Source organism: Quercus suber, unplaced genomic scaffold, assembly GCF_002906115.3.
Source record: "Quercus suber isolate HL8 unplaced genomic scaffold, Cork oak 2.0 scaffold_377, whole genome shotgun sequence".
Classification (NCBI taxonomy): Eukaryota; Viridiplantae; Streptophyta; class Magnoliopsida; order Fagales; family Fagaceae; genus Quercus; species Quercus suber.
In genome coordinates, this window is record NW_027069829.1 from 358,629 (window position 1) to 430,717 (window position 72,089).

The 72,089-nt window shown below is 34.2% G+C and overlaps 4 protein-coding genes and 1 pseudogene across 5 annotated transcripts; 1 reads left to right on the forward strand and 4 right to left on the reverse strand.

Annotated features, from left to right (window-relative positions):
* Nucleotides 1–1,140: 1,140 nt before the first annotated feature.
* On the forward strand, nt 1,141–5,346 carry LOC112001021 (protein FMP32, mitochondrial). Its single transcript, XM_024033188.2, has 7 exons — nt 1,141–1,567; nt 1,655–1,786; nt 1,966–2,025; nt 4,256–4,332; nt 4,439–4,495; nt 4,601–4,667; nt 4,755–5,346. The coding sequence occupies exons 1-7, from the start codon at nt 1,352–1,354 to the stop codon at nt 4,872–4,874; spliced, it is 729 nt and encodes a 242-aa protein (XP_023888956.1). The 5' UTR covers nt 1,141–1,351; the 3' UTR covers nt 4,875–5,346.
* Nucleotides 5,347–9,988: 4,642 nt separating this feature from the next.
* Nucleotides 9,989–12,679, reverse strand: LOC112001027 (cytochrome P450 84A1-like). The gene is made up of 2 exons (XM_024033194.2): nt 11,645–12,679; nt 9,989–10,863 (listed from the first exon to the last, which is right to left on the reverse strand). Exons 1-2 carry the CDS (start codon nt 12,647–12,649, stop codon nt 10,240–10,242), a joined length of 1,629 nt encoding a protein of 542 aa, XP_023888962.2. The 5' UTR covers nt 12,650–12,679; the 3' UTR covers nt 9,989–10,239.
* Nucleotides 12,680–22,234: 9,555 nt separating this feature from the next.
* Nucleotides 22,235–23,454, reverse strand: LOC112001006 (uncharacterized). The gene is made up of 2 exons (XM_024033173.1): nt 22,683–23,454; nt 22,235–22,608 (listed from the first exon to the last, which is right to left on the reverse strand). Exons 1-2 carry the CDS (start codon nt 23,452–23,454, stop codon nt 22,235–22,237), a joined length of 1,146 nt encoding a protein of 381 aa, XP_023888941.1.
* Nucleotides 23,455–36,978: 13,524 nt separating this feature from the next.
* On the reverse strand, nt 36,979–39,840 carry LOC112017145 (cytochrome P450 84A1-like; annotated as a pseudogene).
* A 13,822-nt stretch (nt 39,841–53,662) lies between these two features.
* On the reverse strand, nt 53,663–55,574 carry LOC112001020 (GATA transcription factor 5). Of its 2 annotated transcripts, XM_024033187.2 has the most exons (3): nt 55,381–55,574; nt 54,894–55,237; nt 53,663–54,762 (listed from the first exon to the last, which is right to left on the reverse strand). In XM_024033187.2, exons 2-3 carry the CDS (start codon nt 55,233–55,235, stop codon nt 54,013–54,015), a joined length of 1,092 nt encoding a protein of 363 aa, XP_023888955.1. In that variant the 5' UTR covers nt 55,236–55,237; nt 55,381–55,574; the 3' UTR covers nt 53,663–54,012. The 2 variants fall into 2 exon arrangements, with proteins under 2 accessions (XP_023888955.1, XP_023888954.1); XM_024033186.2 differs by lacking the exon at nt 55,381–55,574 and having other exon boundaries at nt 54,894–55,247.
* Nucleotides 55,575–72,089: the final 16,515 nt, after the last annotated feature.

Sequence of the window (72,089 nt, forward strand, 5' to 3'; positions counted from 1 at the left end):
TTAGTCTTCAAATTAGGGAGACTAGCATATCTGAATGAGTTTGAGTTTCTAGAATGATATGAAAAGTGAAAACAGATCGGCTTTTTAATAATTTCATTGTTGCTTTGTATGGTTGGGTAAATTGCTAGAGGCCTCTCGATCAGAGTCAGAGCTGTGTTATTTGTGAAATGTAATGTCAGGGATTGGTAATATTAAAAAAAAAAAAAAAGAAAAAAAAAAAAACTCTTAGCATAACTCACGATCAGTAATTTTACTTTCGCTTAAGTTTACCATTAATACTACTTTTATTATGCACCAATCACAATAAGTCATTTAAATAGTTTTGAAAAAAAGTTGTGCCCTTACTGATTGGTGAAAGGGTCCTAGCAACTAGGATATCTCTAGAAAGTGGTCAAATTTTGTTGCAGTTGCTTGAGTTGAAATTTCAACCTAAACCGCAAGTTTCAAAAAACAATTTAAGATCCAACTCATTTTATCAGCCCACAAAAAGAGAAAAATCAACCCAATGTGTTGAGTCGGATCAGGTTCGTCAAATTGGTGAGAGTCGAATGCATGCCTTCAATAACCAATATCTCACTTGAATTGAACCTAAATCATTTTGTTACTCTTTTTCTTTTTCTTTTTTCTTTTTTGTGGCTGTCCCTCAAATAAATGAAAATGTTACTTTTTTTTTGTTTGCCGTCCCTCAAATAAATGAAAATGTCAATTTATAAGCTTCATTTTTAATTTTTATGTACAGTTTTTTAAAATTTTAATTTTTTCTTCTTTTTTTTCTTAATTTTTCAAAATACAAAAATATTTTAACACATTTTTTACAAAAAGTTTTTAATAAAAATCTAGATAAACAATTCAAAACTAAAAAAAGTTTAGAACCTAGAACTTCTCAAAAAAAAAAAAAAAAGTTTAGAACCTAGAAAGAGAGGAAACTCTGGCGTTTTGGGCAAGCAACCATAACTATAATAGTTGCAGCATTACAAATTAGCTTCTTCACGCACTACTACAACTTTTATCCAATTATTTTATTTAAAAAAAAAAAAACACACACACACACTCTTTAATCCAACTAGGCAATTATTATAAGTAAATTAATTATAAATAACTGACATGCCCATTTCATTTCTCACCCACGTTTTTCCTCGCCACTTCTCTTTGTCTCTCTCTCTCTCTCAAATCTCAATCTGCCCGCCAATTTTTATTTTTCTTTTGTTAATTCCATTTTTTGTTTTTAAAAAAATTAATTCCAATTCTGACCCACTTTGACTCTCTATTTGCTTCACCTATATAAACTCGTACACAGCCTCCATTTCTTTCTCTACAAGCTTTTCTCGTACTCGAAGAAAACCAAACATTCATGGCTCTCTCTAAGCGCGTGCTTCGATTAGTAGCCAACTCCAACTCCAACTCCAGCTTCCGATATCTCAATACGTCGTCGTCTTCACCTTCATCGTCTTCGTCTTCGTCTTCGTTTTCGTCTTCTTTACCTCCTAATGGTTTCCATTTCAGGCAGCTCTCTGAGGCCGTCAAACCTAATCTCAGGCGCGCATTTCTCGTCGATACTTTGGCTCTGGTATTTTCATTTCTCTTTCAATTTTATTTGTGAGAATTTTGGAATTTTCGACTTTGAGTTGACTTATTTACGGTTTTTGCCATTTAGGTGAGGGGCTTAGAAGCACAGGGCGTGCCGTCGAAACAAGCGGAGGCGATCACGGCTGCCCTGACGGAAGTGTTGAACGACAGTTTGGAGAATGTCGCTCATTCCTTTGTCTCAAAAGCCGAAATGCAGAGGGTAATTGCTAATGCATGTGTAATTCATTCGCGTTTTTTGTTTTTTGTTTTGTGCGCCAAGTGTTTGATGTTTTGTTTGTTTGAGAAAGGAACATATTAGATTGGATTGGATTGGATTGGATTACATTGTTTTGTTTTGTGTATGGTATTGCGATGATTTCAGTGTGATTTTGTGTGCAGTCTGAGATGGTGCAAGATTCAAATCTTTCGAAGTTTAAGTCTGAAGTACAGAGCTCGCAGGTACTACTAATTGTTGATTCATTTGTTTTACTTCTTATAAGCTAATCGTGTTTGTATCGGTTGAATAGTTGTTAATTCAATTGTTTTTGTTTTATGGAGATTCTTAAACATTTTTTTCAACATGTGTAACAGCAATTGTTTTATAAGCTGCTTGGGCCTCTTTTTTTTTTTTCTTTTTTTTCTTTTTCTTTTTTTTTTTTTTTTTTTTTTTTTTTTTTTTTTTTTTTTTTTTTTTTTTTTTTTTTTTTTTTTTTTTGTGTTTCAAGTAGCAGGATGAGTTTATGATAACAGTAATTTTACAAATGCAAATGTAATGTCTGGACCTCTCTTCCTCTAGCGTCGATGAAAGAATCTATAGACAAGTGAGAAATATGGGCTTGTAGTTTGGTTAATGGATTTGTGTTTTGGAAGTACTTGTTGAGTTTGGTTGGTACAATTGAAAATTTTCGAAAGTTGCGGCTGTGATCATGTCAGAATTTCAGGGCAAACGGCTGAAATGGCAAACTGAATGATTATGATGAAGGACAATATTTACGACCTTTTGGTTGATTGTATAAATTAAGTGTACGAGATTAGGTTTGTTAATAAGTGAGCGTTAATTATGACATCTCTGAAACTCTGAGTTTGGATGGTAACTGCTTCTTTTATATTCATAAGTCCTTATGCAATGATGGAGGAAGAAGTGTTTGTTAGAGATCTGTGGACTCATTAGATGGCACATGGATGTTGCCTTTAGACTTGGTGACAACTAAAGAACTTGGAGGTGGCTATTTTGGTAGATTCATTGGATTATGTTCATTAGAATGCTCTTGTAGTGCAAGGAAACTTGTTGAGATTATTAGAGAATCAATAATGGACATTTCCATTGAATTTAGTTGGTCCTTTGTGGTTTACTTAGATTTAATTTTTCAGCTGCAACAATCTCTTAGCCATGTCGTGTGCCTTTTCTTCTTTCAGTTACCATTAGTTGCATTAATAGCATTAATTAATCATGGCCTATTGAACAATCTCATATATAAATTTCTTCCTATTCCCCTTTTCGGTAGACAAGAAGGGAAGGAATAGGTGTTATGTCATTTCTTATTAAATTCTTACAATTGTACTATTGCTTATGAGTGCACAGTGGTCCTTATGTAATGTGACTTTGAACAGTTTAGTTGTTGCCTTGGAATATGAGAGAGAGAGAGAGAGAGAGAGAGAGAGAGAGAGAGAGATTTGCTCCATGCATTCCTGCTTGTTTTGATTGATTTATGCCACTTTCCCAGAGGAGGCATTATATGCACCCTTGTGTTTTCTCAATATCAACTTACTACCAATAAAACAGGGTACTAGACTAATTGACTTCGCTTGCCATGGTTTTGTGATTGTATTCTTCATGTTGATCTAGGACAAGGATTTGAATTCTTAGTTCTTTGTTACTGTACATTTTTTTTTAGAAACTTAGACTCAGGTCTCAAATCGACTATAGCATCCTACCTTTCTCCCTTTCTAAACCCCTCCTCCATGCCCAAGATAATCTTGGTATCTAATCCCTTTCAAAGAGCCGAATTCAGGTTTGGGGTATGAGTTGAAAGAATGATGAATTTATTTCAATATAGTTTTTTTTTTTTTTTAAATGGTTGCGCAGACTGAAATTGAATTACAAGAGGAACATGATGCATTTGTACTTATACATTCCTAAATCAGTAATGGCACAGGGGAGTTTCTTTTAATGGACCATATGTAGTGAAGGGGATTCTTAAAACTAACTTTGTAGCAGCAAGAGTTACTGAATTATGAAACTTCAATCCAATCTTGTTTATCAACAAAACTTATACAATATTTATGGAAAGTTTGAGAGAAATGGAAAATAACCAAAGCTTATAATTTCTCATCTTTAATTCACATGGAATGGAGGAAGTCTGGAACAGAGAAGCTTGATGAGAGTAGTGGGATAAAGGAGATGAGATGTCTTTTTTTTTTTCTTTTTTTTTTTTTTGAGATAGGTAGATGGTGGGGGAGGTGGGATGTGAAGTTCGAATCTTTATAGTCAGCTTCTGATATTGCAGTAAAGGAAAATGCTACTTATAGCTTATTATAAATGCTTTCCCTGTGTATATACCTCTGCTGTTTAAAATATGTACTAATGATCTTGTATTTTTCAAGTTCTTTCTTGCTATGGGACCAGTATTAGTATATAGGCATTGATGTGTTGATTATTTCTCAGACGTCCTTCTGATAAATTCTACAGGAACATCACTTTTCTATGTTGCAACGTGAGACTGAAAAACTTAGGAGTGACATAGAGAAAATGCGCAGTGAATTGAGGTCTGTCTTACACACTATAATGCTATTGGCTTCTGCCATTTGAATTAAATTTATTTTATTTTTCAGCTATGATATTTTCAGTGAAATGTGTTGCTTGCTGAAACAGGTATGAAATTGACAAAGTTACTGCTGGGCAGCGTTTAGATTTGAATCTTGAAAGAGGGTAAGGAAATTAAGTAAATTTTCTTCTTCTTTTCCATGATGCTACTGCTGGACAGCAATTTTGTCATTGCCCCCATTATATTGTATTAATTACATCTGAGTGCAGGCGCATACGTGATGAGCTTGCCAATCAGAATGCAGAAACCTCGAGTCTCACCAACAAACTTGACAAAGTGAGTATAGCAATTGCGTTGGAAAATTTATTCTTAAAGCACCTTGATTTATTAACTAATTCGTAATTCTTTGAATCTTGTCTACAGGAAATTCATTCATTAAAAGCCCAGTTAGAAGCTGCAAAGTATGATGTGATCAAATATTGCATAGGTACCCTCGTCTCAATATCTGCAGTTGGTCTTGCTGTGCTCCGCATCTTGTTGTAGGGATAATTGTTACTTTGGCAGTTAAAGACGACATTGATGAAAATCTTGAATTCATTCTTTTCATGGCAATTGTGTGTTGGGGAAATTCAGGTTGTATTTCTTGTAATTTTTCCCCAAAACAAGGCTAATCCCAGGTGGTTGGAACAGTTTTCATAGTTCCCTGTGGGATAAAGCTAAACGCCAATTATTCATACAACATGCTATTATGTTTTGCCATATTGGAGAGATGACGTAGATAAAAATAGTTGAAAAATGGATGTCCTTATGAGAATAAATGTTGATTGCGGTACCATTTGAGTCCCTAGTAAGGCTGCTTATTAGTGCCTGTATCCCTGTACCGATATTGTTATTGATCCAGCAGCAGCCCCAACATATTTATTTTCAAAATGCAGTACTATGAAATTAAGGTTATCACTTATCTTGCATGAGATTTGTGGTTACATTGACATACAAATATAGTGCCTATTTTATACTTCCGTGTGTGTGTATATATATATATATATATATTTCAATGGTCCTCCAGTTCCTCTTGCTTTGGGGCTTGTTGTAATTGTTATATCAGATCATTGATACGCTGTATTTATATAACAAGGGTTTGTACTCACCCCTATTTTGTTGCTAGCTGATGAAATCAGCCTGACTTTAGGCCAACCTAATTACCTAAGCATGAGCCAACATCCCTTTAATCCTTCACTTTTATTGTCCTCCACTTCTCCTTGTCCCTTCACCTTTAACTAACCACGCAATCTGCATCCGGTCAGAGAGATACAAGTAAAAGATAAATTTCTTTTTTAAATGATTGATGCTTTACGTTTTTACCTTATTAATACAAGTAAAAGATAAATTTCTTCTTGAAATGATTGATTTTTATAAAGAGGTCACAATAGTTTTGTGTATGTTCACAAAATTATTTATTTTATTTTTATAAAGGTATTGACAATGTGTAGCATAATTTTCTTTAGAATTTTGTATATATTAAAGTTAAAGTTAATGGTTGACATTGCAAATGCACTCATACAGTCATTCTTTTAGGGTGAATGGTAACCCACTATGTTTTGTATTTTGCAAATGTTCTTAGATTGCATAAAAAATTTTCCAAAATTGTTTACTAATATACACTCTAAGAGCATATGTTAATAAAAGTCAATTTAAATATTGGATATTAACTATAAAAGTGCTCGACACAACTCAACAACTTAGATTTTGTCAATTCACATTACAAAGTTATATCTTCTATTAAGGCTAATTGTTATTTCATACATTATCGTACACGTTGTAAATATATATATATATATATATATATACTTGAGGAAAGTGTATGGAAAATATAACTTATTTTTTGACCAAATAAACTATTTAAAAAAAAAAAAAAAAAACAAAAGACCATGGAAACCTTAGGGCATGCATACGCATACACGCGTATATGCACGCATGCTCAAGATATGTGTGCGCATGCTTCATGCATACATACGCATACACATGTGCGTGTGCGTGCTAGGTAGGGGTGTCCACGGGTCGGGCAGGGTCGGGTTTGTGCCCAACCCGAACTCAACCCGCTCAGATCGGGTGGAACAAAAACGCACCTACAACCGACCACCGACCACCACAGGTCGGGTCTGTCGGGCTCAGGGGGGCGAACGGTCGGGTCGGTCGAGTCCGATGATGAGCGATGACAGGCGAAGGAGAAGTTCTTTCTTCGCCGATCTGAGTTGAAGAAGCTGGATTCGAGTAGATCGGAGTCTATCTTCGCCGATCTGAGCCTATCTTGGTCGATTTGAGTCAGATCTAACCATATATCGCCGGATTTGAGAAAATCTGACAAAGGAGGATAGTAGATCTTGGCCGGATTTGAGTGAATCTGAGCAAATACCACCGGATCTAAACGAAGGAAGACCAAGGGTGGCCAGATCGGAGCAAAGGAACACCAGAAAGTCGCCAGATCGAAGCAAAGGAACACCAGAAAGTCTCCAGATCTAGGAAATTTTGGCATTTTTTTAGCATTTGTTGGTCAGATCGGGTGGCTCGGGTTTTAGAAACTGAAACTCGCCACTCAACCCGCCTAAGTCGGGTTTCAGAGAACAGGAACCATCACCGATCGCCGAAGGTGTCGGATTTGGCTGGGACGGGTCGACTCCGGTCGGTTTGGCCGGGTCTCCGAGTTGCTTGGACAGCCCTAGTGCTAGGGTTCCAAAAACTATGTAAGACAAGTTTTCTGCATTTTAACTAGATTTGGAACAAATCCTACATCGTTTGGGAGCCGCCCTAAACCCCTATTTTTCAACTATTTAAAGCCTTAAATTGTACATTTTCAAGGAGGATAAATTTTGGTGGAAAAAAAAATATAAGATTCATTAAGAAATAGTGAATCAAAGAGAGAGTTTTTCGTAAAACATCATCAAGTCAAGTTTTATTTGATTGGGACCTTTTCTGGTCTTGATCTTTGAGTTCTTAGTTTACTAACTCGTTTTTGAATTGATTGTGACTAGATTGACTGAGGGGAACGATCAAAATCAAGCTCTAAAGAATTCTTGTTGAGGTAAAGTTTCTAACTTTGGCTCTTCACTTTTCTTTATTTTTCCTTTTGATCTTGTGTTTATATGTGTTCTATTTGCTTTAATATGTTTGTTTAGCCTAGGTTTACTTTGTTTTCGTGTTCTAAGCATGTTAGGTTGTTAGATTCCTTGCTTTTGTGTTTCTATTCTATAGTTTCTAGATTAAGTTGTTAGGGCGTGTATGCATACGCATGCGTACGCATACTCGTAGTATGTGTAAGCATACAGTTGGGCTGCGCATGCATGCCCTATGTATACGCACGCATACTCTGCACAGAAACCCTAATCCGCTCTTGTTTGTCTTTCCTTTGTTTTATTCACATGTTTTAGTCTCTATTTAACCTGTTTTGTCTGTCTTGGAGTCTTTGCTTCTCTATTTTTGTCTTATTTTGTTGGTTTTATCTCTTTAATGCTTATTAGGGTTTCAATTCAATTAAATGCCATAAACATGCACACAAATTTGAACATGCATTGATGCATATGTGCTGTGATGTAGAGAGGTAAGTGAGGTAAGTCGTGCATTAACATGAACATGCATTAGTTCGAATGATGAGGTTGATGCAATTAATGAACACAATATGTTTGGTCGAATGTTATGCCTTTGATATTTGGATGTTCATAACATGCTTGTTTGATTCTGCCATGTGATGTTTCTACCCTTGGATATGTTGTCTAATGTTATGATAGATGAGTGCAAGGCTTGGGGATGATTATGCCATGTTTGTTTGCTTTAGATATATGCTAGAGTGTGTGTGAGTTAGAATAACATGTTAAGCCTGCCTTTAATGAGACTAAGACTTGGAGCACAATGAGTAGAAGCTGACCCACGAGTTTGGTGGGGTTGAGTGCCTAACACCTTCTTATCCCCATATCTAAATTCTGGACACGTGCTCTGGTAAAAGACCAGTCCTTCCATGAAGAGTGTTATATTTATGGTTTTTAGACTAAATCTAGGTGGTGACTCCATTTACAACCCCCGCCATTAGTCCACCCTAAGCCAATGCGTACTTTCCACGGACGTTTTGGGGGAAACCCCAAAACAAACACACGACTGTCATTGGTGCTTGTGCCCACACAATGGATATAACTCAATGGTAAAATGTCATCTTGACGTGGTCAACCAATTAATTTAACATTTCTATTTTAATATGAATGAAGTATTAAATATCTAAAGTATTAACTTTTTTTTTGAACAATAAGAGACGTATCCCAACAAATCCGACGAATCTTTCTAGTGGTATCAGGAATTCTCCTAAAAATAGAAGAATCTCTAAACATGCACACTTGTATACTTAGAGGCTAGTTTATTGTTGTAGTTATTATCCTCATTTTTTATGTACGTTAATTCTTACTAACAGTAAATTTAGGCAAACATAGTAAATATTATTATTGGTATTGTTTTGCTACTTAGTTGACATTTTAGCTAGAAATTATCATATCAAATGAGATATCTATCTGTGGGGACAATTTTTGCCTCAAGATCAAGTGTTGCACTTGTAATCATTTTTAGCTTGGAGAGTCCCACATTTGAAGAACTTCCTCCCTCTTTCCACCTTGTAAGGGATGACCAATTTTTGTTGTGGGGACAATTTTTGTTTCAAGGCCAAGGGCTAGACCAATTAGAGCCTTAAGCAATTTTTTCTTGTCCCACATTAGAAAAAATACCTCCCTCTTTGCACCTTATAAAGGATAAACCAATGGCTTGAGAGTACCACTAGTTTGAAACGGAAAGAATACCTCCCTCTTTGGCTCATCCCTTATAAGGTGCAAAGAGGGAGGTATTCTTTCCAATGTGGGACAAGCAAAAATTGCCTAAGGCTCCAATTGGTCTAGCCTTTGGCCTTGAAGCAAAAATTGTCCCCACACTATCTATCTTAGTATATTTTATAGTACATTTTGGGAATAGAGATAGATATGGGAATTCAAAAAATAAGGAATAATAAATGATATGGTAATTAACATTAATGGGTTCATATTTTTTACCTTTAATATCTACTTAAAAGTTACACCAGGTGTAACTTGAACCTCTCTCTCTCTCTCTCTCTCTCTCTCTCTCTCTCTCTCTCTCTCTCTCTCTATATATATATATATATATATAGAGAGAGAGTTGGGTTCAAATTACGCCTGGTGTAACTCTAAATAATAGTACACCACTCAATAATTTGTTATAGAATTCATATTTTGAAAATCTCATCATTAAATTACACGTTCTATATGTTCTTAACAATCATGCTAATTTTAATAAGTTTATAAACGAAATTCATTTTATCTAATTAACCCAAACAATGTAATTTCAAGCATAATTTTGTTATTAAGTATTAACATAGATTTGTGAAGGGGTAAAATCTTCTAGTCGTAGTGTGTATATGGAAAAATAATAAGTTAATCAAGTAGTTCATGTGTAAGTTTGAGCTTGTTTGACATAAAAATAAACTAAACTTGAACATATAATCTAATTTGATAATGACCTTGAGTTCAACTTGTAGAGCAGCCCAAGCAACAATATTATGAGTCAAAAAAAAAAAAAAAGACTTGGAATAAAATTTACAATTAAAAAAAAAACCCTATAATAATGGTGTATTTTATCTCTTGGCCTTTTACACCACTGAATCTTTGTTTGATTTAATTTATTTGTCATTATACAATAGGACTAAAGTAATATAAAGCCTCACATTAAGGATATAATTATACTGTTATGTTTTAAGCAAAATACATCAAGAGAAACTGAAATAAAGTTTTCTTTTTATTTATAGTTTATATTCTATTTTGATCATCATCCCCGTCAAAACACATCTTCCTTCTTGTTATTTCACCTACCAAAGTGCACACTCTAGGCGATAATTCGGCACTGCAATAAGAGGAGCATCTTTTGGAGTGGTGAGTCCAGGCGTATCACTCATATCAAGCTCACTACCCTTCATTCCCTCGTGTAACTCCCACGTAAAACAATGAACAAGCTCAGCCACACTCTTCTCTAATACATGAAAACCTAGCTGCATGCCTGGGCAAGACCTCCTTCCTGACCCAAATGGAATAAACTCAAAATCATTTCCCTTAAAATCCTTAGCACCTGGTTCCAAAAACCTCGAGGGCTTGAATGCATTTGGCTCCTCCCACACCGTCTCGTTCCGCCCAATAGCCCACGTGTTGATCACCACACGCCAGCGAGCTGGGATAGAATACCCAGCTAACACGGTGTCCTTTGCGGTCTCATGGACAATGAGGGGGATTGGAGGGTGGAGACGAAGAGTTTCTTTGAGTGTGCACTTGAGATACGTGAGGTTTTCGAGGTCGGAGTCTTGGACTCTACGGTACAAGCCTACGACATTTGAGAGCTCTACCTGGACCTTCTTGAGATCTTCTGGGTTCTTCATTAACTCTGCCAATGCCCACACAATTGCTGAAGCAACAGTTTCTGTTCCACCAATCATTATATCCTGTGTAATAATATAGACAACCAATAAATCTTACTTTTATCATCCATGCACATACATATACAATTTATGATAAGTAGTGATGTGAGAGATACATTGAATTTTACTAAATAAGCCTTTACAAATGTATTATTAATCACTAAAAAAAACATTTATTTATTATGTTGTTTAAGTAGCAACAATCACATTGGTTGTTAGTTAATTATAAGCATTTTCTTATAATTTGATAGCCATTAATTTTAACATTTTCTTATGATCGAATATAATTCACATCCTTACACTCCTCTTATTTATCATGGATTAATATCACAATCAGTTATCACTTTTGTTAATGAAAAAAACTAAGACCATAAATTATTTCACAATATTTTGCCACTATGATGTGGTAGAGTAAGAGAGGTGAAGGAAAAATGTGATTTTACGTGTTTTTACACAACCGCTCATCATCTATCATATTAGAGTTGTGATAAAAAAGTTGTGAAATAATTTATGGTCCTATAATCACTCTTAATCTAAATTCCCTTTTGTATTAAAAAAATGTTAAAATTATTATCAATTTTAATACAAATTTAACTACTTAGAAACCGTTGTGATAATAAATATAATTGATTCTTTATCAATAAATAATAATATAATAAAAAATTTTGTTAATTACTTTTATAGTATCCATAGCAATAATAGCACCATTCATAAACCCTAAACCCTATATTTATTTATTTGAGATAAATTATTTTTTAACATAATGGTTTAATTAATTTATTTCATATGAATAAAAAGCTCTTACCATGATAAGACCTTTGATGTTATCTCTATTGAGCTTAAAGGTGGATAGCGAGTCCGTGGACTTGTTGTTCTCATGATCAGCACCTTCATCAAGGAAACTTACTAGTTCATCCACCATATCTGTAGCAGCAGCTTCATTCTCATCCTTGCTATTCTTGTTTCTCTTTTTGGCCAAGTGTTCATCGATGACCTTATCAATGAACAAGTCAAGTGCCCTTCTTACATTAACCAATCTTTTCTTTAAATCTTTTGTATGAATCCAACTCAACCACGGTATAAAATCCGAAAAATCAAACTCCGTGAAAAGCTTCGAGTATTCTTGCAAAATGTTTTCAAACTGGCCCTCTTCTCCTTCACGTGAGTTGGAACCAAACGCTGCCTTATAGATTATGTGGCTGGTGAGACTTGAAGCCATCTTAGAGAGATTAATGGGTGTTCCAGTTTTGGTCGAAATGGTTTGGACCTTCTTGTTGATCTCGTCTCCTACAGAGTCCCAAGTCTCGACTCGTTTTCGGCTAAAGAGTTTTGTGACACATATCTTACGCATTTGACGCCAACATTGGCCGTAATTGGCGAAGGCCATGTCGGCCCGATCATAGCTTAGGTATGTAGCTGCGAAGCTTGAGGATCGGTTCGCGAAGACGCTATCTTGGGCCTGGAGGACTTCACGGGCCAAGTCTGGAGTTGATATGACCACCATGTTATGCAGGCCCATTTGGAGATGGACGAGCCCACCATATTGCTGAGCAAGCTGGGCTAGATGATGGTGAGACATTTGGGACATCATTGACATTTTGCCGATGATGGGTAAGCCTTTTGGGCCTGGTGGGTAAGAAGAGAGATTTCTAGATAACTGAAACAAGAAAACCATGATACATAACAAAGAGGGAAGAAAGAAAAACACGGCTGAATTTTGTATAGGGGATTCCATGGCTTTGGGATTGGGATTTATGAATTGGTGATAATAGTGTGTTATGTATTCAAAAGGGAAAAATAAGGAATTCATTCTACACAAATTGTGTGTTTTGTTAAGTGTGACTGACACCCAAGTAAAACTGGTTTACTTTATTAAAAATAATTGTGTATTACTAGTACTATATGTCAATCATGCAAACTATTCTTTGTTATTTGTGAAACACGGAAATGACTTGAATTTGGTGTATCAATACTACGTTTTCAGTGTTTTCTTGTTTCAGCTACCATCCAGCCACACCTTTTATAGCTAAAGAGGCATGTTGGCTTGGTGAAAGTCTCTCAATAGTCATGAATAGTCACACACAAATAGCATCATAGATTAAGAGTTGAGGGCGCTCCATATTTTACGGTGTGGAGAGTCATTAGGGCATATTTTTGGGTAGAGAGAAATAGTCCATTATCATTTTTAGGCAATGAACGATTTACAAATTGACTTACTGAATTGAACATAATAAATTTGGAAACAAAAAATTATTGAAAAGACCTTTAAATGAATTGTGAAACGTAATACCTGGTCCAAAATCTCTTGCTTTTTTCTCACTAGGAAAAATATCAGGAATAAATAGACTGATATAGTTATCATTTTGTTGAGACTGTGTACTAACATTGCCATATATGTCAATTAGACAAACTATCTTGTTGGTTTTCAAATAGCTTTATCTAATTATAAACTATATTTTCAAACTTTTCTCTCACTTTTTCGGAGAAACATTAGGAAGGAACAATAGACCAATTTCATTATCATTTTGTTGAGATTGTGTACTACCACTGCCATATATAATTAAAACAAACACACAGTTACGTTTTTGTAAAAATAAATAAATAAATAAAATAATAAAATAAAACCTCATCATAAAAAAAATAAATCCTAAAATTACTAAAAGTTTTTGTTTTTTTTTTTTTGTTTTTTTTGCTTATTTATATATTTATATATATCTCATCCACTTGCTACAATAAATATGTAAAATTGTGTTCCATTTTAAAATCCCACTAATTTATGTTTCTTGCCGACTTACTTTTCAAAAAAAAAAAAAAAACCTACTTATCAATTATCATGTAAGCGTTATTCTCAATTATTTATGTCAAAAAACTATGCTAAAGAGAGGTTATGAAAGAATTTTTTTTTTTTTCTTTTTCTTTTCCCCGTGAGTTTACTATGTTTTTGATAATCATAATGAGAAAAACATGTCGAGATGGAAGTTTGCGATATGTTCTTTCCTTCTTCTATTGTGGAACCCACCCCCCAACGTTTTGAAGATACGTAATTTTTTTTTTTTAGCAATTTAGAGGGCGTTTGGACTCAGCTTTCAGCTGAGTACACGTTTTGCGTTTTGTATTTCTCCTCTTTTTTTTTTTTTTTTTCCTCGGAAAGTGAACAGTAAAATCACATGATTTTACTGTACAGGAGACAAAAAACACTGTTTAGCACTATTCACACACTAAAAAATATTAAAAATGAGTCTCACGGTACTATTTACACATTTAAAAATTATTTTACTACAGTATTTTCAATTTTCAGTTTTTAGTTTCAGCAACAATAAATTCAATCCAAACGGACCCTTAAGGTAATGTTCCAAGCGTATCAATTATGTGCACTGCTTCACAGCTTGTGAGTGCATTCTTTTTTTCTTTTTCTTTTTTTGAGAGGAAAACATCCTCATAATTCATTAAATAGAAGTTGAGTCCAAGTACAGAGCCTCCACAGCTGGGGGAGGGGAATCTTCAATCTATACAACATCCTTTGTGAGATCTTTAGCATAGCTAGCTAGAGTATGGGCAACAGTGTTAGCACTCCGTTTTGCGAAAAGAACCTGCAACCATCTGAGGTTGTTTAACATGCAAATAACGTCCTAAAGAATATGGACCAACCGAGACAACAACCCTTTCCTTGAGCTCAAGGCAGTCATGATAGCTTGGTTATCACCTTCGAGAACCAGCTTTGTAAATCCACACGCCATTGCAAATTCCACCGCATGACGACAAGCTAATATCTCTGCCTCCTCACTACACGCCACTGGGGGTCCTTTTGCCAATAAAGACGCCATGACTTCCCCTCTATCATTGCGGATAATGGCTCCAATACCAAAAGCCCCACCTTCCTGGAAAATCAAAGCATCAAAGTTAAGTTTGTACCGAGCTAGAGGGGGTGGCGTCCATCTCATCGGGTTGGGTATTATGGACGGTACTGAGAGTTGAGTGTTAGCTCGTCGAAACTCCTCCGTAAAGTCTTGTGCACGTTTGATTAATACCTTAGGTGCTTGCAGTTGCTTTCCATGAATCATGCCATTTCGTGAGTGCATTTTTTATCTTTGTAATTTATAATAGGTTGGTTAGTCCATTATTATATTACTAAGTTTTTATGTAAATTGAGTGTTTATGTGACGAAGTTCATAGCCTGTGTATTTGTTAATGTCTTTTCTGAGCAAATATTTTCTTGGTTGATCATGAAATGAAAATTCTCTTTTAATTGATTGTTTTTACATTCTATTTATCTTTGGTGGAAGTAATCTTTTTCATTTTCATGTAAAGATCATTTCCTTCTTAAGTACGTTCACCTACAAAATGCCCCGTTTGGGTAAAAATAGCAGCATAATGCCATTTTCTCCAAACTATATAGGGAAATGCCCCTCTTTTGTAACTCGATTTTCTCAAAATCGAGTTAGGCCCTATAGCGGCGTTTTTTAGGAGCCTATAGTGACGTTTTTAGGACCTATAGTGGCGTTTTTTAACTCGATTTATAAGAAATCAAGTTATAGGTAAAAAAAAATTAAAAAAATTGCCTATAACTCGATTTTATGGAAATCGAGTTACAAAACGTCACTATAGATCCTGAAAATGTCACCATAGGTCCTTAAAAACGCCGCTATAGGGCTCCAGAATTTTTTTTTTTATAACTCGATTTTGAGAAAATCGAGTTACAAAAGAGGGGCATTTCTCTATATAGTTTGGAGAAAATGGCATTATGCTGCTATTTTTACCCAAATGGGGCATTTCCCAATTTTGTCCGGCAAAGTTGTGATAAAAATTTTGGTCCTAGTATTATTCTATTACTATTGTAAAAGTAATAAAATAAAGGTACTACATCGTGCCATTGGATATTTTCAGAATTCATGTTAGTATTTACTTTGATTAGTTTCAATTTTTGTTAACTTATTTAAACAGGTACAACTGGAATTTTCCTCTTCAAAAATCATCAAAATGTTAATTTAAACAAAACAATCAAGTCTTAAAATTTCAAAATTTTAAAATTGGTTATGAAACATCATCTTAATAGTTCGAAGTCCACGACATCCATTCTAACTCTTACACATTTTTTACTGCATCCAAAAGTTGATGCAACTTGTACGTTGTAACTTGTAACTAAACACGTATGTCACTAATAAGGGTGCTCCATCAATGCAAACATCTACTAGACTACTACAATTCTCTCTCTTGTCTTCAACCAAATGAGCGTTGTAATTCAAATTGGCATTTATTAGTTTTTCATGACATCCAGGACCTCGTTTTAACTATTGAATTATAAGGGGAAAAAAGATAAGTATGTTGGAACGCAATATTTTCAAGTGATGTAAATAATAAATCTATATGAGAACCAAAAAACATACTCTGATGTAGAACAACACTAAAGTACTTTGTCAAGCATCCAATTTTGTTGAGCACTCTGGCTAATTATCATTATGTCCCTTGAGAGTTTTGTGACAAACTCAAATCAGGATGGTTTTTGTGATGACTTGAGACCAACACCATGACCGAGTTGTTGTTTTGGTTCAAGTCCAACAATCTTGTGTTGGTTTCTTTGGTTATTTGACCGTTAATTTTTAAAACCATAATGATATCTTCGCTAATCACTGTTGAGTTACATGCTTTAGAAACGAGACATAGTGAAAGACACTGGCGGTCTTGGTGATCTTGTAGCAGTTGTAACCTTGTAGGACTAGGGCTAAGAGGGGAGTAATTCTTTGGATTCAACAAGATGCTTATGTTATCGAAGAAACCATTTTATGCCACTAAGGGACAGACATGGCATATGGAACAAAACGGATTCAAAATGAGTTCCACTCATATTATGTGGGTTAGAAATGGATCGAGGAAATTGAGTTGCAGATTGGGTCTAGTTGGCGGGTCGACCCATATTTTTCCTATGAAATTTTTTTATGAAAAAACATGTATTTGCCTTTTTTCTCTAGGAATGTATTTGCCACTTGGTAAGTCATATAGCAAATTACTTGGTATGAAATGCATTATTTTGAATTCACCACCCATATAAAAAAAAGATCTCAGCTCAACAAATTGATATTTGTTCACTAATTAAAAAATTATACAAATCATAACATTGCTAATCAAAATAAATAGCACAAACACGAAAGAGTCTAAAATACCCTTTAAAAATATAATTAAAATAAACACATAAATTTCACTGCTACACAACAGTAGCATCCCAAAATATAAAACAAAATTACAAATGTCCAATTGGATAGCTAATTTAACAAAGTATTGAAACATATAAAAAATATAAAATCTTGAAAACTAATTTCATAATCTAATGAATAATATCTTGAAAAATAATCTTTCTTTCTTTTTTTGAGGAAAAGTAGCATTTAATTTTAGATGCATTGTAGCTGATACTCTATTTCAGTTTAGGAATATACATCAAAATTTGATTGTACACTTATTTATACATGGTCTTTATTATTATTATAAATATCACATTATTGTTAAGCAATATACACTCTAGAAAATATCATATTTTATTTTTAAAGTCCTTTTATTTTGGATATGAATTGTTAAAAAATAGGCCTAAACATCCAAAATTTATGCCAATTTTGTTGATATATTTTGGCTTTTACTCTTTTCACACTTTTGAATACTTCTCATATATATCTATAATTTCAAAAATATGTTTTTAAGTCTACTGCAACCAAATTATCTTGATATATACTTTGTCATTTGATATTTAAAAATCTTTACTTATTGAGTTATTCAAGCAAGAAGAATACATCAATCTTTAATTGTTGCATACAATCATCAATTTGTTTGTATGCAACTAGATAAAGGTCTCAATTGTTTCATTGATGTCATTGTATTTAATTGGCGTTAAATATAAATACATGTTTTTTTAATGGTGCCATACAAAAAATGTTTTAAAATTTTAGTGTTTTATTTTTTGACAAAAATGCAAAACTGATCCTCTAACTTTCACTCTTTTTCATTTTAATCCTCTAACTTTCAGTTTTGTCAATTCAGTCATCTAACTTTCAATTTCTGTCAATTTGGTACTCCGTTAAACACCAGTTATGTCATGCCGTTAATTGAGCCAAAACGATGTCCTTTTTGGATTTTTTTTATTATTATTAATAAATTTCAGAATTTAAAGAAAAAAAAAAACTGATATTAAAAAAAAATTTAAAAAAAAAAAAATTTGTTGATTGAACAAACCTCGACGCTGTCTTCCTTTGTCATCGCTATCGATTGAAGTGTCTTGAAAAGTACAAACTTTCTTGTTTTTTCCTAAATGGAATTTCTTTCCTGTTGAACCCAAATTTGTTACAACCTATATTTTGATATATCTGATGAATGTTTATGAAATTTTTTGGATGATTGATGATGGGTTTGTCGAAATCATGTTGGTTTATCTGATAAATTTTCTAGGTTTTCCTTACTTTGTGATTTTTTTCGAAAATTTTTTCATGTTAATTGGTGTTTTGGTTAAGAGGGTATATGGTCTCAAAACTTGGGGTTTGTGGGTTTTGTGTATAAGTAGGAACTGGTTTGAATAGGTTTGTCTGATATTTATTGAATTTTATTATAATTTGGTTTTATCTTGGTGCTTTGTTTTAGAGGGTATATGGTTTCAGAACTTGGGGTTTGTGGGTTTTGAGTATTAGCAAAAACTGGTTTGAATGAGTTTGTTTGATAAAGTTATTGAATTTGCTCATAGCACCAGTCGGGCCTCGGCGGCTCACGACTGGCTATCTCTGGGGAGATCAGTAAAAACCCACCTCGAGAAGGAGGTTCTCGAAGCTTGTGGTCAATGTTGATGAAAATTTCGAGCTCGATTTCCGAGGCTTTAAGGATGACGATGAGTTTGATATTGATGAGGAAGATGAGGTCCTCGGTTTTGATTTTAAGGGAAGGGGTTTGATGAGGAAAATGTTTTTCTTTTTTCTTTTAATTTCGAAATTAAAAAAAAAAAAAAAAAAAAAAAAAAAAAAAAGAAGAAGAAGAAAACGACATAATTTTAGTGACATTAACGGCAGCCCATAACTGGGGTTTAACAAAATCCTGCATTGACAAAAATTAAAAGTTAAAGGACTAAATTGACAAAACTGAAAGTTAGAGAACTGAAATGAAAAAGAGTGAAAGTCAGAGGGTCAGTTTTGCATTTTTGCCTTTTTTATTATAAAAAGAATTAAGTGCATTATATGTGTCAATTGAGTTTGAGTTGTGTAGTACAAAGCTCATAACAAACAAGTAAACTAAATATATCTTAATTTTTTTTTTTTTACCCAAAAAAAAAGTTTAAAAAAACAGGTCAGATCACATGTTAGCCAGGTTGGGTTAGGTTGACCTGTAAAATGGGTCGGGTCATGAGTCAACTTGTTTTTATTCGAACCAAAAAAAGGGGTTATGGTTGTGTCAGCAAATTCTAGGTCGTTTTGCCATGTCTAAGCAATGGTGTGCCTAGTACACAATTAGAGACTCCTTGCAATATCCCAATTTGGATGCCTTGTTGCCTTATTATTTTAAGTAAAAGATAGATTTCTTTTTTTTAAATGATTGATTTTTAGAAATATTTCACAATAGTTTATATGTGTTTAGTTTTAGCAAGTTTTTTATTTGATTAATTGCATTTGTCCATCTTAAATTATAAAGCTACTACAGTGAAAAGAACAAAAGCATAAGTCTATTGTCTGAGTAATTCTTAGGTACTCTCAGAACACGAAGAATAATGCTCTCTCATTTCAAACTTATAGTGTGATTCACTTATTAAATTCACAGTGAAATCCACCATGAAAGTAGAAGGAGAGAGCACTATTTTTCCGTGCTAGTACCTAAAAATTTTCTGTATTCTTTACTATGCTTCATGGAAAAGGGACAAAAGCACATATCTATTGTCGGCCTCACTATAGCTTCTGGAGAAAAGAAAAGGCACAACCCTATATTGCGTCCTTCAATGAAGCTACTTTGTATCATCTTCTTGGTCAAATCAGCAACCAAACAATTGACAACACAAAGAAGTTCCAGGAAAATCTTCTGGACTCATGCAACACCCTTTTCTCCTATGGTTCAAGCCCACAGATTTGATAGTTTTGGGAAATGACTTGGTATTCATGTACCCTTGACCATGTATACTTGGTTGGGTACATAAAAGAATGAAAACCATATCACAACCAAGGGTGCATATATGAATTTTTTTTTTTTTTTTTATGAGAAGACTTTCATTAAACAGAACGAAGAAGTACAATGGGAAACAGGATAGCTATATCATCATAGACAATCCTGGCGGATCAAGTGTCTCACTATGGACGGGGAACATCCCTCCCAGGCCTGGCTAATTTCCTTACACTTAGCATAGAGGGCTAGTTCATGTGTTGCCCTATTGAAGTCCCACTTCACATGCCTGATTTGCCAACTGCTAAAACAGTCCAGACTACTCAGAATTCCTTGAATAATATGGCCCGTTTCTCCACTAACTTCCTTGGCTGCGATGCTCTGAACAACTAAGAGAGAGTCTGATTCGATGATGATTTGTTGGAATCCCAATTCCCAATTCTTTTGCTAACAGAACACCAGCTTCCATTGCCAAAGCTTCAGCCTCTAACACAGAGAAATTTCCAGGTAGTAGTCTACATTGACCAGCTGTAGCCTCACCCATAAAATCTCTTATGATTACTCCAATACTTGATTTCCTTCCTCTCTCTAATGTCGCCCCATCCACATTTATCTTATAGACCCCCATTGGAGGCTTCTTCCAACTTACCTCACAAAAGGCCGAACCAAGTTGGAACAATTTGAATGCTTCTTTATAATTCAGAAGAAGGCTCGAGGCAAAGTCCCAAATCTGTCCAGCGGATTGTTTTTCAGATTCATGCACACACTAGCTTCTGTTGTACCAGATTGCCCATGTTGTCACAACCCTTATCTCCAGGTCTCTAGTTGTTCCTGCATATAAGAGTCTTAGAGCAATATCAGAGAAGTCTTGGTTCTCTGCACAGATTTTGATTGGGCACTCCTTCCACCAACTCCAAAATTCCTTTGCAATATTACATCTGAACAATGCATGACATATGGACTCAACTTCTTGCCCACAGATGGGCATATTCCACTTGGAAGCACTGGTTTGTTTCGGGACTCGGGTGCGGGTGCGGGTGCGGGACTCGGCAATTTTTGAAAAAGGTGGGTGCGGGTGCGGCAGGACTCGGCAATTAAAAAATTATTAAAAATATATTTATTTATATTTTTAATATATTGCTAAGCATACTTTTTCACATTATATAAACATATACCAAATTTAAGAGCAATAGTAGATAATAACTAAAACATGATGTTCATAAATTAAAAACAACCCACAAGATTAAAACTAAAACATTCCATGATGTTCGGAAATTAGACTACAACTCACAAGTTCGAAACTAAAACAAAATAAAATATAATCAACAAGACAATCAAACACCAACATCATCATCCTCAATATCAGTAACTTCACTTCGAACTTCACTTTCACTAGTAGTAGCACTAGTGTTAGAATTCCCAATAACCATAGCCTCCAACTCTGGCTCATCAAGTGTAAGGGCTGCATTCTCAAGAATTCCAGCTCCTCCATGTATGTCACTCTCATTCCAAGTCTCCTGCAATATCCCACATCTTTGTTGCTGCATGTACGTACTCCTCATTGCGCCTTGACAAGAGTCGAAGATTAGAATGCACATATACCAAATCCTCAGCACGTGCAGGAGTCATTTTTTTTTTTCTTTTTAAGGAATGAATGAATTTGTATGTGCTCCAATTTCTCTCAGCGCATGAGGATGAACAAGGTTGTCCAAGAAGTTTAAGGGCAAGGGTTTGAAGAGTTGGAAATGCAGAGCCATGGTATTGCCACCAAACCAAAGGTTGTAAGGCCCACTTATCTGTCAAGGCATCTGGTGAAGGAAACCTCCCTCCTGAAAATGTAGCAAACTCAGACTTCACCACCAGCTTTAATTCACTCTCATCTTGAAAGTATCGATCCAAACACTTGCTCATTTCCATAGAAATTTCATGATCCCGATGTGGAGGGATGCGTTTTGGATTCCCCAAAAGCAATTCAATGGAGTAATACCTAGTTAAAGATTAAAAAACAAATATAGATGAAACGTGTGTTTTACTAAAAGGGTGAACTAAGGAAAATAGAAAATAAATGTACTTACTTAGGATTTAAGGAATGAGCCAAGCAATGTATTGGTGTACAATTTTTAGTCCATCGATCAATGAGTATATCATACACCACAGCCCAAAATGAGCTATACTGATCATCTTCCAAGCCTTCGTGCCAATATATTATTGCCTTCACCTTCTCTATCATTGAATCCCACATCTCATACACAAGATGAAGACAAGGCTTATCTGTGTCGGCTATTCATAGCATATCATAAATGGGTCCTATGAATTCAAGAATATAATCAACCTTATCCCACCAAAGATCACTTAGAATCATATCTTTCACCTTTTGAGCTTTTCCAACATCATCCTCTCTATAAGAAGCCCATTGGTCACTAATAGCGATAGCTTGAAGGCATCTTTTTATCAACTTCAACCTTTTCAGCATTACAACAACCGAAGCAAATCTAGTATCAGCAACTTGGAGCAATTTTAATGGACAAAATTCATTAAACATTGCCAACCTCATTGAATTGTTCATGATAAAAACATGTATGAAGGATGCATCATCACCAATACGTGTAATCCAATTACATTCCTCATATGTAACTTCACTCTTTTTAGTGTTTTTTGCTGCACAAATATTCTTCAAGGCTAAATTGAGAGTGTGGACAACACAAGGTGTCCAAATATTTTAGGATACTCACCTTCAATAAGAGCTCCAACAGACTTCATCACACTAGCATTATCAATGATGACTTGGGCAACTTTTTCATGTCCAATCTCTTTTATAGCATCCTTCAACACCCCAGCAATATAATGTTTGTCTTTGAACTCACCTGACCCATCAACTGCCTTTATAAACACTGGACCCCCATCTGATACAACCATAATATTAATAAGAGGCCTCCTTTGTGGATCTGACCATCCATCAGAAACTATACTTACACCATTTTCAAGCCAAGAGTCCTTAATTGGTTTCAAAAGTCTTTCAACATGAACTCTTTCTTTTTGCAAAAGTGTTGTTCTCAAGGCATTGTATCCAGAAGGAAGATAACCCAGAATGTTATGGGTAGCAACATATGCATAAGAACTACGATAATATGGGTTCCTTGCAAAGTTAAACGGAAGCCCACCGTTGTAAAACATCCTAGCAATTCTGCTATCCAAATCATGTCTAGCATTATTCTGGAATGCTTTCTCTAAAGGAGAATCCATCTTCCTCCTCTTACTATCAACCGAATTTGTACTACCACTCCCTTCTTGTCTTCGAAATGGGGAAATAGGAGCAAGCCCACGGTCTGGGGGAGGTGGGGGTAAGGGAGTTTGACTTCTCCGTTCTCTCTCTTTCTTATCATTCTCAACTTGATCATGCATTCGCAGCATTTCCTGCCTATGGCTCTTCGCCTTAGAGCATGCTCTAATACCTTTGCCAGAAATTCCTAATAAATGAGCCTTAATCCTAGAATAGAATCCCATATAAACTATATCTCAATAGTTGCACTTAAAGTATGTGTTTCCACCTGATTTAACAGAAGCACCAGATGGTTTTTCTACTTTAGTCACATACTGTCAAAGACGAGATTCATCATTTACTTCTTGATTAGATGTAGGTGAAGTTTCTGTGCTAGTAACTTCGTCCATTGCAAATTCAATAGATTTAATTTAACCTACAAATAATAACTATTAACTAAATAAATTAATAATAAATCAAACCCAAGTTCACAGATCCACAAATCATAATAAGTAATAATTAATAACTATTAACTAAATAAAACTAAGATTGAAAAGAAACTAAGATTCACAAATAACAAATTCACAGGTTCACAAATCACTTCTGAATCCTATCTTATCCTAACTAATTTACAAATTTTATCAATTAGGATAAGATAAGATAAGATTCTTATCCTAACTGATAAAATTTGTAAACCACAGGTCCACAACAGTCATATTAATAATAATAATAACAAAACTTCAAGTCCTCACCCTACAAGCCTAAAATAAAAGTTATAGAAAAATTAAGAAAATAATTGTTTTTTACATAATTTATAAGTAGAATAACAATACACACAAATCCCACCATCGTTTTATTCATTGCAACAATACCAGTACAAAGCAGTCAAACATTATCACCAATCTACAATTAAAATTACAACCTGCAACTAAAAAACCTTTAACTCCCATAAGAACCGAAAAACAAGCACACAAACACAGCACAGAGAAGAGAGAGTGTTTGGACAAAATCGGGTTAAAAAACAAGCACACAAACACAGCACAGAGAAGAGAGAAATAGTAGAAAACAGAGACTAAAAGTGAAGCAAAGAGAAGAGAGAGCACACTTGAAGGAGAGAACACGGCAGAGAGGGAAAGGCCGGAGGTAGAGCCGCGGAGAGCACAGAGAGAAAGAGAGATGAGGGACGAAGTGAAAGGGAGTGCTTTGGACAAGTGAGAGTGTGTGAGAGTCTGAGGGATTTTTAGGTTAAGTTCAAACGGTGCGTTTTGCATCGTTGTTTTTTTTTTTTTTTAAATTTCGGCCTGAATCAGAAATTTCAGGTTCTGCCGAGTCGGCCCGATTCGCGCCGCGTCGGCACGAGTCGACGATGCCACGTGGTAGGACACGGCCCGACGCGGCACGACACGGCCCGACGCGGCACGGATTCGCGATCAGCGGCATCCCTGCCGCGTCACCGCGTCCAGCCAAGTCTGACTCGGGTGCGACTCCTCTGGAGCCGCGTCGATGCTTCACAGATATTCCATCAGTGGTCACTCCCCTCTTCCTTATATTTAGCATTGTGGGAAGAGTACTTACACATGCTTTCTACGTGAAAATTCTAATTTTTGGTGGGATTTTGAGTTGCCAAATCTTCTTCCACGAAGGAGTTCTAGGGTCTTCATGGGAGCACTCCCCGCCCTCTGGTGAGTTTATAACAGTAAGAGCTATATTGTAAGCATTCTTTACTATGAATTCCCCTTTCTTATTTCCTACACAGATGATTTTATCCTCTGGTAAGTTGTAGCTGAGTGGATACTTATATATAAACTTGAGATTGGATTATAAAAATTTGTAAATAAATTAATAAGATATATAATTATTACTTATAAAACAACAAAGATTGATGAGTCTAATTTTTATAAGTTTATAAAAAAAAAAATTATTCTATCTAATTAATTAACCCAAAAAATATAATTTCAAGTATAATTTAGTTATTATGTATTAAGGTAGGTTTGATAAGGGATAAAATCTTTTAGTTGTAGTATTTATATGAAAAAATGATAAGTTAATCAAGTAATTTGTGCAAACTCAAGCTTGCTCGACATGAAAATAAATTTAATTGATAATGACCTCGAGCTCAACTTGTGTTCAAATAAATTTAATTGAACCATTTGCACATTTAAAACTTGGTTCAACTCGGTTTTGCACAATATATACACTTGCAAAGTAACCTAAATATATCTCCCAAAACTAAATTGTTTTTATGTCTCATTTCCATTAGTTGTTTGGGATTGAAATGTTATCCATTAAAATTTATAAAAATAAAAAAAAATAAAAAAACTATTTTGAGTAAAAGTTAATAAAATTTATTTTGATATTTTCTTGTAATTTTTGAAATATTAGATATAGAGTTTTATTTCCTTGATTTTAATTTTTTTTAATGGTTTTCTAATCAAATCAGGGTCTTTAATTATATAATATGGTATCATATATATGATCTCTTCTAGAATATTATTTATTATCAATCACGTTTTATAGAGGGTCTCATTAAAATAAAAAAAAAAAAGTTTTATAGAGGGATTATTTCCTCAAAAAAGAAAAAAAAAAAAAGGTTTTATAGAGGGTTTAAATTGGGAACTCTTTAAATCGATTTTTAATTTAGAATTTGATTAGTAAATTTTTCAAAAAGGTTTTTCTCTTTTCTTTTACAGAAAATTCCAAGAATTATCCTTCAAAAAGGTTTTTCTCTTCAATTTACAATGTTTATATAAACTAGTCGCCAAACCGTGCATCACACGGGTTAATGATTTATCTGAGTAGTTTTTGATATGAAACATGTGAGTTCAAGCTTATAGAACATGTTTTAGTGTCCATTAAGGGCTTTTTTTTTTTTTTTTTTTTTTTTTGTGGGTACAATAGCATCCATAAAGTTGCTAGTTGAAACGCTTAGACATGTTATGTGGTTGAGGCTAATACGAAGTTAGAACATTTGTGTTTGTAGCTAACTCATGAACAAATAATTAGAAAGCTGGTATTACATTTTGAACATAAGCTGATAATACATGTTCGCCTTGTAAAATAACACAAAACAAATAATTAGAAAACAAACAATCCTTTGTTGCGTAGATAACTTAAAACTTTCTCACATCTTAACCCTCGCGAGTAGTATATTGCAACTTGCTGAGGTAATTTCCCTTTGGATTCTCCCCTGGGGTTTTGCTGTTTCTATTTGAACCATTCACTTTCCTCTTTGATTGCTCATCATCCAAATCAAAAACTTCAATTGTTCCTCCACCCAAGATGGAAATTCCTACATACAGTTTCTTTGGGTCTAGCACTAAGACTCACACAAACATACGCACAAATACGTACATAAATATTCATACTAAATGATATACTTTTAGGATCTTAGCAATATCAAGTTAGGATCTAAGACACAAACATCCATCTCCAAAATATGCATGCAAATTTGGATATAAGACACACACACACACACCCATAAATGTATATATATTCAAACTATATAATATGATTCTAAGATTTTACCGATATCAAATTTGGATCTAAGAATCAAAAATCCATCTGCAAAATATGCATGCAAATGCTACAAGCATGTTACGAAGCCTCAATATTTACTTTTCCTTTATTACCTATGTGATGTTCAAAACAACAAATTATATGTCATTCAACCCAAGTACTAAAAATCATAAAGTACAACTAACCATGCCCAAAATTTTGGAATTGAATTAAATATAGAACTTTCACCAGCAAAAAAAAAAAACTATATAACCATCAACAGTGTAAATAAAAATATCATTACATCTCCAAAGAAGAACCTGGTGTTTGGGGCCAATCGTGCCATAAGAACAGCTGCTGCATTGGCAGCATGGTTCTCATTATTAAAAAGATCAAGATGCCAAAAAGGTAATAATAATCTAAACTTTTATTGAAGAATTGAATTTTCCCCAAATAATTTGATTGAAGAATTGAATTTGACTAATTAGGAAATTTCAAAATGTCATTTCAACTTCATCTGCGTAATGACTAATGCAAAACAAATTAAGCACTGCAAGATTCACCATTAGTTACACTTAAAAAAAATAAAAAATAAAAACTGAAAATCTTCAAGAAAAAGTAAGCCTAGAGTCATATTTATTTCATTGTAGTTTGATGGTCATATTGCTAACCTGACTATAAAAGATAGATAAAAAAGAAAAAGAAAATAAAACTGAAGTCATATGGACTTACCCCTCCATGAGCAAGAGCAATGGCCATGATAGTTGCAGCTTCCATGACCCATGATAAAGGAATCCACATAAAATCCAAAATTTTATTTTGTTTTCTAAAGTAAGATAGAAGAGTAGAAGAACCAATCAATGAGGGAGATTAAGCAAGCAATAATGAAAAAATAAAAAAGAAGAGATGAATATGAAAATTTAACATTGCTTTTCTAACTTTTTCCTCCTCAAGTTTGGTGTATCCAAACAAATCCGCATCAGATCAAAGGTCAAATCCTTTCTTATACAATTAAGATGATCAGAGGGTAAAATTTCCAACATGAAGCAACTTATAACAAAATATATTCGGTTAGCAAAAAAAATAACAAAATATATTCTACTAAAGTATCAATTTGAGTCACTAAACTTCTTCATCTAACTACGAAGCTAATAACATTTGGCTTTATTATTCTTATATTTGCAGTTATGAATTTTCACACAAAAAATAGAGAATATTGAATGGCTTTCATAACTGGGACATTCATTAAGATAAAGTTGGCATGCCATAAGATTATAAAAGAGTATTGTGATTTAAAGAACATCAGGAGGAAGTGCCTATTCAACCATGTTGGAATTCCTTTAGATTCAACCCTACACCAAGTTGTTAGAAGAGAATTTGCATTGTTAGATAGTGTTTTTCTTTTTATTTTTTATAAATAAACATTGTCAGATAGTTCATTACATCTCAGTCACTGTTTCCTCTTAAGTTTACTAATCCACAAACAAATTAAACAGTGCTACTTATCTCATGGGCAAATAGTTAAATCATTCCCATTGTATTTAAGTGTTCCTATCGCCAATCCTTTTCTGTCGGTGTCTGCTCCTACACCTTGCCAATATGCTAAACTCCCCACCTCATCCATTTTACAAAGTTCCTAGTGGACTCTAGATTCAATCTATAGATTGTTATTACTGAGGCAGCAGGTACAGTTGGGCCAGGAAACATTTAGTGGCCCACTATTGGACCAGTTATTTTGATAATATACTTTGTGGGTGTGATATGGTATTAGTGTTACTCTTGGGTCATTTAATTAAGTTCTTGTGTTTTGCACATTTGTAGATGACCAAAGTATAACACTTTTTGAGGAATTTGCAAAGAACCCTGAAACTATTGGCTCACAAAGTTATGAAGTTGCTCTAAGCATGCTTGAGTTTGGAAGATCAGGAAATCATTTGAGGTATACTCTTTAAATTTGAAATATATTTAAAACATTGGTTTGTTTTCAAAAGTGACTGACAACTATTATATATGCAGTACCTTTTCATGCAAGCTCCCTTGTGCATTAAATTATTCCAAATTTTGACAAAGTAGTCATTGCATCTATGCACATATTTGAATAATGAATTGGAATATGAAAAGGACTGAGCTAATGATGAATGAAGTTGGGAAGGAATAAGTGAGGAAAGAAGTAGGAAAGTCAGAGAATTACACAATCTTGACCTTTGTTGCATTGTTCTGCTAATTTACGACCATACTCAGTGGACTGATTTGAGTTCATAAGTGTATTACTACTCTACTTGGGACTCTATGTAAGAACATGCTTGTGTGCTTCAAGAAGAGCACTCTAAGCTTACGGAGCTTCTCATCAGTTCAAAATCCAATAACATGTAAAACCACATCAAGTTCAAACAAATTCACCCTAAACAAACTTCAGATTAGCCACAAATAATCACAAATGCATTGGAAAAAAAAAATCAAACAAAGAAAATCAAGGGAAAAGAGAGAAAAAAATCTTACAATGGATTGCTATCCGCAAAACAATGTGAAAGCAGATTGTTGTAACAGAGCTACATCTACATTTAGTTTAATTGATCCAGCCTTAGCATGTTGATCAGAGTACCATAGTGTTCCACCTAGTTCCTTGGGTTCCATATAGGTTCAAAAGTAAAAGGTATGTAAGTAGAGCATTGATCTTTTAATAATACTTGTGAAAATCCATAAGGGCATTTAAAGAGTGATGTTAAAAATACTTTGAGGGAAATCATAATTATTAACCAAACAATCATATGTAGAATCCTCACTAAGACCCAGCATCAAACACTTCATAGGCAATAGTCTCCAATAATTGAACAACAAAAATTGACATTTCAAAAACCATAATTTTGAACTCAACAAATTAAATTTGAAAAAAAAAAAAAAAAAAAAAAAAAAAAAAAAAAAAACCCCTCAAACACACAAAATTGAAATTTTCATTTTGAATTGCCACAACCACCATACAATTTCAATAGCAAAATGGGTCTTTTGAATCAAAACCAAATTGTTTTAATCTACAAAAATCAAAAGGCTATTAGAGCGGCTATGGCAATGGTCAAGCCGCTGATAGTGTAGCTCGGTCATGGAAAAAAAATTGAAACTCCAAACCGAAGTAACCACAGAAATTGAAACTCAAATAAATAAATCAAAACCCTATAGTAACTGCAGAAATCAAAAGGCTACAATATGATTAAGAGGCTGTTTGGATGAATTTTTTTCATCACTCAATTTCCATCACTCATCACTCATCACTCATCACTTAATTTTTCACACCCATTTGGCACCATCACTCAATTTCCATCACTCAATATTTTTCACACTATTTGTGGGTCTCATAACTGTCACAGGTGCAGTTTTTTTTTTTTTTTTTTTCAGTACCTAGAAACCTCAACTCACTAAAAAAAAAAAAAAAAAGGAAAAGACCGAACCCAGTGAAAGAAGAAAGAAAAAAAAAAGTTCAGATAGAAGACCAAACCCACTGAAGAAGAAAGGGAAAAAAAAAAAAAAAAGGAAACCCAGAGGAGTGGAGAAGACCGAACCAAGAGGAAAGGAAAAAAAAAAAAGGAGAAGACCGAACCCAGTGAAAAAAAAAAGTTCAGATAGAAGACCAAACCCACTGGAAAAAAAAAAAAAAAAAAAAAAAAACTAGAGGAGTGGAGAAGGCCGAACCCAGGAGGAAAGGGGAAAAAAAAAAGTTGAAAAGGTCAAAAGGTGCGGCTAAAGTTATGACAGTGGATCCCCTTTGTATCTTTAATTATAAAAATGTCATTGAGTTATGAGAATTGGAAACTGAAAACAGCCAAAAGTTGTTTTCAATTTCCATAACTCATAATTCAAAAAGTAAAGAATTGAGTATTGGAAACAGAATTATGAAAACAAAGAAATTGTGTAGGCAAACGAGTATTTTGTTATGAGTCCCACCATTTTTGAGAATTGAGTTATGAAAACAGAGAATTAATTCATGAAAACTAGTGAACTAAACAGCCTCTAAAGCACCTCACTTGTGTGAACTAGGGCTGGAGCTCAATGCTTCAGTGACTTAGACTAAGGTCTTGTCATGGCTGTGATGGGTGACAGTAGCTATGGTAATGGCGGATCTGCTGATGGTTGGGCATGGGTGGGACGTGGGAGAGAGAAGGAAATTGGGTTTTAGAAGGTTTTTAACATATGGCAGGTAATTGGTTTTTAAAGACCTCAGGATGTTAGTGGGTTCCAGTTAACTCAACTGGTAAAGTCTCTGATGGTTGTATAAGAGATCTGGGGTTCAATCCCCGCCTACACCAAAAACTTATTGGTGCCTTGGTCTGATAATAAAGAGCAATTATCAGGAGCGGACGCCATAGGTTGAAATTCTCTCAAAAAAAAAAAAAAAAAAAAAGACCTCAGGATGTTTTTGTAGAAATTAAATGATAATTGATTATTGTTTTTATAAATAAAAAAGTTTATAATATTTATTTAAGTAATACTAAGGTGGAAAATTGTGGAGAGGCAAAGGCTTTGGTTTATATATATATATATATATTGATTATATTTACATAACATTATTCTATATGCAAGTGTTTTATGTTACCATCTTCCCACATGTATGAATAGGCATTTATGTCATTTTAGGCTAGAAAGTCACAATTACACAAGAATTACTTAAACTTGCTCTTGCAAAAAAAAAAAAAAAAAAAAAAAAAAAAAAAAAAAAGAAGAAGAAAAAGAACAAAACAAAGTTCCACATGCTTCTTTTTATTTCACTAAACAATTAACATAACAAACTTCAAATTACAGAATTTGGGAAACTTGTTAGCTTGTGCGCTTGATGGCGATGGACGTGGATTAGTTGAGTTTGTAAATAAATGTACATTCTTCTCTACTCTTTCTCTACGTGTGTTAAAATACTTAGTATTCTAAAAGAAAATAAAATAAAACTAATACAAGCTGTGGGTTTGTGCTAGTGTCATTGTTCAAAACAATTGAAGATTTTCTAATGGATTAGTTCAAGAGTTGAGTTCTAGATCTCATCCATCTCTTATGATTTATGGAAGACCTACTGGCTAGCTGCTCAATTAGTACAAATATAAAAACAAAGTATTTGAGATTGACAGAGGGTAGGGAGCAGAATTACTGGTTGATTTTATCTGTTTTACAATACAAAAACAAAAACAAAAGTAGGGAGGAGTTAAAAGAAAGGAAAGCTATTAACTATTGTGACTCAATAGTTTTAAATGGACCAATTATTTTTTTTTTTTTCTTTTGGTATAAAAATAGATCAATTTTTCATTTGAAAAAAATTAGGCTATATATATATATATATATATATATATATTTCTTTGGATGAATAATAAGAACAAATAAATGAAAAACATGTGACTAACCCATATCACTCCTTTTTGAACATCCAATTAATGGAACTATATAGAGCAGCCCAAGTAACAATATTATGAGTCCAAAAATTAGCTTAGGAATATTTAAAAAATATTTCCTCTTTAGGTTGGCCTTCTGACTTGGTTGGACCTAATAGAGGAATCTTGAACTTGTTGGATTGGACGAAGACTCTAACTTTCATAAGGGGCGACCTTACTACTTTCAAACAAGACTTACTCAATGGTTCATCTCTTGGCTCTCTCTTTCACTCATCATCTCCACATTAATTGTCTTGACCACAAATTGTGACTGGCCTCAAGTTCTCATGTAGAGCACTATTGCTGGAGATTCTGTGTGGTAAAAAATTCATACAAACACAAAGGGGTTTGATAGGAAAGTTGTTTCGATCCAATCCATTCTTGTACGAAGAGCCTTTTTGATGTAGGGGCTCTAGACTTGCTTTTGGGAGATATCTTGATAGATCCAAGAAGCATACCTGCCTTAATAAACCTATGCAGTGTTTCTTCTTATAAGAGTAAGAGAGAATGATTCATGTGGTGTAGAATTTGTAAAGATTGGCGACAAAGACCTCAGTTGGTTTAATTCTTGACCAATTGGCAAGTGAGTAATGAAAGTGTCACAAGCAACACACTCCAATTTTGTTGGCTCGGTGGAGTGAGTGTTGGCCATCTCAAGCAATTATGTTAGATTGAGTGGTGTATTTTATCTCTTGGCCTTTTACGCTACTGAATTCTTGTTTGATTTAATCTATTTTTCATTTTAAAATAGGACCTAAGTAATTCAAAGCCTCACATTTTTTTTTAATATAATTATATTGTTATGTTTTAAGCAAAACAGATCAAGAGAAACTAACATTGAATTGTGTTAGTACCTTTGTATTTGTAGTTTACATTTTATTTTGATCATAAACCCCTTAAAATCACATCTACCTTTTTGTTATTATTTCACCTATCAAAGTGCATACTTGGTATGTATCAGATAGTATCCTTTCCTATGATGGTTCTTTGGTGATAACAATAGGGAAAATAAAGATAAGAATTGGATTTAACTGAGGAAAGCCTAACCTCTTGAGACTTAGCTCAAAATTAATTCTTTGATATTCATTATTGTCTAACTACTTAAATACAGCAATTGATAACAACAAAAATGAAATTCAAGGACTTCTTCCTAATATAAAGGGATGCTGTGGCACAACAACCCAACATGCTAAGGACTCACTAACAATTGAAAAAAAAAATCCAAACTAACCAACAATCCTAACGTTACAATAGAGATCTTCCCAAAGATAATAACAAACACCTAAAACAGAGACACTAATAACAGTCACCTAAAACAGAAGACTCCAAACCACATCCAAGTAGATACACATATCAATTCCCTCCCCTCTTGAGAAGGCCCTTGTCCTCAAGGGTATACTGAGGAAACTACAACTTCATAGCTGTTAAGTCTTCCCACGTGGCATCACTAGTTGGTAAGCCTTGCCAATGCACGAGTACTTCAATTCTGTTGCGACGAGTCCTTTAATCCAATATTGCTTGTGGCCTTACTAGCAACTCATCTTGGTCTCTTATAGTAATTGGTAGTTGAGGTTGGGCAAAAACTTTGGTGCCTAACTTCTCCTTTAACAAAGACACATGGAAGATCGGATGTATACAAGAATCTGAAGGTAATTCCAATTTGTAATCCACCTGTCCAATACGTTGTAGGATGCGAAATGGACCATAATAGCGTGGAGCTAACTTTGCATTTCGGCGCAAAGAAACAAAGACTTGACGATATGGCTAAAGCCATACATACACCCAAGTCCCTTCCTCATAGACCTTTTCCCTATGCTTCAAATCATATCTTTTCTTCATTCGATCTTGTGCCATCTTGAGATTTTCCTTGAGATCCTTCAAAATCTAATCCCTCTTCATCAATTCTATTTCCATAGTAGCTACCTTTGCAGTACTCGGAACATAAGTCAATAATGATGGTGGCACCCTATCATACACCACTTCAAATGGAGTCTTTTGGATAGCCAAATGCCAACTTGTATTGTAACAAAATTCTGCCCAACATATCCACTTGACCCAATGCTTGGGTTTGTCACCAGTGAAGCAACATAAATACATTTCTAAAGTTCTATTCACCACCTCACTTTGTCCATCTGTTTATGGATGGTAAGCCGAACTAAAATTGAAATTAGTTCCATTAAGATGGAACAACTCAGTCCAAAAGGCACTAGTAAAAGCTGGATCACGATCATAAACTATAGTTCCAGGCATACCATGGAGCTTAAAAACATTTTCAAAGAATATTTGGGCAATACTCACTACTGTGTAAGGATGTGTTACGGGAATAAAATGTGAGTATTTAGAAAGAAAGCCTATCTACCACAACTAGCATAGTGGACTTACCTTGAGACCTAGGTAGCCCATCCACAAAATCCATGGAGATATCTTCCCAAACTCAACTTGGAATTAGCAATGGCTGTAGTAAACAACAGGAGAAAGTTGTTCCACCTTGTGCCTTTGAAAAATTTCACATTCCTGAATAAATGCCTTGATGTCCTCCCACATCTTAGCCCAGTAATAATTTGCTCGCACCCTTTGAAATGTTTTTTGGAATCCTTCATGAGAGCTTCCATGAAACTGGTTGATGATATCAACCCTTATAGCTGAACCTGAATCAAGGTAAATCCGATCCTTGAATAAGAGCAGACCATCTCTTAGCTCCCAAGGCCCCACTGCCTCATCTTCCTAAACCTTCTGAATTAGTTGCTATACTTGATGCTGAGATTGTTGTTCTTCCCTTATTGCATCAACCCAATGAGGAATAGGGGATGAGAAAGCTAACAATTACTCCTCCTTCATAGCTTCATCTTAACGAATTAATGCATCAGCCACTTTATTTTCACTACCCTTATTGTATTCAATTGAACAATCAAATCCCATAAGCTTGCATAACCAGTTTTGTTAAGCCTCCATTGTGATTTTCTAACTCCAAAGGTACTGCAAACTTCGCTAGTCTGCTTACACTATGAATTTCCTTCCCAATAAATAATGCTGCCATTTTTTCACTACCATGAGTAAGGCAAGCATCTCCTTTTCATATGTGGATAACATTAGATTTTTCCCATGTAATGCTTGACTATGAAAGGCAATAAGATGATCTTGACATAGAACAGCTCCAATTCTTGACCCAAAGGCATCACACTCAACTACAAATTGCCTTGTAAAATCTAGAAGTGCCAAAATAGGGGCTTAGGTCATTGCTTCCTTCAATCTTTGAAATGCTTCTTTAGCTTTAGTAGTCCACTTGAATGAACTCTTCTTCAACATGTTGGTTAGTGGAGTGGCAATCTTACCACAGTCTTGAATAAATTTTCGGTAATACCCCGTCGATCCGAGAAAGCCCCGCATTGCCTTTAGAGACCGAGGTAGAGGCCAATGTACCATTGCTGAAATCTTTTCGAGATCCACGAGAAGCCCTTCTTGAGAGATGATATGGCTCAAGTAATGGACCTTAGTTTGGCCAAAATTGCATTTTTTTAATTTAACATGAAGTGTATGCCTTCTCAGAACCTCCAAAACTTCTTTAAGATGTCATAAGTGTTCATCCCAAGTTGCATTATAAACTAGGATGTCGTCGAAAAATACAAGCACAAATCTATAGAGTTGGTTCTTGAACACGTCATTCATTAGTGCTTGAAATGTGGATGGTGCATTTGTGAGATCAAAAGGCATAACAAGGAACTCGTAGTGCCCATGGTGAGTGCAAAATGCTGTTTCTGGCATATCCTTATCTTGAACTCGAATCTGATGATAGCCAGAATGCAAATCTAATTTAGAAAAGAACCTTGCTCCATTTAATTCATCAAGAAGCTCATCAATAGCTGGAATTGGGAACTTGCTCTTGATGGTGATCCTGTTTAACAATCAACAATCCACACACATGCGCCAAATTCCATCTTGCTTCTTGACTAATATCACTGGAGAGGAAAAAGGACTATTGTTATGATGAATCACTCCAGTAGAGAGCATTTTTGTCACGAATATCTCAATCTCCACCTTCTGATAATAAGGATACTGATACGGGCGAGAACACACAAGCTGGCTACCGAGTTGTAGTGGAATTTTATGATCATGGACCCGATTAGGAGGTAGACCAGTAGGCTCTCTGAAAAGTTTTGAAAATGAGCCTAATAATTCTTGAAGTTCTGGTGCATCACTCCTTTGTTCTAGCTGGTCATGGTCTTCAATAGCCATGATTTGAACCAACACCCCTACAAGTTGTTTTGATGAGAGACGATTGATTTCATGGCTGTCCACCACTTGGTCTATAAGGCCCTTCAAAGTAATCATTTTACTAGCACTTTAGAACCTCATAATCATCTTAGAAAAGTCCCACATGATTTCTCCAAGTGTACACAATTGAGCTTCTCCCTCTAGATGAAAGGAAGCCAACGCTACTTGGTCTTCAATGGGCGTTTCATGGAAGCAAAAAAATTGCTCGGCACGGCATATCCAACTCATGGGATCCTCGGTTTCATTGAATCGAGGAAAGTCAAGTTTCACCAAACGAGGAGCATATGAATAATTGCTTCTGCCAAAATGACCGCCCTCAGTGGTCACTCTTCCTTTCAGTCGCTTGCCATTGCGGTTTTGGGAGCTCTCTCCCTCTTCTCGGATGGAAGATAGTGATCCAAGCTTGGCGTAAATTTCTGTTAACTATTCAATTATCTGTTTCTGGTTGCTAACAAGAAAACTCATGCTTTGTTCTAACAGCTCTACCCTCTTGTCCATCCCTAAGCTCTGATACCACTTTGGTACATATAAGATAGTATCCTTACCTATGATGGTTCTTTGGTGATAACAATAGGGAAAATAAGGATAAGAATTGGATTTAACTGAGGAAACCCTGAACTCTTGAGACTTCGCTCAAAATTAATTTTTTGATGATTTATTCATTATTATCTTACCACTTAAATACAACAATTGATAACAACAAAAACGAAATACAAGGACTTCTTCCTAATATGAAGGGATACTGTGGCACAACAACCCAACATGCTAAGGACTCACTAACAATTGAAAAACAATCCAAACTAACCAACAATCCTAACGTTACAATAGAGATCTTCCCAAAGATAATAACAAACACCTAAAACAGAGGACACTAATAACAATCACCTAAAACAGAGGACTTCAAACCACATCTAAGTAGATACACGTATCAATACTTTAGACGATAACTCGGCATGGCAACCAGAGGAACAGCTTTTGGAGCAGTGAGTCCAAATGAATCACTCATATCAAGTTCACTACTCTTCATTCCCTCACGCAACTCCCAAGTAAAACAATGAACAAGCTCTGCCACACTCATCTCTAATGCATAAAACCCTAGTTGCATGCCTGGACAAGACCTCCTTCCTGACCCAAATGGAATAAACTCAAAATCATTTCCCTTAAAATCCTTAGCACTTTGTTCCAAAAACCTCGAGGGCTTGAATGCGTTTGGCTCATCCCATACCGTCTCATCCCGCCCAATAGCCCACACATTGATCACCACGTGCCAGCCAACTGGGATCGAATACCCGGCTAACACGGCGTCCTTGGCAGTCTTATGGGGGAGGACGGGGATTGGAGGGTGGAGACGAAGAGTTTCTTTGAGTGTGCACTTCAAATACATGAGGTTTTCGAGGTTGAAGTCCTGGACTCTATGGTACAAGCCTACGACATTTGAGAGCTCTTCTTGAACCTTCTTGAGCTCTTTTGGGTTCTTCATTAGCTCTGCCATTGCCCACTCAATCGTTGTAGCAACAGTTTCGGTTCCACCAAACATAACATCCTATGTAATAATATAGATAACCAATAAATCTTACTTTTATCATCCACGCACGTATACAATTTATGATAAGTGATGCAAGAGAGAGACACTGAATTTTACTAAATAAGCCTCTGCAAAAGTGCTATAAAATTGCATCCTTACACACTTCTTGTCTAGTGTCGATTTATATCCCAAGTAGTTATCATATTTATTGTCAAAAAAAAAAGTTATCATATTTGTTATCGAAAAAAAATCTAAGACCACAAATTAATTTATAGTTTTTTACCACAAATGTGATGTGGTAGATTGTGAGGAGTGGAGAAAAAAACGTGAGTTCAGTATAAATAATAAACAATCACTTATAATATGTTATATCAAAGTTATGGCAAAGAAGCTGTGAAATTGTTTATAGTCCTAGAACCACTCTTAATCCAAACTCTCTATGGTATTAAAAATACTAAAATTATTATCAAATCTAGTACAAATTTAACGACTTAGAAACTAATATGATAATCAATATAATTGAAGCTTTATCAATAAATAATATAATAAATAAATTTGTGAATATAGTATTTATAGCAATAGCATCATTCATGGTATAAATGAGAATATGTACAAAATATGTATTATATATAAGGGGAAAAGTTAGCCAATACCCAATGGGCAATGTGCAATGGGCATTATCAATTGGTTTAAGAAATATTTTATAAGAAATCCTCAATATATATATATATATATATTTTTTTTTAAGAAAATAAAAAGGTAACATATTTTTTTATTTTCTATAAAAATATTATGGTGTATCAAAACTTTATTAAAATAGTTAATTAACAAATATTTTAAGCAGACCGTTAATTAGTTTTATTAATTTATTTCATATAAATAAAAAGTTCTTACCATGATTAGAGCTTTGATGTTATCTCTAGTGAGCTTAACGGTGGATAGCGAGTCTGTGAACTTGTTCTCATGAGCACCTTCATCAAGGAAACTTATTAGTTCATCCACCATATCTGTAACTGCAGCCTCATTCTCATCCTTGCTATTCTTGTTGCTCTTTTTGGCCAAGTGTTCATCGATGACCTTATCAATGAAAACGTCAAGTTCCCTTCTTGCATTAACCAATCTTTTCTTGAATTCTTTTGGATGAATCCAACCCAACCATGGTATAAAATCAGCAATGTTAAACTCAACGAAAAGCCTCGAGAATTCTTGCAAAATATTCTCGATTTGGCCCTCTTCTCCTTCATGTGAGTTGGAACCAAACGCTGCCTTGTAGATAATATGGCTGGTAAGACTTAAAGCCAGCTTAGAGAGATTAATGGGCGACCCAGTTTAGGTCACAATGGTTTGGACCATCGTGTTGATCTCGTCTCGTACAGAGACCCAAGACTCGAGTCGTCTTCGGCTAAAGAGCTTTATGACACATATCTTACGCATTTGACGCCAAAATGGGCCGTAATTGGCAAAGGCCATGTCTGCCCCATCATAGCTAAGGTACTTAATGGCGGTGCTCGAGGATCTGTTTGAGAAGACACTGTCTTGGGGCAGGAGGACTTCACGGGCCACGTCTGGAGTTGATACGACCACCATGTTTAGCAGGCCTATTTTGAGATGGAGGAGCCCACCATAATGCTTGGCAAGCTGGGCTAGGCCACGGTGAGTCAATTGGGCCATCATCGACATGTTGCCAATGATGGGTAGCCCTTTTGGGCCTGGTGGGTAAGAAGAGAGTTTTCTAGATAGCTGAAACAAGAAAATCATGAAACATAACAAAGAGAGAAGAAAGAAAAACATGGCTGAATTTTGTATTGGGGATTCCATGGCTTTAGGATAGGGACTATGAATTGGAGATAAAAGAGTGTAAGAGATCTTACAAATGAGGGAAAAATAAGAAATCTCTTATATATAAAGAAGTAGAAAAATGATAAATAAGCAATCCCTTCTTCTTCTTCTTCTTCGCAATTGATTATATCTAAGCCGTGTATTTTGTTAAATGTGGCTGACACCCATGTGAAATTGATTACTTTATTCAAAAATTTATGTACTAACCACTGCCATATGTGAATCATGCAAACTATCCTTGCCATTTGTCTAACATGGAAATGGGTTGCATTTGGTGTATTTATTATTATTGGTGTTGTTTAGCTATTAAGCTGACATTTCAGCTAGAAATTTGGCGCATATGCATGAAGAAATTGCATATATGCATCCAGGGATGACATGTGTTCCTTTAATAATGATTTTATTTTCCAACTAAACTAATAATGATTTTATTTTTCTACTACACTAATAATGAAGAAATTATTAGATCCATCGGAGGGCTGTTAAAATGGTACTCTAATCAATAAAACGCTACTAATGCAAATATAACATCACCTAGTGATTTTATTTTTATTTTTTATGCTAATTAAAAAGCTGATTAAAAAGCGTAGGTAACATCATGTCATTGATTGGCACAATCATTGAAGTGATCCTTTTAATGGACCTAATAATTTCTCCTACTAATAACCAATAGGATAAAAATTGAGCATATTTCTCCTGGTCTCTCTCCTTCTTAATTAGCATATAGGTTGGCAATTACTTTTTCCCCCCATTATGATCTTGAGCTGCCTTTAATTTTCTTAGACTCAATAAACCATTTTTTAATGAAGTCTTTTATTTTTTTTAATTATAACATTTATGGGTTTATCCCAATTTTTCATATGTTAACATGACTGTTACAAAAATGTGTTTGGGGAATGCAAAAGTAGGGGGATAGATTTTAATATGTTGACATGACTATTACCAAAATGAGTATAGGGAATGAAAAAGTGGGGCGAAAGACTTTCATACGTTGACATAACTACAACCAAAATGTGTTTAGGAGATGAAAAGTGGAGGGATATAAAAGATTTTAGTTTTCCCTCTTGGTCTTTGGTTTGGAGGATGCAAAAGTAGATGGATGAAAAAACTATTTTGTTTAGCTGAGGAGAAAAGTGAGAAAATGTAAAAGGTAATTTATTTAAATTGATTCATTTACCCTTATTAAAAGAATTACACCCAATTAATAATAATAAGTAATCATGCCGAGTTTATTAAAACTAAAATAATGCCCAATTAAAAGAAATTGACCAAAATACCCAATCCTATACAGTTGAAAAGAAAAAAAGTGAACCCCAAAAAAAAAAAAAAAAGAATCATGAAATGCAAGCTTTTATGCAGTTACGCATTGTTAGCAAAAAAAAAAAAAAAGGCGCACAGTGTGTATAATACAAACACAATGCAGCTAGATTGTAACGTGGGCATTTTTGTCCAAATTATTTGTAGGCATTTTTCTCCTAAATTTGGGGAGATTGTGTTTTGGTGAGTCTGAAAAGAAAACTCTTGTACCCACTAAAATCTCTCAAACTTTCCACTTCAACCAAACAACTAAAAAAACCATTTTCTCTCTCCCATTTTATACTTCTTGTTTTCGCCCCAACTAGACAGACTCTAAGCTCTTCTACAACCATTCCCCTTCCTCAATAAAACATGCAAAATCAACTCAATATATATCTCATATTTGCATTGTCTCAATGACTTTAAGAATTGCAATGGGGAAATTAGCTTCACCACCATTTTTTACTCTCTCTCTCTCTTTTTTCTTTTTTCTTTTTTTAATCTCCACGGTCAACAACTTCTCTTTAATTCTTAATTTCTCTCTAATCAAATATTTTTTACTAGGGTTATTTTTGGCATTTTAATATTTACTTGGGGAATTTTAGACATTATACAATAGAATATCCTAGGAATCAAAAGATTCCATTAATATTTAACTGAGAGTAATGGAATGGGGTATTTGCTCATTTTTTAAACATAAAGGGGAAAATGGCTTGGTTTTAAAGTCTAAGGGGACTAGGGGAGAATTGTGAACTACCCCTAACATAAAGGAATTAAAGTTCTTTTTCTCCATGATATAAACAGTCCATTTCTTAATAAAATTATATACAATTTTAAGAAATAAGGTTGATGAATCTATTTTTTATTAGTTTATAAAAAATAAAAAAGCACTCTATTTAATTAAACCTAATAATATAATTTCAATCATAATTTAGTTAATAGTAAAAAAGATTTGTGAAGGGGTAAAGTTTTAAGTAATAACATGTCAGAAAAGAATAAGTAAATTAAGTAACTCATAAGTAGGCTTGAGTTTGTTTGACATGAAATAAACCAAACTTAAACATATAATCTAATTTGGTAATAAACTTAAAATCAAGTCATGTTCAAAATAAATTATTCTAAACTTTTAATACTTGGTTTGGCTAAATTTGTTTATAGCCCTACTTTGCTTGGCTAAATTTGTTTATAGCCCTACTTTGCATAATACGTATAATTGCAAAGTAACCTACATGTATCTCACAAGCAGCAAGCCTAATTATTAGAAGGGCAAAATGCAAAAGGCCCCATAATTTTTGGGTTGGCTGTAAACATATCCCTTGAAGTTTAAATTCCATATTATCAACCACTCTAAATTGCTCTTTTGTATCATTTCAATTATTTTGTGAGGGATGGAAAGTGGAATCGTTATCAATTTTTATTAAAAATCATTATTTTTTATCAAAATTTATTTTAGTAAACTATACACATACACACGTGTGTAACTTTTTTCTTCTTTCTCTTGCAACTCATAAAATCTCTCTTACGATGGCTCAACTTATAGACATATCATTTTGCAACCTACATTTAAACCTCATTTGGAGGTTAAAAGAGTAATTTTACATTCCAAGGGTAGGATCATAATTTTGACCATTGGACTTCAATCACTTCACATAAAAATAGGTTTCTAGGCAATAATGTTGAAAATGACTAGCCATGGGCCTCAATCGGACCATCTATTTTGAAATCATATTTTAATGGCGAATATGCACCCACACGATTGAGCCTGATCACACATGATTATCAGCCTTTGATGTTGATTGGTCCCATGTGAAGTCAATTAAAATCAATGACGTGTCACGGTCCTATTGGTTCAGACTAAAATTAATAACAACGATGCACACACTTGATTAATATAATCATTAATCATTAATAAATCCTTAATTTTTATCATAATTAATTCTTAGACATACTTAATTTGGCAATAATTAGGGTTAAATAATGTCTTATTAGGGTTAAGTTGGTGAGAAATAAGAGAAAAATAGGAGAATTAAGTGAAAATTAGACTAAGGAAAGAAGAATGTCACTAGGTCCAAGTATTGATCGGTACTTGGACTTGCCATCCATCTACCGTGATCACTCATGGCCTTTTTTAGTTTTTAAGATAGATGTATCCTGCAAGCCATATGTCGTGCAGTCACTAGCAATTTGTCCGCACATTATGTTTCCATCTATCCTGCATTTTCATGCAATTGGTGCCAGCCAACATCATCGACCAATGTAATTTGTTGCCTCCAACATTTGTCTTGCATGCTTCCAAACTCTTCACGTCATTAGGGCTGGCAATTCGTGTTCGCGGGCCAGGTTTGTGTCATGTCGAGTCATGAGTATTCGACTATATGGGTTAACTCGAACCCGACCTATTTAGTAAATGTGTCAAGAATCCTCAACCCAAACACGGTCTATTTATTAAACGGGTCAACCCAACCCAACACGTTTAACTTGTGTAATTAACAAGTCACACAAAAATTCTCCAATAAAAAATTAAAATTAAAATTAAAAAGGTCATGTAAAAGTCAATACAAATGACCCGTTTAATAATCTATTTGATTAATAGGTCATACCTAACCTACATAATTTTTATCAATTCCTATATATCTAAAATTAAAATACAATTATAACCATAAATATAGTAATAAATATATAAAAATTGCTACAAGCAATCTTTTCTTTTCTTTTCACATTCCTACAAGCAAAATCCTAACATTTGGTATCAGAGCAGTGATCCAGGATTGGGCTTCATGACTAAGACAAGATCAAATTCTTAGAATTCTGAAAAAAATTGCTACTTTATCCAAGGTTACTGATAGCCATGAACAAACTTTACAAGAAGACAAGAAGCAATTACAAATCCTCACCACATTTATGTAGAAGTGGGCTGATTCTAAGGAGCGACGTCAACAATCATTACCATCCAAAGGGTATTTGGTTAATATTGCGGTTACTAATGAAGGACATGAACAATTACCACTTGGACCAATCAAGAATCTGAGACTTGAGTTTCCAAAATTTCAAGGAGAGGATCCTACTAGCTCGATATGCAAAGCCAATCAATTTTTTTCATACCACAACACTCCTGAGCATCACAAGGTGTTAATGGCTTCATAACATCTTGATGGTGAAGCTTTAATTTGGTTTCAAGTGGCTGAACAAGCAAGGGGGTTTGCAAGCTAGGAAGTGTTTGTTCAAGCTTTGCAAACTCGATTTGGGACCACTGCTTATGATGACCCTATGGAAGCATTGACAAGGCTCAAGCAGGTGACTTCCAGGGTGGCTTACAAAGGTAATTTCGAAATTCTGTCTTATAGAATCATGGGGTTATTTAAGTCTCACAAACTAAGTTGCTTCTTAAGTGGGTTAAAGGATGAGATAAGATTGCCAGTTAGAATGTTAGTTCCTAAAACCCTTAATGAAGCTTTTGGGTTAGCAAAGATTCAAGAAGAATATGTAAACAATAGTACGAAAGGATTTAGGGGTGTAGCTCATAATGGGAAAAGGCTTTAATTTTGGGTACCCCTAAATTGGTAGCTAAGGTAGAGCCAAGAACTAAGTTTCCATTGCAAAGTTTAATTGGTGCACAAATGGAGGAAATGAGGAAACAGGGGTTGTGTTACAATGGCGATGAGAAGTGGCAAATGGGCCACAAATGTAAGGGAGCTAAACTATTTTTGCTGGAGGAAATATCCACGGAAGTGGAACCTAGAGCTTTAGGAGTGTAGTTGGTTGAGATTTCTAATGATGAGGTGTTGTTAGAGCCTCAAGGTTCAATTCAAGGAAGTGGGGTTGTCAAGTGTAGATTTGACCCTGTTGAAATTATTTATATGCATTAGTAAGGTGCCCTACTTCTAATACCATGAGGATGACGGGAAGAATCAAGAAACAAGAAGTGGTGTCTCTTATTGATTCTGGGAGCACCCACAATTTCTTGGATGCTTCTGTGATACCAAGATTACAGCTGCAACTTGATACCTTTAGGGTATTAGAGGTTAAAGTAGCTAATGACACAATCATTAAGACTTTAGGTAGCTGTTAAGGAGTCAGTATCATTATCCAAGGGTATTAGTTTGTCATAAACTTTAATGTTTAACATTTAGGAGGTTGTGAGGTGGTCCTTGGTACTCAATGGTTGAGTACTTTGAGGGAGATTAGCTGGGACTTCCAGCTATTAACCATGAAGTTTATGCATTTGGGTAAAAAGGTATTTTTACAAGGATTATAGCCTGCCCTTTCAACTATTTCAAAAGCTGCAAAAGCTGCAAAAGCTGAGAGGTTTATTAGTGGTTCAGAAAGGAAAGGCCTAGTGCTGCATATCTCAGCATCTCCTACAGCTGCTACTACCCCTACTCAGTCTCAATTGCCTAATGTGCTTGCTGATTTATTGGTGGAATTTTCAAAGGTTTTTGCTATTCCCACTAGGTTACCACTTGTCAGGGGTCATGAGCATGGCATTACCCTCAAGGAAGGCTCCCAACCTATCTGTGAAAGACCTTACAGGTATCCTTACTTTCAAAAATCTGAAATTGAGAAAATTGTGAATGAGTTGCTGGAAGGGGGTTATATTCAGCCTAGTTAAAGTCCATTTTCTTCACCTGTTTTGCTTGTAAGGAAGGCTGATGGTAGTTGGAGGATGTGCATTGACTATAGGGCTTTGAATAAGGTAACCATTAAGGACAAGCTTCCAATTCCAGTAGTAGATGAATTGCTGGATGAACTAACAAGTGCCTCCATTTTCTCTAAACTTGATTTAAGGTCAGGTTATCATCAAATTAGAATGAAGAGTGGGGATGTGTCCAAGACTACCTTTAGAACTCATGAAGGACATTATGAGTTCCTAGTCATGCCGTTTAGTCTGACTAATGCCCCATCCACCTTTCAAGCATTAATGAATTCTATTTTTAGACCTTACTTGAGAAAATTTGTTCTAGTATTCTTTGATGACATCCTTGTTTTTAGTCATTGTTTGGATGATCATGTTTCTCATTTAAGGACTGTTTTAAGGGTCTTGCTGTCTTATAAGCTTTATACTAAGCAATCTAAATGTGTTTTTGGGTGTTCTGAAGTGGAATATTTGGGCCATATAATCTTTGGTAAGGGTGTTAAGGCTGATCCTAAGAAAATTTCTGCAATGCTTTAATGGCCAATACCAGAAAATATGAAGGCTTTAAGGGGTTTTCTAGGTTTAACAGGGTATTATAGAAAGTTCATTAAGGGTTATGGCTCAATTGCCCAACCTTTAACTAATCTTCTTCGAAAAGATGCATTTCAATGGTCTAACAAGGCTTTGGAGGCATTTCTCAAGTTGAAAGAGGCTGTGACTAAGCCTCTTGTGCTAGCTCTTCCAGATTTTTCTAAGCTATTTGTTATAGAATGTGATGCATCGGGTTGTGGTCTAAGGGCTATACTAATGTAAGACCATAGACCAATTGCATTTCACATCAAGCTTTGAAAGGGAAGAACCTTCATTTGTCTACCTATGAGACTGAGTTACTGGCTTTGGCCACTGCAGTCAAGAAGTGGAGATCCTATTTGCTTGGTAGACCCTTTGTGGTTAGGATTGATCACTAGAGTTTAAAATTCTTGTTGGAGCAAAGAATTGCCACTCCATCTCAACAAAAATGGCTAGCTAAACTTTTGGGTTATGCTTTGTTGTGGAATACAAAAAAGGCAGTGACAATAGGGTGGTTGATGCTCTTTCAAGGCAAGCTGCCTTCAATTATGAGTTGTCACAGTCTGATTCTAATTCTAAGACTAGTTGCTTGTTTTTGCTCTTAGTACCTGACCCAACTTGGCTGTCCTTATTTAAGGATAGTTACTTACAAGATGACACTATTCAGCACATTATTGCTTCTGTCCAAGCTGGAAATCCACCTAAGGATTTTACATTCCAAAATGGGTTGTTGTTTTACAAGGGCAGGTTCTATGTTAGTCCATATTGCCCTCTCAAATCTCAATTCTTACACCATGTCCACAGTAGTCCGTTGACTGGTCACTCAGGGTTCTTAAAGTCTTATCATAAAGCTAAGAAAGAGTTTTTTTGGCCTGGGATGAAGTCTAATCTCAAGCAATTTGTAAGGGATTGTGATGTGTGTTAGAGGATTAAATCTAATACTACATCCCCAGCTAGCCTGCTTCAACCACTACCCATTCCTACTACCCCTTAGATAGATGTGAGTTTGGACTTTGTGGAAGGCCTCCCTAAGTCTATGGAGTATGAGGTGCTTTTGGTAGTTGTTGACAGATTAGCCAAATATGCTCACTTTGTTCCAGTTTCCCATCCATACAATGTTGCTAAGATTGCCTCTCTTTATATGCAACATGTTTTCAAGCTCCATGGTATGCCCACATCCTTGGTTAGTGACGAGAACGCTACCTTTACTTCCCTCTTTTGGTCTGAATTATTTAGATTCCAGGGAACTGATTTGGCTATGTCATCAACATATCATCCTCAGTCAAATGGGTAGACAAAGATTGTCAACAAGAGCTTAGAACAGTATTTGAGAGACTTCACTAGTGACAGACCTCACCAATGGGTAACCTGGCTTTCCTTAGCTGAATTTTGGTACAACACTTCTTTTCACACTAGTTTGAAGTTGTTTCCTTTTGAGGCCTTATATGGTTACCCTGCTCCAAAGCTTCTCACTTATATTCAAGGCACTACTAGGGTGGATGCATTGGATTCATTGTTATGTCAGAAACAAACTGTTTTGGACACTTTGAGGGTTCATTTGACTGCTGCCCAAGCTAGGATGAAAATTCAAGCAGGTAAACATAGGCAAGACAAGTCTTTTGAAGTTGGGGATTGGGTTTTCCTGAGATTACAGCCCTTGTTGGTGAATCAGGATAGGTACTTTCAAAGCCTGTTGTAGTGTTACAGACTAGAACCAAGTCCTTGAGGTCTCGGGTCATCATTAAGGCTATGGTTCAGCAGTTGGGGTCTTCACCTACAAATGCTACCTAGGAATCCTTGCATCAATTGCAGCTCACCTTATGGGCAATGTGCTTTCAATGGGAGGGGTAATGTTAGGAACCTCACACTTATACTTATGTTGTATTGAATTGTATAGTTGTAGTATATTGTAATGGCATAGCAACAATGAACACGTGTATGCAATGGGTGTATTGAAGTGATTAGTTGGTTAGTATTGATTAGGAGCTAGTTAGGGAGTAGTAAGGAGTTACTTACGGATTCTATTAGCAAATTCTATTAGTATTGGATATAAAGAGATGGACTGTATTAGAAAGGGGAGGAGAACACTCTTAAGCATTTTCTCTAATTTTGTCTCTCTTTTCTCTCTTTCTCTCTCTATGGAAGTCTAGTCCCCTTAAAGTGACCAATCTTTTCTTTTCTTTTCTTTTCACATTCCTACAAGCAAAATCCTAACAAACAACTCTTTCTACCACCTTCAACAGAAGTCTAATGAGACAAGTGTTCTAAGGACGACCTAGAGGATTAGAGATGGAGGGCTAAGATGTAAGAAGCATAGGAGTATATAAAAGAAGAGAACTTCCAAATGAAAGGGGCCAAAAAAAAAAGGATGGAGAGAGAGATTAGAACAAGAACAGTAAGAAGAAAGAGAGATAAAACAGTGTGTATCCTTGCACAAGAATATCGCCCTTGGGCAAGTTTGTAAAGAACCATCAATATACTTGTTTTTAACTTCTATTCACTCCCTTCCTATTTGAATCTTCTTACTTGAGCCCGACTTATTTTATCCACTCTCTAAACAAATATTTATCTGTTTGGGCCTAGTTAGGTGGTACAGGCTTCACTATTCTAAGTGGATTTAGGCATAAGCAATAATATCAAAATAACTAATAACTTTAGAAGCTAAACGAATCAGATGGGTTCACATGTTGAACACGAGTACAACCCGTTTATTAAACAGATTAGCAGTGTCAACCTGAATATGACCCAAACTCGTTTAGCCTCAACCTACAACTTGTTTATAAACGGATTAGTCATGTCGGGTTCGCGAGTCGTGTTGAATTTTTCCACCCTTACATATTGTACATTCCGACCTTATAAACTTAATGTTCCACTTTAACTTTGAGAGGCTGTTAGAGATATTGTGGCCCAAGGTCCTAAGAGGCCCAAATCTATTATAAACCCATGTATTTGTAGTGCAAGCAAACTAACTCTACTGTTACCTTAAAATTCTCTACTATATAAACCCTATGTTTTTTTTTTTTTTTTTAATATAAGATAGAATTCTACTCTAACCTAATCTAAGTGTATATGTGTGTGAAGCTCCCTCCTGGAGACTTGAACCCCGGCCCTTGCCCCCCACACTCCACAAGCACTTATACTTGTGGAGTGACTATCACACCAAGGGTGTGCGGTGGTATATAAATCCTATGTTAAGTTCATTAATATATTCTTCTCAAAAAAAAAAAAAAAAGTTCATTAATATTAGATATAATTCAAGAGTAAAAACATTGTCATTAGTGACTTTTCATTATGAACTTAGATTGTCAAACCAAATTATGTTAAATTCTTGCTCGTGACTTTCTCTTTTTCTCTTTTCTCTATTAGTTATCCAACAATTTTAACAAAATACATTTATCAAAGGCTAGTTTAGCCCATTCACCACATTTCACCGACACCACTCTACCAAATATAACTATGTGTGTTAAATTCAAGGAAAATTCCATTGATTAGGATTATATTGAAATGTTTTATGCATATTGGCTGAATAAAGGCTTCATGATAATATTGTGATGTTAAACTTCGTGCCAGGCTCATGAGGGCTCATGATAACATTACCTTTTATTTGATTTTTGTTTCATAGTGAAACTTTTAACATGGGACCTTCACTGTTGTTTATCCATCATTAATCATGTTTGTGCATCATTATGCATGCCAAATTAATGGTCAAAGCTAAAAAAATAAATAAATAATTTTAAAAAAAAAAAATTGATGAGAAGAGTCTAGGGTATGTCTTTTCTCATTAGGTTTTATAATCTAGTAAATTTCAAATTAATTTACTAAGGCTGATAAGTTGATAAATTTTGACATTTTCTGTATACCATATCAGTATTTCAGTATTTCTACATTTACAAATCCTTTACTAAATGGTTTATGGGATGTCCTTAGTTACAAGGATTGGATATATCCTCTTATTTCCTCAAAGAAGAGGAATCTCCAATATTAGAGAGACTGAGAGAACAAAATCAAGATTAATTCTAGCAATTTGAACTTGCACTTGCACTTAATCAGGTGACGACTCTTTATTCTTTAGTCTTCAGTCTTGACCCTTGACTTCGCAAGTGGGTCAGGGTTTTTGTGAGACTTCGGATATTTATACCACTTGACCATACTATATGGCAAAACCACACAACTTTGGCGGGCTCAAACCAATATTCAAGACTATCCTAATCTTTCAGATCATATAACTTTAAGTCTTTAAGTTACGTTTGGTTTGGATTTTCCGTATTCAAATTTTTGAGAATGTGATGCTTAACAACGATAATGATTGGAAATGTAAATATGTTAATGTTTGATTTTATTGCGAATCTAATAAAAATTTATGGGAATATAAGATCCCTATGTTTGGTTTATTTTAAACATAAATAATATAAACTGTTAATTAAGTCAAATCTCCTAAAATAATAGTTAAACATAATCAACACATACAAGACCAAAATAAATATTTTCAAATTTTTTTTAATGATATATCATGATATCATTCCTTAGGAGATAAAAAGCAAAGTATGAAAATAAAAAATAAAAACTTCTTAGAGGTGAATATAATCATAATATATATTTTTAAATGTCTAATACATAGTATAAGTTATCTATTTAATTTCATTTTAATTAGTCAAAAACTGCTAAGTGAAATAAAATTTTCACAAGTCATATGAAATTCGAATACCCTTCTTTTTCTAACAAGGAATCCATATTCCTCAACATATTGCAAAGCTTTTACAACTAAACATGAAAATGTATGAAAATTATGAGGATTCTCAAAAATTCTAACAGGTGTGTTTTGATGAGAGGGAGAGGCGCCGCGCCCCCGGGGGGGGGGGTGGAGGAGGGGAGGGCCTAGCTAGGAGGATTTAATGAATATTATTTTAATTTTTAAAAAAAGAAATGATAGATATGTTCACAACACTTTCACAATAATTTCTAAATGGCAGGTTGTTATTTGTTTTAATATGAACCTACCACTAAAATTGCTTTCTTACCCACTAGAAATAGCAAGTAATATCCTACTACTTAGGATTTGTTGTAAATATATTATGAACATAGCACTTCTCTTTNATCCTTTACTAAATGGTTTATGGGATGTCCTTAGTTACAAGGATTGGATATATCCTCTTATTTCCTCAAAGAAGAGGAATCTCCAATATTAGAGAGACTGAGAGAACAAAATCAAGATTAATTCTAGCAATTTGAACTTGCACTTGCACTTAATCAGGTGACGACTCTTTATTCTTTAGTCTTCAGTCTTGACCCTTGACTTCGCAAGTGGGTCAGGGTTTTTGTGAGACTTCGGATATTTATACCACTTGACCATACTATATGGCAAAACCACACAACTTTGGCGGGCTCAAACCAATATTCAAGACTATCCTAATCTTTCAGATCATATAACTTTAAGTCTTTAAGTTACGTTTGGTTTGGATTTTCCGTATTCAAATTTTTGAGAATGTGATGCTTAACAACGATAATGATTGGAAATGTAAATATGTTAATGTTTGATTTTATTGCGAATCTAATAAAAATTTATGGGAATATAAGATCCCTATGTTTGGTTTATTTTCTAAACATAAATAATATAAACTGTTAATTAAGTCAAATCTCCTAAAATAATAGTTAAACATAATCAACACATACAAGACCAAAATAAATATTTTCAAATTTTTTTTAATGATATATCATGATATCATTCCTTAGGAGAATAAAGCAAAGTATGAAATAAAAAAAAAAAAACTTCTTAGAGGTGAATATAATCATAATATATATTTTTTAAATGTCTAATACATAGTATAAGTTATCTATTTAATTTCATTTTAATTAGTCAAAAACTGCTAAGTGAAATAAAATTTTCACAAGTCATATGAAATTCGAATACCCTTCTTTTTCTAACAAGGAATCCATATTCCTCAACATATTGCAAAGCTTTTACAACTAAACATGAAAATGTATGAAAATTATGAGGATTCTCAAAAATTCTAACAGGTGTGTTTTGATGAGAGGGAGAGGCGCCGCGCCCCCGGGGGGGGGGTGGAGGAGGGGAGGGCCTAGCTAGGAGGATTTAATGAATATTATTTTAATTTTTAAAAAAAGAAATGATAGATATGTTCACAACACTTTCACAATAATTTCTAAATGGCAGGTTGTTATTTGTTTTAATATGAACCTACCACTAAAATTGCTTTCTTACCCACTAGAAATAGCAAGTAATATCCTACTACTTAGGATTTGTTGTAAATATATTATGAACATAGCACTTCTCTTTTTTAAAAGAGAGTTTTTAGGGAATTTGGAGGGCAATAATAATATGGCTCCAAACCCCACATTTTTTTTTTTTTTTTTGAGAAAGCAAACCCCACATTTTTAATTCCCCTAAATAGAGGAAATAGATGGGGTCGAAAGGGGTTAATATTAAAAAAAAAAATTATCAAATTTTCCCTTATGATGTTGATTTATATTTACTACTTTAAAATTAGTAAAAGATGTCATAATTGACAATTTATATAATCATTCCCCTCTTCTCATCTCCCCCCAATCCTCGTTAAATTTTTAAATATCCAAATAAAGAGGGAAGGCGAATAATATCTATTCTCTTTTACCTTATGGGCTGGTTTATTACATTTTGACCCCTAAGGTAAAAAAGTTTAGAGAGTTTTTTAATATTTAGATATCAATTAAATTTTTGAATGTATGTTTTATTAAACTGTCTTGTACAAATAGTCAGGGAAATGAAATGTCAATAAGCATTAGGATAACAAATATATATATATATATATATATATATATATATTTGGTTGAAAAAAACAGATTATGGTTTCAATTGAGTTGGATTTCTACAATTTTAGGATGTTCTGTTTAATTTTAAAAGTTTTTGCTTATAAAATGAGAAGCCTTGGAATCCTTTATAAATTTTTAGGGAAAGCAGATGACTTAGGATTAAGCCTAAAATAGACCCTACACCTTAATTTTTAAAAGATTCAAGCAAGGGGATGACCGAATAACAATTCCACTCTCGTATCCTCTCTCCTACTCTCCTCTTCCTCCAATCTTCCAAAAAAAACGACCAATCAATGGCAGCCTGACCCACCTCAATCTCATTGTCTTCCCTTCAACATAAGTTGGCTTTTCCTATGGCCAAAAAATTTACTATCATATTTAAATTGGCTTTTCAAAGTCCATCAAAATCCGCCTAACCATTTTGAACACTTCAATGGCTTGTGACGGTAAGAAATACAAAAACATCACAAGCAATTGACAAGGACATATGTATATGGCATACCTAGTCTTTTTTTCTTGAATATAGTACTTCATCCTTATGTTTTCATAGCAGACAATTAATCCAAAGGTATTCATAGTCAGTAACATGCAACCAAAAAAAGGAACTAAAATGCCATCAAATACTTCATTCTTATATTTTCATAGCAGACAATCAGTCCAAAAGTATTAATTGAAGGCAACATGCTAATAAAACTTTGAAAATAAACCAATTTATCTAAAGTCTAACTTTAAACCCATTTTCCCTCTTTAAACCTGCAAATAAATAAACTAGCACCTATAACTAAGTACTAGCAAAAACACAAAGAATACAAAAATACTAGAACTATAATAATGAAGACCCTTCCTACTGTTACGTTTCAACCCTATCTACCAACAAAAATAAAAAATAAAAATAAAAGAAAAAAAAATGAACCCGGTTAATCCCGGTTCATACTTACCTATTTTTTCTCTAAGTTAATGATTAAAAGCTTGAAACCATCTGGTTCAACCTGGATTCCGGTTCAGTCACCGTTTCCTTTCTCTTCCTCATCTCCAACACTTTCCGGTGACTATTGGAGTGAATTTCACCAGAAAAAGTCGGACTACAAGCCGGTCTATACTCCGGAAAAAGCCGGCCGGACTTGTACCTAACCCCACAAGCATTACAAAGCGTTTTTGCACCAAGTGGACCGGTTCTCCACTGCGGGGTCTTCTGAACCTGACAATGGCTGCACCTACGCTGAAACTGAGTCCCACTACCGGTTTGAACCGCCGATTTTTTCTTCTGCTTCTTCTTTGCCGGTTCAACGAAATTGAACATGTTGTTAAAAAAACTAGGTGACGAAGATAACCCAGATGAACAAGACCCTGAAGACGACAATGAAGACAACGATGACGTGTCATAAAAACCATGAGTCTTGTGGCTCAGTGGTGCTGTCTGGTCCTCCGTACGAGGAGAACCAGGGTTAGAATCCCAAAACCATGATGAAGCAAGCGACCAAACTGGATTACTGGCTCTGGACCGTTTGGTTCTGGCTTTGGATGGAAATGGAACCTCCAAAGGTGATTGTAAACGTGAAGCCCTGTCTAAAACCGGTCTGGATTCCGGTTCAGACCGGTCCATTTCATTTGCTTCGGTTTTTTGTTTCCCGGCGGGGTACAAAAAAGAGAATTCTGATATAGAATCGTCCACAAAGTGAGAAACCCATTCAAGCCCTGCCAAATCATCATCCTGTAAAACCCAACAACAACAAAAAATTTAAAAAAATAAAAAAAAAAAAATCAAAATTTAATAGAACCCCAAAAAATAAAAAACATGCAAAAAAGAAAAAGTTTCATTTTTTAGAAATATATTATAATTACCGGAACAGCAAGCTCACTGGCTAAAGTGAACTCAGAGTCCGCTGAGCCAGAAAAATTGTTGGAATTTGAATTGGAATTGGAATTGGAATTCTCATCGTCCTGTGACGAAGAAACCGAGAGAAAATCTTTTTCTTCTTCTTCTTCTTCCTCTTCATTTTCCACAAAGTACCCATCTTCAAACTCTGCATTAGACAAGTCAAGAAGGTCGTCCACAGGGAAATCTTCACTACCAACACCGATAGAACCCCGAAAATCTTCAAAAACTTGGGTTGTCGTTTTCATAGCCAATATTTCTCCACGTAAGCTTGATTTCAAGGCTCTTGCTTCCACGCAGTATTCCATTTCTACATTCATATTCAACAAAAAATTAAAACTTTTTCAACAAAACGTTACCATAAATTTAAAGCAACCCCGTATAAGAATTACAAAATTCTGCTTCTTTTTTTATATATTGTTTTGTATAATTAATTTTTTAGTGAAAGTTTACCTGACAAAGATGAAGATGAAGAAGATAGAATTGAAACTGTGGATAGGTAAGGGTTGGTTGGTTGGGACACTGAAAAGAAGGCTGGTTCGTGGGCGAAAGTGGTGCTGAGTTATTGGTTTATCTTTATCTCTCTCTCTTTCTCTCTCTCTCTCACAGACACTGCTTTTTGAGATTTAAATTTAAATATATATATGAATATTGTTTTTTGTACAATGTGTCACGTTACATTACATGGAGATAGAGGAGCTGACTATTCTATTCTGGGGGTTGATGATGGGGCGGGCACTTAGCCTGCTAGGACCGAACCAACAATTCCACAATGACTTTTTGTTCTTGGTCATCATGGGTTTGTTCCACGCCGAACTTCCAACAAAAGTAAACAACAAACTAGTCCAACAAAAGTAAAAAAACAAAATTGTGCAGACTATGATTTTGATCCCTTGAAGACTATTAAATGTTACTTTTACCTTGTAGAAATCAATTAATTTGTATAAAATCACTTTAATGCAAGACACTTAAGTAGTTTAAACTTGGGATAAGACTTAGACACAATTCTTTATGAGTACTAAATTGGGTTTCACATTAAATCCAAATACATAATTGCATTGATTAATAAAGTACAAATATTATTGCCTTTTCAATGACTCAATATACTACACCTAAATTTTACCTTAAATAATGTGGTTTAAATTTTTGAAGGGTAATTATATTGATATTATCTAGGTGTAGAAAAATTAGACTCATATGCCCAACTTCAAGAAATGACATTTCGCCCCTATACTCATCTACAAATGATCAAGATAATTGACACTCCGCTCCTCGGATAGAATATCATTTCTTGAAAGTTGGGTATAACTAGTATAGCTCGATGTACTTTAAGCGTTAATGTATAATTTACCAAATTTAAATAGTTTTTGTTTAGTCGGTAAGTAATGTAAAAATATATTGATTTGTTTTAAAAAGTAAATATTAAATTGTCACAACCAAAATTATAATAATTAAATTAAATTGTGATACACAATTGAAAAGCCAAAATAATGGAATTATATGCAACCATCTACCTTAAAATATTGGATATTTGCAACTTGCACCATAAATTTTAAAAATTTACAATCAATACCTTAATTTGAGAATAATTTGTGATCTCTTCACCTTCCAAACTAGAATTCAATCAATGCCTTAATTTAAAAATGGTTGTTCATTTGCCGATTGAAGTTTACCAAAAATTATGTTTGGCCTTATAACTTAGACAGTTTTTTTACTAGTTCCAATATATAAATCAATTTTGATCGACCAAATAAACATGTGTGTAACCTAGATACAATGACGTGCCTTTAGTGGTTTTTAAAAAAATAATAATACAAGCTCAAAACAATGTCACCTATCTTTATGACAATCTACCTCAATTTCTTAATCTCTCTCCTCAAACTCCAATGGTAATTTCATGTGACAACTCAGTGTGATGAGAGGGTAAGGGGGGAGGGGAGGGGGGCTTTCAAGATGCGCTAGGTCTACTTATGTAAATCCCACATTCATCATAATTCAAACCTCCATCATCTTAACATATTGCCATTTATGGTGGTAATTTATTGCTTGCATGATCTTAAAGAGACAATAAGTGGTGGCATGAGCCGATCTTGGAGTTTGAAAATGGGTGGTGATCTGGCTTCAAAGTTGGTTAGTAGCAGCCTCTAGTCTTTGAATACTTCCACTTGTGTTTGAATCAGTTGCAAGAAATATGCCAAAATCCAAAAAAAAAAAAAAAAATCCCTTGGGTTTGAATCAGTTGCAAAAACACCCCCTCTAGAATTTCAATTCTCCCTTATAACTCTTTAAGATTACCATATCCTCCAAATTAACTCATGGGAATAAATCTCGTTAATTTTGCACATGTTTATATTTACTTATTTTAATTGAACAAGCTGCCATAAGGCCTATAACTATAAGTCTAGTTGCCACTTATAGACCATATCACTAACAAGTATGGACGGGAAGATGAAAATGACAATATCCTATTTGAGTGGCAAAATGAAAAATTTTAAATATAAGTCACCAAAATAAAAAATACTCCAAACATAAAGAGTAAAAAATTGTAGTTTACACCGTATACCAAAAAAAATAATTAAAAAATTTGCATGCTGAGGTCACGTTTTACTTTGAATAATTTAGGCACAGCCCCTCATAAAAGCACTGAACATATGGACCGCACAAAAGATAAGACCGTTCCGTTGTTGTTGTTGTTGAAAATCAACGGTATTATAACGGGGCCGTGACAATGAAACCGTGACCGCGAGTTTTAAAGATTTTATTATTCAAAACGGAACGGAAACGAACCACCTAGGAAACCGGCATGATTTTGTGCGTGTTGTCTGTGTCTTTTTGTGTGTTTGAAATTTGGGTCTCATTTTCCCACTTATTTACGTAAACGGGATATTCCATAGCCGCGTTAATTGCGCCTCCTTTTCTGGAAGTTTTGCAAAACATTCCCGCTCGTTGCCTTCTTTTATAAGAAAAAGGTTTATGGAATACAAATTTTTTTACAACATGGAATTACAATTTTGACGCAGTAGAGTGTAATTAGTAAAAAAATAACGAATTTATGTGTAAGTAATAGTCAATTATTTACGGTCTGTTACGTTAGAGTTGTACCAAAAAAGTTGAAAATAATTTGTGGTATTAAGTATCCGTTTAGCATGATTAATTTTGTCAGCTTATTTTACTATTTAACTTATTTTTATTATTATTTATAGGTCTCACTGCACTTTTTAATACTATTTATAGGTCTCACTGAACTATTTCAACTAACTTTTAACTTTATCTAGTAGTACTTTCAACAAAAAAAAAATTCAATTTCAGCAAAATAAACGAATTTTAGGGAACATTTGATAGAGTAGTTTGAGAATTATTATTTGTAATTTTTTGAAATACATATAAATAAAAAAATGTGTAAAAAAATGTGTAATGTTATTTAAAATGTAAAAATGTGAAAATGTGAGTAGGAACACTCTAAAACTAATTTTTTTGGATAAATTAGGAGAATTACAATGAAGACGAGAAAAGTATAGTGCGTTGAGAATCTAATGGTCAATATGCTCAGTAGGTTTACATCGGACGGTCAGGAATGTCGGGTTGATTTTCACTCGCTTCTGTATTGTGTTCCAGCTAAGGTTGCATTGTGCTTATCGTGCAAAAGCATCTTACGCGCGTTGCATTTTATGGACTCGTAGCTGGCTGGCTACGAATACTCACAGAAAAAGTGTGCGCAAAAATAAGAATTTTCCTTTACACCTTACTGCTATTTCTTTCCTTCTTTCTTTTGGATTATTTTATTTTTGTTTTGAATTTTATTTTTTATGGTTTTGGGAGGAGAGGGGGGCCGTGTGAGCACCATTATTATGGGTCAACAACCGGGGTCCATTGGTGGTGACTCGTTTTTGGATTGGAGCCCATATAACATCGCATCATTGCTTAAAGATCCTTGCGTGTCAATGGAAACAGTATCTCATGCGCCTGATATATATAAGACTTTTGCATATATAAGAGTGTTCAAAGCATCCTCGAGAGTGTATAGTCCTCCAGTCCACATATAACAAATAATTACAACGAATAATCTTTATTATGTGGCGTTTGGTACAGAGTAATATTTTAGGATTTTTAGAAATATTTAAAGATTCTTATGTTTGGTTGCAAATCATGCTAAGGAATTAGATGCCACAAATAATTACAATGAATAATCTTTATTATGTGGCGTTTGGTACAGAGTAATATTTTAGGATTTTTAAGAATATTTAAAGATTCTTATGTTTGGTTGCAAATCATGCTAAGGAATTAGATGCCAGGGGAATCTGGATTCCCCCCTTAAACCCTTCTCAATAGGAATGTGGATTCCCTTTAAAACAAATGGGAATCCAGATTCCCAAGGTTAAAGAAAATTGTATTTTTTATAAATTGACAATTTTAACCCTTTTTTTTAAATGACTTGGTAATTCACATTCAAATCTAAAGATAGAATGGAAAAAATTAATAATTCATTTAAGATTCCTAGGAATAAACCAAACATAGGAATAGCTACATTCTTAGAAATGTGATTCCTAGGAATCACATTCCTAAGAATCTAGATGTCAAGAGTAATGTGGATTCTTATTGGATAAAAGTTCTTGAGTCTAAAGCATGTGTTTTGCAACCGATTATAAGTTAATTTTTTTTACTTAAATTATCTACTGTTTGTGGCTCTCACACTACCCGCTTTTATCTATATCTATTTTTCTTTACTTAATAAAAGTCGATAAGGATTTTGAAATTTGAAACGATTAAAGGTAAGTAGAAGCTGAGAGAATTTAGTTCTTTAATAAAATGTAAGGCTATCCTTAGCTAATGCATAGTAAATGACTGCCCATGCTTACGGGATTTGAGAACCACGTAAGTTTTTGCAATCATTTTTTTTTTTTTTTTTTTTTTTTGACATCAATGATAGAAAAGTTTTTGCAATCTGACTTGCTCTAAAAACTAATTTTGTTTTTCATTTTAGAGTATTTAACACTTGGGAGTATGTTTGGATGAAGGATACTAGAGCAAAAGAGACCAGAGGAAAAGGGGGCATGGATTTAATTCCCTTAGAAAATAGGAATGATTTGATTTGATTTGAGGGACCATTGACCATTCTCACTATTAATAATTCCCACGAATTGAGGGAAATTGGAGGGGGATTGAACTTTGGATTATTGTTTACTAAATTTTTGATATACTTAACACTTTATCCTTTTATCATTTTCTTCTTTAAAAAAAAAAAAAACTTTTTATCATTAATATATAAACATATATTTAAATAAAAGAATGCTATATTCGATTATTTCTTAAATGGACAAAACTTTTTTTTTTTTTTGAGAAACTAGACATCAAGCCTGGGCTAAATGGACAAAACTTAGGTACAGTATCTTAGGTATTGTTTCTTAGATTTATTTCTTAAAATTTAGCCACGTGGCTATTTGACTAAAAAATACACTTCTATCCAGAAAAAATTCATATGACAGAATTTTAAAAAGGAAACCTAAGGAACAATACCTAAGTACTGTACCTAAGTCTTACTCTTCTTAAATAAATTATCCTCTAGTTTCCTTTTCACTCACAACCAAACAAGAGAGGGGTATTTATTTCCATCTCATTTCTTTTAATTTTTAAAACATTCAAGCAAAGATGAAGAGTTTTTACTTAGGAACTAAATCCTCGTTATTTTAAGTAAAATTGAAAAAGCCTATTTCAAGGTTAACACTTTGAACAAAGTTTTTTTCCAAACAAATTTGGAGAAATCTCTTTTAATTCATTATGTGTTATTTCATAAAATTATACACATGTATTATTTAAACAAGTAATATGATTCATTAAAAAAATCATGAGACTAAAAGTATATATATATATATATATATATGGTTCTTTAATCATCAAGTTATGGGTTGGAGAAAACTTTCCTTCAAATTAGTTTGGAGGTAAATTTTTTTCCGTAAGATTTTATTTCCTAGATTTGACAGTATACAAAGTGCCACTTTATTTCCCTTTTCCCCAATTTTTCAAACAGTGTTAAGCTAAAGACATTAATTACATTTAATGCATTCATTATTTATTTTAAGTAAGGGCATATGATAAGGAATAATAGATATTCAATTATGAGTTGCAATTTACATTTTAAAAAATGAAAAATATGTTTGCCTAGTGAACATTTAAAAAAAATTGTGAAAGAACCTGTTTTGATCTCAAAAGAATTATGTGGCGGATTTACATATTAATTACCAAATAATTTAGTTATGTGATTACAATTATATCAATTTAATCAACAAAACTAGCAAGTCACCAAAGTTGTAAAACATATAAGCCAAGTTATAAACAAGAGACGACGATATAGTGATGAAATAGAAAACCAATAAAGAACAATATTAAATGACAAACCACAGTGAGAATAACCTACCCTAATTAAGGAAATTCACTCTAGGATGAAAATTTGTAGATCTAGTACAAAACATTTGTTTCTAGACACGACATGGTAGTTAAACTTACCACTATGACCCATAACAACTTTAGAATTATTGAACTCTTTGTATTTGAACCCCTTCATGAACGACCCAAATTTGTGGTCACAACTAGAACTTTTGACCGACTCCAAGGAACCTCCTTGAACATTTGATTCACCTTAGTAATGGATTGTGCTATATAATTTTATATTCAACCATATGGTTACATTAACTAGTAAACCACATAATTAAATTTGATTATTTTTATAAAGGATGTGATACATTAATTATTACAACTATATAATTGAATTTAATTAGGAAACCATTCATACTAAACTTAAGAAATTAGACTTAACTTTTACTTAGTCAACAAAAACCACATTTTTTTAAGGTATATCAGTCTCCTCAAATATTTAGCTAAACTAATCCAAAAAACTCTACTTTTGCTAGTTTACCTATCTATTATTTTCATACATATATATCAACCTCAATACTTTATCAACATTGATATTTAATGTAGCGAGGATAGAGGCTCACTACATGCTTGTTTCGATTGAGTTTAGATAAATTTTTGTTAAAATATTAAATTAGTGAGATTGATGTAAATATTCTAAGTTGATTATTTTTGTAGGTTGCCTTTTCAGTTTTGGGCTCCAAAATTCATTTTGAGGATTTATTAAAAACTAAAGATCTGTTTAGGATCTGCTTATTTTGCTAAAACTAAAAACTTTTTGCTGAAAGTACTGTAGATAAAGATAAATATTAATTGAAATAGTATAGTGAGATCCATGAATAGTACCAAAAAGTGTAGAAGGACCCATAAATAGTAGCAAAAATAAGCTAAATAGTAAAATAAGTTGGCAAAAAATAAGCTAGCTAAACAAATACTAAGGGTCTGTTTGGATACTGCTTATTGTTGAAAACTGAAAACTGAAAATTGAAAATACTATAGCAAAATAATTTTTAAATATGTAAATAATGTCGTAGAACCCAATTTAAAAAAAAAAATTTGCTAAAAAAATATTTACAGATCTCGTAAATAGCACACAAGACCCACATATTTAAGATGCAGCTAAAGACCTGTGGATTTCATTGCAATCCAAACTCACACTGTCCCACATATTTAAATTACAAGTTTTTCAATATCTGACTATTTCTCTGAGAGGGTGAATAGTTCACTGTCCCATTCTTACACTGCATTGATATATACAAATAATTTGGAGGCACATCAAAACCATATTACAACAATACAATATACGTTGAACATTTCGCAATGTATGAATTCCAACTAACATTGTTTTACTAATTTTGGTAATATGAACTGGTTATATGCTAATCTACAAAGTCAAATTTCAAAGGCGAGGTTAACCAAACCCAAAAGCATAAATTATTAAAAATATATATATATCTTCCAAATTAATTAGCTCAACAACTTTTCAAACTATGAATTAAAAAAATAAAACTAAGTAAATCATTCAAATTGTGAATTTGACTTTGTACATTTACATTCTCACCATACAATTTAATAATTGCATTATACATAATTACATACTAGAGCACGTATCATTGAATAAGTATTACATAAATGCTGCATAGAAAATTTCTTATAATGCAATTACAATGACTTCGCACATCACCTAATTACATATTACATGAAGTCATTTTTATATATGTTTTTTTTTTCCTTTCCTTTCTTAGGGTTATTAAATTGTTAACACAATTACTTTTTTTAAGCTCTTAATTTTTATTTTTTTTAAAGTAAAAAGTTCTTAATATTGCTTATTATTGTGGGGCACGGTTTACAGCCCAAACCCAATATGTATGAGATTGTGGGTTAAGGAGCCCAGCACAATAAATTTGTAGAGAGTGAGTCAAAGAACTAGGCCCTAGTAAATACAACAATGGCTAGGACGGGTTTTTAGCGACAATCATGCAAGAGCTAAACATGCAATATAGGGTCAATATATTGTCCAAGGAGACGAATGTTTGTGTGGCATAATGGAACCAATTACAAGAGCAATATTGGTTGCTACAATGTTCTTTCCCTCTCTTTTTCAATCCCCATTTCTTTTGGGGTCTTTTACATTAAATATATTCTCTTCCTGATGATCTCGGCCCTCCATTTGTCAATCGTTCACGTTACAACTCGAGTGTCCGTCTCATTAGATACCCTTTCTGGTTCTCTGTTAGTTGTGGTAGCTTAGGTAGCACTGTTCAAAGGTCTTCTCCACATAATTGCGGCCAAAAAAACAGTTGCAGCGCATTTAATGTGGGAGTAGCAGCATTTCCTTGGATATTTTCAAGCTCCCTTCCTTCTTGTGTGTTCTAGTGGCACGCCTCTAACACTGGGACTTCTAGAGAGGTCATTTTTGTCGTTGGGATGCGTGTCTGGGATATATGCTATGGCCGAGGAGGAATTTCTCCTCGGACCACATTCTTCTCCTTTCTTATTCATAAGGCTCCAAACTGGAATCGCCCTTAATCATTGGTCCCTCTTCGGACATGATAACGTTCTCAGATAAGACTCAAAACCTAATATATGATTCTAGGCCCATGCCTCTACAATTATTATTAGATGAAAACACCAATTAATTAACCCCAGTCCCTGAAAAGTTATAAGAAGTCAATGTTAAGCTTGGTTTTTTTTTTTTTCCCCCTTTTTAATAAGGTGATTATTAAGTTGTTAACACGATTACGCAAATGTAATATTATCAATGACTCGTGACTTTTAAATTATATCAGTTCACATCGTGCTGATCACATGTTAGTCACTAATGTAGCATTATTGACAGCCTGACTTGGTTTCTTGCGCAGATACAGTAAAGTATAGCCGACCGTTGACGAAGGAGGACTCATAAACAGTCTAGGAATCAACACTTGGCGATGAGAGTGATCTGCGGAGAGATGAGATGATCAAACATAATGACTACAATTGGCAAAAGGACAAGCTCGTTTGTTACATTAGTTCAACAAACTATGGCCACGTTCTATGTTTAACGCGTAATATGACCATATAATTTTAGACTTCGTTAGACTTCGTAATTGCTCTCATATGCCTAAATCTACTCCTCCAGTCAGGCTTCGTTAGTCAGAGGGTCTTTTTTTTTTTTTTTTTTTTTTTTTTTGGCTACACATTGCATCACATAGTTGGGAATAGTGGAAGTTACTGATTGTGTCAAAACAATTCTACCCACAAGACATAGAAGGTTAGCTTTCCAACCTGCCAGCTTACTCTGAATATGATCCAAAATAAAGCCAAAATCTAGGTGAGAGCCTTTATGTTTAATGGAAAATCCCAGATATTTTCCAAAGGAAGGAGTGGATTTGAAACCCAGCACCTCACAAAGTTCATCCCTTGTATTTTGGTCCACATTAGGAGAGAAAAATACCCGAGACTTCTCGCCACGATTTTTTGCCTAGAGAAATCATAGAAGGACTCCAAAACTTCCTTAATGGAAACATAATTTTTTCGATAAGCTCTAGTGAACAATATAAGGTCATTGGCGAAAAATAGATGCGAGAAGGCTGGACCACCTTGTGAAGCTTTAATGGGATTCCAAAGTTTCTCACAACATTTACCCTCTATTAAGGCCCTAAGGACTTCCATACATAAGATGAATAAGTAAGGCGACAGAGGGTTGCCCTGCCGGATTCCTCTTGAGTTGTTCGAGTTGTGGCGCTTCAATGAAAATGTTGTGCCCACAACAATAATCCCATTAAAACCCTGGTGGTACATGTGATATTATCTTACGTGGTGTGAGATTGATGAGTTCACATCGAAAACCCCATTTTTCATTCAATGAAAATAAAATAAAATAAAGATAAATAAAATTTAAATGCTCATTAATTTATTGGGTGCTGGTAAGGAATATTTTGATTGAAGACATTTTGGCCTAGCATTAACCTTTGATCTCCGATGGTTCGTCGGTCACTAAATCCTCTTCGGGGTCATGCTGGAATGAACTTAGCCCAGATTCTCCACTCATGTCACTTGAATCATAGGCATTGTTAGGTAGCCAAAGATTTTTTGTGTCTACCTTGGCACGACGAATCTCTTCATACCAACGACTAATTGCACTTAGTCTCACACTATTTGCATATTCTTCACTCGTGTATTCCTGTATAGAAAGATCTTGCACACTGTGTTCGAAGATCCTCATACATAATCACTTCCTTCGAACGTGGGAAATTAAGTCCAAAGAACTTGGAGCATTAAATCCATATTTTCTCTACAAGGAAAAATCCAATGGTCATGGGATCTTGATCAGCCCTATACCACTATATAAGCACCAAGCCTCCTCTTCTCCAAGGTATATGCAATTTCTTAATTTTTACACTATAAATTATTGGAGATTCTTCTATTAATAACTCCATCAGTGCTCTCACCTTTTGTTCTTCAAGTACCTTCAATTGTCGTGCGTGTGGACGATCAACTCATTGACAATTTTATGCATCATTAGGTTAAAAAAATAAGCTGTATAAAAATATAATTATATTGTACATAGAAAAATAATAAAAATATTTATAAATCAAATAACTTGAAAATAGCAAATAAAAATTCTAAGAACCCAAAATGAAAAAAAAAAAAAAAAAAAAAAAAAAANGCCTTGAGGCAGTCCCTTAAGGTGTGTGTAATTGTTTTAGGAGCATTATTGCACATGGGGCATAGGAAAGGAATGTTCATACCTCTCTTACAAAGTATGGCTTGAACTGGGATGCTATGGTGGCAGCATTGCCAAAGAAAGCACTTAATCTTTGGAACGGATTGCACCTTCCACACCCATTCCCCTTTGAAGGTCTGCCCTGTCTTGTTGTTGTCATCCCAATTGGCAAGGTGATACGCCTCCTTTGGCTTGAATTCTCCATTCGGGGAGGAGTACCAAAAGATCTGATCCTCACCTTGATTGGAGAAAGGTAAAGGGGTTGCTTTCATTTCCAAAAGGATAGAGGTAGGGAGCTCGAATGACAATCCCTCCCATTTCCAACCAAAGAAGCTAGAAATGTCCTTCAACCTGAGATTCTCCTCACTTTTGTTTAGTGGTCCTAAAATCAGACTTCTCAATGGACCTTTGTTCAGCCACTTGTCAAACCAGAGTGATAAGGAATTATCTTTACCTGCTATCCATTTGGAGCCTTTCAAAAAAAAAATTCTCTCCTACAGTTGTATTGGAATTCATTCTCACCACCGATCCAAAGGAACTTGTTTTATGATGCCCACCTGGTGGATTGGCTGAAGCTGAACTGTCAAAGCTCCAAGATCAATAGCTCTTCGTGTATCGAATGGGGTATCCTCTTCCCAATCACGCTCTGGACTCTATGGCTATACCGAAACAATGTTGTTTTTGGAAGAACACACACCTAACAAGACCTTAATATTGAAGCTTTGGCCAAAGAAATTGAGTTTCTCTATCTAGGTATGAATGGGAAGCAGATTCGAACCAAGTCAAAAATCCAAGTTCGACGGCTTCGCCCTCCTCTCAACTGGTTCAAGCTGAATACAGACGGATCCTCCCTAGAGAACCCTAGTCTAGCTGGTGGAGGTGGTCTAATTCAAAATGAGAATGGTGAATGGGTGAAGGGGTACGCAAGAGCAATTCGGATTACAATGAGTGTAGCAATGGAGCTTTGGGCCCTTAAAGATGGCAACCGATTATGTATTGCTCTCAAACTTCTAGCGGTAGAAATCGAGCTCTATTCCAATCTAGTTGTTAAACTCATGAAGAAAGAGCTTGATAATCCTAATGGCATTGATGTCTTGGTGGTTGATTGCATGAATAGTTTGAGAGACATCCCTCTAGTTAGTATTCAACATTGCTACAGAGAGGCGAATAAATGTGAATTCCCTCACTAGACAGGGTGCACTCCTAAGTCAAGATTTTTCTATTTTTCTAGACCCCCCTTTTGATGTTGCTTTTCTCCTAAGTCTTGATTTGGCTGGAACTTTGTATGTTCGTTTTGTTCCCTCTGTTCTAGAAGCTAGCTAGTTTTCTTAATGAAGAATCCTTTTAACCCAAAAAAAAAAAAAAAAAAGTATTTTCTACACTGTAACACCTTGATTTTCATGATGCACACTTACAAAATAGATGGACCTAACTTGTAGCAGGGCGATTGTTTCACTAGTTAAAAAAAACTAGGTGAGAAACAACGATTAAGATGTGTTAAGACTTATAACATGCTTTAAAGAATGATGGGTGCGCGGTGTCTATCAGTCCATGACTGCACTCTTGCGCCTTAGTTGACTTATCAAAGCTCATAGTTTGGGGACCATGTATTTAGTAAACCACAGCTGTGAGTGGACTAGTGGCTGGGATTTAGGCTAACAGGTCTTAGGTCCTGGGTTCAAGTTCTTTCTCCACTAATAAAATAGTGGGGACCCTTATACTTCATAAAAAATGAAATCTTGCTCGAAGTGATTAGGGGTGCCAAGAGGTGTTCTCGATGTGGTGCAATTTTGGGCCATTTTTAACACTGCACTTTGCAGTGTGGTTTATCTAAAACCATAATTGCACCACACTTTATTTTGGCGGTCACTTGTACGGTGCGGTTTAGAATTAGCCAAAACTATAATCGCACCGCACCTCATTTTTGCGGTCACAAGTGCGGTGCGGTGTATAAAATGCAGCTTGAAGTCAATATATTTTTCAAATTTTAGGTTTTTCCTACCAGCCCAAAACTAATTTTTTCCTTTGTTTTAGACCAAGTTTTAAATTATCAAGTTAGTTTTTCTTTATTTTGGGTTGACTTTCCTAATCAACACTTGCTAGGGTAATCAAACTTTTTTTTTTTAAGCTAGGGTTATTAAACTATTAATAATATATTTAATATTAAAAATAAATAAATATATTAATATATAGAGAAGGTGTGGGGCGGTACAGTTTTCTTATTATAAAACCACAAATCGCACTACACCATGTGGTATAGTGCACTATTACTTGCGGTGCGATATGATACGGTTATGCCATTTTACGGGTGGTTTTTGCAGTTTGTATGGTTTGGTGAACACCCCTAGGTGCCACTATGGCACTATCACCTTTTAATCATTTTTTTCATTACCAATATATATAGTAATTGCCAGTGCAATTTTGATTATGTAACTATACGATGATCATGTCAAGAAACAATAATACTAAGAACATAACTTTTTACATAATTAATTTCACAATTTATTGATTAATGTGATTGTAAGTAATTGGCAAAATATGGTAGTCCATATGGGTAGAAAGTGCTCCAACACTCATGGTTGCACAAGTCTGCAATTTGAAAAATTGAGTATACGATTAGTTGTATGCTTAGGATTATTCGGCTAGAAAAATAAGTTGGATAAAAGTATAACAGTATTAGAAAGAAAAAACTTAGCGATGTTGTACATAAGGTGACTCCCTTAATGTTATTGATCCCATTCAAAATTTTGTCATTGCTCCTCACTAGACAACATCAAAATCATCAAGGACATTAATGTAGCTGCCAAATCATTTTCTTGTATTTCTTTTTCGCATGTTTTAGATCTTCAAACTGTTTAGCCCAATCCCTTGCTGCTTGGGCCCCCTTTTATTTTTCTTGTTGTCATCGCCATCTCCTCTCTCCTCTCCGTTGTTTTGCAGGCAAATAAGACCGATGGTTGCTGCCCCAAGTCTTTAAATTAATAAATTTTCGCATTACTCAACCCCAACAAAAAAAAAAAAAAAGAGCTAAGTAGATAGCTTAAATAATCTAAAAGTCATGCTAACGAGTGTCCTTAAAGTAATAGTTAATAATTTATTTAAAAAAAATTTTAACACTACTTTTATTAAAAAAAAAAAGTTAAATTATTAATTACTTTTTTTTTTCATAAAAATTTTCTTTAAATTGATTAATAACTATTTCGATAAAGTATTGGTTAGCATTTTCATAATTCTAAAGCTAAATTTTGCCAAAGGATGCATGAACGAAACTTTGCTAGAGTGGGTTCGAATCTTTAGTAGAGTAAAAGGAAAAACTCTGCCGCAAGTCAATGCAATTAATTGCACAACAGGGACATGCCAAAGATCCAATTGGGTAAAGCATTTTTTTATTAATTTTTTATTAATAATAATGTGGATATCCATAAATTTTTCGTGTATCTTATTATTCTCATGAGTAAAGCTAACTATAGTGATAGATATGGTTTCTTTTATGACACTCACGAGAGGGAATGCAATCATGCAAAGCATGGCAGGCTGGCAGTAAATTAAGTCAAGTTGAGCTAACTCCAAGCTAGGGATTCCCCTTTTGCGTACAAGGCACATTAACTTCATCAAACAGAGATTAGTGTTTCAGCAAAAAAAAGAAAAAAAAAAAAAAGAAAAAGAAAAAAAGAAGACAAACACAGATTAGTGGATAAGCACAAACCCAATAGGGTCTCAAACACACAGCCACACAGGTCGGTACAAGCCTAACAATTGCCTTGAATATCATGCCCTGTGCCCACCCATAGATATTATTTCTCAACCACTGAGATGTTAGGTGTGACTCAGCATTCACTTAAATTTCATAAAAAGACATTGTACGTCTGGACACAGAAAATTTTGTGATTTATCATTAACACCAACTAAGATTCTTACAAAACCAGCAAAAAAGGATTATTAGTACAACGAAGATTGATAGAGATATACTGTATATTAGCTCATTAGTACAGGGTCAAACCCTCGTCCACATGGTACCAGACCCAAACTTGGTTCTTGGCCTCTTGTAAAATGTCTTAATCTCTCTTCTGTCAAGCTTGAAGGCAAAGTAAAATTGGGTTTGAGCCTTTACTATTGGGCTAATATATAATATATCTGTAACAAAGATGTTGAGAAAATAACCAAATTAAGCTCTCAATTTTCTTTTGAATCTGGGAGTCATTTTGAAATCATTATTTATAACAAGTTTATATAGAAGCTAATAACCAAATTAAGCTCTCAATCTTCTTTTGAAGCAAGTCGATTATTTACTATTTGAAATTTGCTTAATGACAGGTTAACATATGTTTAATTGATAATTGCGAAAGTAGTCACACAAATGGGCCAAGTGTCATTGCTTATTAACATGGGTATTATCTCGGATTAATAGATGATATGTAATTTTACATCATTTTTATCAACAACAATTACATCATACTAGTTCAACTTCAAGAGATTAAATTCTCTAAGAATGGGTGTAAAATCCAAGTTTTCACCCTCCAATTTCAATATGTCACATCATCTTTTTACATATTTAAAAATAAGTATAACCACACTTAATTAATTTTATTACCCATATATAAATCCAACTAAATTGGAAGTTTATTGAAATATTATTAGATGTAGTAAGATGTATAAAATTTTAAGTAAAAAGTTGATGTGACAATCTCTTATTGAATGGTATAAAATATGAATTTTACACTTCATCCTTATCAAATTCAGACTCTTATTTCAATAGTGTGAAAATGATGGCTATAAAAGTTAAAACTTAGATACAAAAATTTGGAAACTTTTTAAATGTAGTACATTAGATTCTCCAATTAGATTCAACATATACTGTCTTTTAGGATACCCATTAATTTGGTGTCCCTGAACTTATTTATGAGTGATTGTCTGATTGACTAGAGAAAAAAAGCCATATAACAGGGTAAAGTAAGAAACAAGCGACTAATGATATGTAGACAATAAAGACAGCTGGTTACAGGAAAAAATGACAAAGTCATCTAAATAGGTTACAAAGTAACCGTCTGAAGATTACAAGTAATGAATGAAAACGATAAATAAAAGCAACTACCTATAAGAACAACCGAAGGTAACTACACTTCTAGGACCAAAAGCATTAAAGACAAGTGTCCATTTTGAACCATCGATAACCACCAAGAAAGAGACTTGGCAGGAGCAACGCCTACAATGGGGTAAACACCAGACTTGGAAGGCAATCCAGGATTGCTTATCACATTAATATTTAGTCTAATAATGATCATATAGTTTTCTTTTCTCAAACCATGGGTGGGTGGAACTAACATGAAATTTTTCTTCTTTCACCTTAAAGGGTTGTGAGAGTAGTTATGGGTTATGGCACTGTCGAGATCAAAAGTTTAAATCAATGCATTTAGGCCAAATTATATTATATTAACCATTCACTTTTTCTTTCTTTTTTTTCAAGACACTTTTTTTTTTAATTATTATTATTATTATTATTAAAAGAGTAATACTACAAACACAAACTATTTTACAACAATTTTATAAACTATTGAATATGGATGTGGCAAATTCTTACTAGTTCTAATATGAGTCCACCACTAACATCCATTTATGTCTACCAATAATTATTTAGAAAATACTAAAACCACATCAACAGTTTGTAAAAATATTATAAAATAGTTTGTGTCTATTGCATTACTTCTATTATTATTATTATTATTATTCAATTTGAAACTTTATCTCTTAAAAAAACTAAATGACTCCACTCGAATATTTCAGAAATTTCTATTTTGTAGTTTTAGTTCATTTCCTTGTAAAATAAAGCGATTTAAAAAAACTTTCATGCTTTGAGTGCGTTTGGGATTTGATGAAACTAAAGCTTATTCAGAGTTTTTAGCCTATTTTTGCTACTATTTATGAGCTCCACTGTACTATATAACTAGCTTTTAGCTTTTTTTTCTACTATATTTTCAGCAAAAAAATTTCAATTTCAACTAAATAAGTTGTTTTCAAACAGACCCTTAGAATTAATTGTAATTGGCCA

What these genes read in the sequence shown, in the direction of transcription:
- LOC112001021 (XM_024033188.2), top strand. Translation starts at nt 1,352, where the DNA reads ATGGCTCTCTCTAAGCGCGTGCTTCGATTAGTAGCCAACTCCAACTCC. An exon ending in AAAATGCGCAGTGAATTGAG is followed by an intron (nt 4,333 to 4,438) that starts GTCTGTCTTACA and finishes TTGCTGAAACAG; the next exon opens with GTATGAAATTGACAAAGTTA. An exon ending in GATTTGAATCTTGAAAGAGG is followed by an intron (nt 4,496 to 4,600) that starts GTAAGGAAATTA and finishes ATCTGAGTGCAG; the next exon opens with GCGCATACGTGATGAGCTTG.
- LOC112001027 (XM_024033194.2), bottom strand. Translation starts at nt 12,649, where the DNA reads ATGAATTCCTTATTTTTCCCTTTTGAATACATAACACACTATTATCAC. An exon ending in ACATCAAAGGTCTTATCATG is followed by an intron (nt 10,864 to 11,644) that starts GTAAGAGCTTTT and finishes ATTATTACACAG; the next exon opens with GATATAATGATTGGTGGAAC.
- LOC112001006 (XM_024033173.1), bottom strand. Translation starts at nt 23,454, where the DNA reads ATGGGATTCTATTCTAGGATTAAGGCTCATTTATTAGGAATTTCTGGC. An exon ending in TGTTGGAGCTCTTATTGAAG is followed by an intron (nt 22,609 to 22,682) that starts GTGAGTATCCTA and finishes ATATTTGTGCAG; the next exon opens with CAAAAAACACTAAAAAGAGT.
- LOC112001020 (XM_024033186.2), bottom strand. Translation starts at nt 55,247, where the DNA reads ATGAATGTAGAAATGGAATACTGCGTGGAAGCAAGAGCCTTGAAATCA. An exon ending in CCAGTGAGCTTGCTGTTCCG is followed by an intron (nt 54,763 to 54,893) that starts GTAATTATAATA and finishes TGGGTTTTACAG; the next exon opens with GATGATGATTTGGCAGGGCT.